The sequence below is a fragment of the Nomascus leucogenys genome, chromosome 20 (genome assembly GCF_006542625.1).
Source record: "Nomascus leucogenys isolate Asia chromosome 20, Asia_NLE_v1, whole genome shotgun sequence".
NCBI lineage: Eukaryota > Metazoa > Chordata > Mammalia > Primates > Hylobatidae > Nomascus > Nomascus leucogenys.
Window position 1 is genome coordinate 59,964,760 of NC_044400.1, and position 60,271 is coordinate 60,025,030.

General features: G+C 40.3%; 1 protein-coding gene and 1 pseudogene across 3 annotated transcripts; both read right to left on the minus strand.

Moving 5' to 3' along the window:
- Nucleotides 1-17,534: 17,534 nt before the first annotated feature.
- Nucleotides 17,535-55,733, minus strand: PI4K2B (phosphatidylinositol 4-kinase type 2 beta). Of its 3 annotated transcripts, none has more exons than XM_030800990.1 (10): nt 55,277-55,733; nt 46,227-46,381; nt 43,447-43,647; nt 42,059-42,190; nt 39,485-39,638; nt 37,722-37,789; nt 34,524-34,623; nt 29,781-29,914; nt 29,158-29,217; nt 17,535-17,804 (listed from the first exon to the last, which is right to left on the minus strand). In XM_030800990.1, exons 1-10 carry the CDS (start codon nt 55,542-55,544, stop codon nt 17,799-17,801), a joined length of 1,278 nt encoding a protein of 425 aa, XP_030656850.1. In that variant the 5' UTR covers nt 55,545-55,733; the 3' UTR covers nt 17,535-17,798. The 3 variants fall into 3 exon arrangements, with proteins under 3 accessions (XP_030656850.1, XP_030656849.1, XP_003258592.1); XM_030800989.1 differs by lacking the exon at nt 17,535-17,804 and adding an exon at nt 19,018-21,092 and having other exon boundaries at nt 39,485-39,623; XM_003258544.3 differs by lacking the exon at nt 17,535-17,804 and adding an exon at nt 19,018-21,092.
- LOC115831976 lies at nt 48,087-48,181 on the minus strand (annotated as a pseudogene).
- Nucleotides 55,734-60,271: the final 4,538 nt, after the last annotated feature.

A 60,271-nucleotide genomic window follows, 5' to 3' on the forward strand; every position in this document is an offset into this window, starting at 1 on the left:
TTAACATGACTAATCATCACAGAAATGCAAATTGGAACCACAAGTGATGGAAAGATGTGGGGAAAAGGGAACCCACGTACACCGTTGGTGAGAATGTAAATTAGTACAGCCACTATGGAAAACAGTATAGGAATTCCTCCAAAACTTAAAAATAGAACTACCATATGATCTAGCAATCCCACTGCTGGGTATATATCTAAAGGAAATGAAATCAGTATGTCAAAGAGATATCTGCACTCCCATGTTAATTGCAGCACTATTCATAATAGCCGAGGTATGGAATCAGCCCCAGTGTCCATCAGCGGAAGATGAATAAAGAAAATGTGGCATAATACACAGTGGAATGCCATTCAGTCTCAAGAAAGAAGAAAATCCTGTCATTTGTGCTGTGAATGAACCTGGAGAACATCATGTTAACTGAAATATGTCAGGCACAAAAAGACAAATACAGCATAATCCCACTTATACGTGGAATGTAAAAAAATAATCGATCTCATAAAAACGAAGAGAAAAACAGTAGTTAGCTGTGGCTGTGGGTGGGAGGATTGGGGAGATGTTGGTCAAAGACACAAAACTTCAGTTAGATAGGGGGAATAAGTTCAAAAGATCTACTGCACATCTTGTAACTGCAGTTTATATACTATGTTGTTTTGTTTTTGTTTGTTTGTTTCTTTTGTCCTGTTTTGAAACAGGGTCTTGCTCTGTCACCCAGGCTGGAGTACAGTGGTGTGATCCTAGCCCACTGCAGCCTCAACCTCCTTGACTCAAGTGATCCTCCCACCTCAGCCTCCTGAGTAGCTGGGACTGTAGGCATGTGCCACTGCACCCAGCTAACTTTTGTATTTTAAAAAATGTTTTGGAGACAAGGTTTCACCATGTTCCCCAGGCTGGTCTCAAACTCCTGGGCTCGAGCTATCTGCCCATCTGGACTCTTAAAGTGCTAGAATTACAGGTGCAAGCAACTACACCCAGCAATACTGTATTGTATCCTTGAAAATTGCTCAGCCAGGCACAGTAGCTCACACCTATGATCCCAGCACTTTGGGAGGCTAGGGTGGGAGGATTACTTGAAGCCAGCAGTTCAAGACTGGTCTGAACAACGTAGAAAGATCCCGTCTTTATTTCTAAAAAGTTAAAAATTAGCTGGGCATGGTGACGTGCACCTGTAGTCGCAGGTACCCAGGAGGCTGAAGTAAAAGTATCCCTTGATCCCAGAAGGTCAAGTCTGTAGTGAACCAGGATCTCGCCACTGCACTCCAGCCTGGGCTACACAGTGAGACCCTGTCTTTGAAAAAAAAAAAAAGAAAAGAAAAGATGAAAAAGAATATTGCTAAGGGAGTAGATATTAAGTGTTCTCACCACACACACACACACACACACACACACACACACACACACAAAAGTGAGCTAATGCATATGGTAAAAGCTTAGTGGCTGGGTGCAGTGGCTCACACCTGTAATCCCAGCACTTTGGGAGGCCAAGGCGGGTGGATCACTTGAGGTCAGGAGTTTGAGACCAGCCTGACCAATATGGTGAAATCCAGTCTCTACTAAAAATACAAAAATTAGCCGGGCGTGGTGGTGCACACCTGTAATCCCAGCTACTCGGGAGGCTGAGGCAGGAGAATCGTTTGAACCCGGGAGGCGGAGGTTGCAGTGAGCCAAGATCACACCACTGTACACTAGCCTGGGTGACAGAGCAAGACTCCATCTCAAAAAATAAATAAATAAACATTTAGCCATTTCACAACGTGTACATATACCAAAACATCATATCGTACACCATAAGTATGTACAATTTTAACTTGTCAATGAAAAAGGGAAAATCAAAATGCCATCATCATTTAAAAAGAGCTAAATAAAAACAATTAATTGGTGAAGCTTGGACAAGAATTAAGTTTTCAAAGAAGTGGGGGAAAGATCTAACGGTACTACACACACAAGAATATTTTATGATTGTGAACAGAGTTCCTGCTGCCACAGCTCTCTGGATCCTTTGGGACTTCTTCTCTACCATGATGAATTATTCAATCAAAATTAAAGATCTCTTATCTAACTCCTGATGTAAAGGTGATATTAAGTTTATAGCACCATCAATGAAATACTTTGCCAGAAATATTTAACCTCTACCTATTTAAGCTTTTAGATATCACTTCCAGCTTATAGAATATAGATTACAGGATCAAGGTGAACATCAAGAGGAGATAATTATACAAATCCAGAACCAAGAATATTCCAAATGTTAATGTCAGAGGAAAGGAAAGGAACTGTTCTATATTAAAAGATAAAACAAGGCCGGGCCCGGTGGCTCATGCCTGTAATCTCAGCACTTTGGAAGGCCGAGGTGGGTGGATCATTTGAGGTCAGGAGTTCAAGACCAGCCTGGCCAACATAGTGAAACCCTGTCTCTACTAAAAACACAAAAAAATTGGCTGGACGTGGTGGCACGTGCCTGTAATCCCAGCTATTCGGCAGGCTGAGGCACGAGAATCGCTTGAACCCGGGAGGCTTGAACCCGGGAGATGGAGGTTGCAGTGAGCTGAGGTCATGCCACTGCTCTCCAGCTTCAGTGACAGAGCGAGACTCCATCTCAAAAATAAGAAGAAAAAAAGGACAAAATAAAATGCAATGTATAAAACTTCATTGGATCCCAACACACACACAAAAATCTAGCTGTAAAATATATATTTGGTGAATAATTGAAGAAATTTTAATATGTTCTATATAGTGGAGTGGGAATTTTTTGTTAATTTTCTTTTTTTTTCTTTTTTTTTTTAGATGGAGTCTTGCTCTGCTGCCAGGCTGGAGTGCAGTGGCGTGATCTCGGCTCACTGCAACCTCCGCCTCTCAGGTTCAAGCGATCCTTCTGCCTCAACCTCCAGAGTAGCTTGGACTACAGGCTAGTGCCACCATGCCCAGCTAATTTTTGTATTTTTAGTAGAGACAGGGTTTCACCATGTTGGCCAGGATGGTCTTGATCTCTTGACCTTGTGATCCACCTGCCTCAGCCTTCTAAAGTGCTGGGATTGCAGGTGTGAGCCACTGTGCCCGGGGTGTTAATTTTCTTAGCAGAGATGATGTTGTAGTAAGTGGAGAATGGCATTCTCTTTCTCTTCCAACATGGCCTCTCCATGAGACTAGTCTGGGCTTCCTCATAGCACAGTGGGCTCTGGGTAACTAGACTTCACACATGGCTGCTGACTTCCCAGGGTGACAGTGGAGGCTCCGTGGTTTCTTAAAGGGTAAGGTTAAGGCAGGCTGCAAGGCCAGCCCAAGTGGAAGGGGAGCGGAGGTAGATCCCACTTCATGATGAATGGAACAACTCATGCTTACAAAAAGGGAAGGAATTGATAGCGGCCATCTTTGGAGACTATCTACTCCCCAGCCCCAAGGACCTGATTAAACATATCAAGAGGTTGAATGAAAGCTTCGCCCTCTGCAATACATGAGAAATCCAGACACTGAAAATATGTTTCTATTATAAATAAGAAAAATGTAGAGAGTTCACACTAAAGAGAGTCAACAAGCATTTGGTGTATGGAACATTTAGGTTCTTTTCCTTATATGCAAGGAATTTATCATCTAAGAAGCAAAGACAGAAACATGCAGGTATAAAACATGTAAGAGCAAGGATTAGGATATTATTCCCTAGAAAATATCTGACTTTAGAGCTATGACCATTTTCAGCTTCCCCTCCCTCACTTTGAACAGTATTTGAAGAGTGAATCCCAGAAATGAAGCTGTATTTTATTGATTTTTGCATTCCTACCAATGTTTTGAGAATCCGGCACACAATGAGCACCCAATGTTTGTTGAATTCAATGAGTGAATTATATCTATCATACAAACTGTTATCCATTCAGGAGTGGGAATTTTAGGAAATACACAAGGGCTGCAGCAAATTAATATATCTGTCATAATTGAGAAATGAGCTGTCCTGGTTCACAACTCTGTAGAACAGAACCATGAGCCTGGTAATAAGAAAGAATTTGATCTCAATAGTCAAAATAGGTACTGCAGATCCAGGTTGAAAAGTTCCGACACTTAAGTAAAAGCCTCTCACACTCACTTTAGGAAGGGTTTATAGGTGGGTTGAAGACTCAATAGTTTCAAGATCCTTGTCTTATCTCAATCTTCCACTGGGGATATGACTAAGAAGGGGTACTGGCTAATGCATACATAGGTGCTTACAACCTTTATATAACACTTTGGGTGGTGTTATTGCTGAATCATGTCCTTCCCAAATTCAGCTACTGGCTAATGCAGACATAGGTGCTTACAACGTCTTTATAATACTTTGGGTGGTGTTAGGCTGAATCATGTCCTCCCCAAATTCATATTTGAAGCCCTAATCCCCAGTGTGACTGTAATTGGAGATAGGGCCTTTAAAATTAAAGGAGGTCGTAAGGGTGGAGCCCTAATGCAATATGACTGGGGTCCTTATAAGAAGAGAAAGAGACAGCAGGGATGTGCATGCTGTGAGGATACGCACAGACAGCAGCTGTCTCCGAGTCCAATTCTACCAACACCTTGATCTTGGACTTCCAGCCTCAAAACCATGAGAAAATAAATTTCTGTTGTTTAAGCCACCCAGGCTGTGATATTTTGTTACGGCAGTCCTCACAATCTAATAAAGGTGGCAAACAAAACATTCAGGTAAATGTGCTCTCTCATATTATACAAGCTTTTTTAAACAGTAAAATAATTGAAACTTGGAAAATAACAGAATATAAAAACATTTACCTACCACTCAGATTTTAACAAATGTGGACATCTTGTCATATTTGCTTCAGATTTTTTTTAACTTTAAGAAATAAATTTGTTTGTGTTTCTTTGAGATGGAGTCTCGCTCTGTTGCCCAGGCTGGAGTGCAGTGGTACAATCTTGGCTCACTGCCATCTCCACCTGCCAGTTCAAGCGATTCTCCTGTCTCAGCATCCCGAGTATCTGGGATTACAGGCATGTGCCACCACACCTGGCCAATTTTTGTATTTTAAGTAGAAATAGGTTTTCACCATGTTGACCAAGCTGGACATTTGTGGGTTTTTTGTTTTGTTTTGTTTTGTTTTTGAGAAGTGGACTTGCTGTGTCACTCAGGCTGGAGTTCAGTGGCACAATTACAGCTCACTGAAACCTCTGCCTCTGCCTCCCAGGCTCAGACGATTCTCCCATATCAGCCTCCTGAGTAGCTCAGGCCACAGGTGCATGCCACCATGCCCAGCTAATTTTTTGTATTTTTGGTAGAAACAGGGTTTCATCATGTTGTCCAGGCTGGTCTTGAACTCCTGGGCTCAAGCGATCTGCCCACCTCCCTCCCAAAGTGCTGGGATTACAGGCATGAGCCACTGCGTACAGCCCAGAAACAAAATTTTATACTTTTATACTTAAAACTTTATATTTTGGTACCCTTTGGGTCTGCTTCCTTACTGTCCTAGCCCAGAGGTAACCACAATTCTAAAGGAGATCATTCCTGTCCACATATTCATATACTTACATATATGCATATTGTCAAAAAGCAACATATAGTACTGCTTGGTATTTACAAAAAGGGTACGGTTAAATACTTGTGCAAATTTTTCCTTCAACATTGTGCTGAGGCTTATGTACACAATTTGATACATGTAGCTATAGTTCATTTATTTTCACTGTTCTATAGTCTTCCATTGTATGAGCATACCACAATTTACTTATCCATTTTCCTGCTGTCAGATCTTTAGGTTGTTCTCAATTTTTCAGTGTTATAAACATCACAGCATTGAACAACCTTGCGTATGTCTGCTTGCATGCATTAGTACCACAAGGTATTTGCACCTTCAGTTTTACCAGATAATTGCTCTCCAGAATGAGGCTGAGGTAGGTAGATCATTTGAGGTCAGGAGTTTGAGAACAGCCTGGGCAACATGATGAAACCCCGTCTCGATTAAAAATACATAAAACTTAGCCAGGTGTGCCGGTGTGTGCCTTTAGTCCTAGCTACTTTGGGGGCTGAGGCAGGAGGATCACTTGAACCTGCGAGGTCGAGGCTTCAGTGAGCCGAGATTGCACCACTGCACTCCAGCTTGGGTGACAAAGTGAGACTCTACCTCAAAAAAAAAAAAAAAATAACAATAACAAAATGACTGTACCAATTTTTCCCAAATCTGATCCATTTGAAATGGTAAATCATTTTTTATTGTTGTATGAAGGATAATCCACATACAATGAGCTGTACAATTTGATGGTCTTTCACAAATGTCTTCACTTGTGAAACCAGAACCATGATCAAGACAAAAAATATTTCCAGGGGCCAAGATGGCGCTAGAAACAGCTGTAGTCAGAGGCTGCCACTGAGAAGAACAAAATTGGCAACTGAGGTATCCAGGTTCTGTCATTGGGACTGGCCAGGAGGTTGGTGTGACCCATGGAAAGCGGGTAAAAGCAGGGTGGTGACAGCCCACCTGGGAGCCACATGGGGTAAGGGGAGCTCCCACCCGTCTAAACCCAAAGAATGGACTTAGAGGCATGAAGAACAGCGAAAGTGAGACTTTTAATAACAGTCTTGCAAGATTGGGTGTCCGGTGAGCAGGCACATCCATGGCAGTCACAACAGGCAATTTATCTCCTAGCACGCAAGTCCCTCCCCCAGTTCCTCATTGGTTGAGTACTATGGGGTTACAATCTTCCCAGGTGTAGCCTAAGTTTCATTATCCCTCTTATAAAGTTATACCTCGTCCGCTTCTCCGCTTGTTTTGATTTCCCAATAATGAAACTTTCTTCTCTCTCATGGGTTGACCCCTCCTCTACATTCTATTTGCTTATTGTGACCTTCCAGGCGCATGAGCCATGCAGTTTGTCACATTTGCAGACTGGCTGCCATACTTAGATTTATCATGCCTTGAAAATGGACCATTTCAAATATTTTCTCACAGAAAGCCATACTTTTTCCATCGATCTGCGCAACCTGCAGATTAGGAGGTCCCCCTTGTGAGCCCATGCCTTGGGACCCTGGGTCCCAAGAACGGAGCTGTGCAGATTCTCAGTGGCCACTCAGCTGGAGACCGCTGAAGACTACTGAGCTACTGAGTTCTGGGTTATGGGGAGGCGGGGAGCCATCATCACTGCAGCTGCCTTTGGCCTAAGACAACTGAGCCCCCTGGGGAGGGGTGGCAGTCATCACTGAAGCTCTAGTCTGCAGTTTGGATCCAGGAGGAATTTTCCACAGTGTAGCACAGTGGCTGTGGCCGATTGTGGCCAGAGTGCCTCTTTAGGCCGGACCCCTGACCCATCCCTCCTCACTAGGTGGGACCTCCCTGTGGGAATTTCAGCAACTCCAGCCAGGGGTTTATGGACAAAACTCTAATCTCCCTGGGACGAAGCCCTGTGGGGAAGGATGGTCACGGTCTCTGTGGATCAGCAGACTTAGTCTTTCCACCAGCTGGCTCTGAGGAGTCCAGGCAGTCCAGATGAGTGGGATTCCCCACAGCACAGTGCACATCTCCACTAAGGGGCAGCCAGAGTGCTTCGTTAAGCGGGTCCCTGATCCTGTGCCTCCTGATTAAGTGAGACCTCCCAACAGAGGTCGCCAGACACCTTATACAAGACCGTTCCTGACAGTATTAAGTTGGTGCCCCTCTGGGACAGAGCTCCCAGAGAAAGGAGCAGGCAGCCATCTTTGCTCTTCTGCAGCCTCCACTGTTGATACCTTCAGGTCCAGGAGGGACCCAGGAAAATAGGATCTGGAGTGGACCCCCAGCAAATCGCTGCAGCCCTATGGAAGAAGGGCCTGACTGTTAAAAGAGAAACAAGCAAACAGAAGACAACAACAACAACAGCATCAACAAAAAAGTCCCCACAAAAACCCCATCCCAAGTTCAGCAGCCTCAAAGATTGAAGCTAGATTAACTTGCAAAGATGAGAATCAATGAAAAATTGCTGAAAACTCAAAAACTCTTCTCCGTCAAATGGTTGCAACACCTCTCCACCAAGGGCACAGGTTTGGGCAGAGGCTGAGATGGATGGACGAATTTGACAGAAGCAGGCTTCAGAAGATGGGTAATAACAAACTTCACTGAGCTAAAAGAGCATGTTCTAACCCAATGCAAAGAAGCTAAGGACCATGATAAAACAATACAGGAGTTGTTACCAGAATAACCAGTGTAGAGAGGAACATAAATAACCTGAAGGAGCTGAAAAACAACACAAGAACTTCACAATGCAACCACAAATATCAATAGCCGAATAGACCAAGTGGAGGAAAGAATTTCAGAGCTTGAAGACTATCTTGCTGAAATGAGACAGGCAGACAAAATTAGAAAGAAAAAAAAAAAGAATGAAAAGGAACAAACAAAATCTCTGAGAACTATGGGATTATAGAAAAAGACCAAACCTACAACTGATTGGGGTACCAGAAAGAGACAGGGAGAATAGAACCAAGTTGGAAAACATCCTTTAGAATATCATCCAGGAGAACTTCCCCAACCTAGCAAGACAGGCCAACATTCCAATTCAGGAAATCCAGAGAATTCCTGTAATATACTCCATGAGAAGATCAACCCCAAGACACATATTTATTTACCTCCAAGGTCAAAATGAAGGAAAAAATGTTAAGGGCAGCCAAAGAGAAAGGCCAGATCACCTACAAAAAGAAGGCCATCAGCCTAACAGTGGACCTCTCAGCAGAAACACTACAAGCCAGAAGAGAATGGGGCTCAACATTCCACATTCTTATAGGAAAGAATTTCCAACCCAGAATTTCATATCTACCCAAATTAAGCTTCCTAAGTGAAAGAGAAAATCCTTTTCAGACAACCAAATCCTGAGGCAATTCATCACCTCCAGGCTTGCCTTGCAAGAGCTCTTGAAGGAAGCACTAAATATGGAAAGGAAAAACCATTAATGGCCACTACAAAAACACACTGAAGTACAAAAACCAATGACACTATGAAGCAACTACATTAACAAGTATGCAAAATAGCCAGCTAGCATCATGATGACAGGATAACATTCACACATAACAATATTAACCTTAAATATAAATGGGATAAATTCCCCAATTAAAAACACAAAATGTCAAGCTGAATAGAGTCAAGACCCATCAGCTCCTGTATTCAAGAGACCCATCTCACATGCAAAGACACACATAGGCTCAAAATAAAGAGATGAAGGAAAATTTACAAAGCAAATGGAAAGCAGAAAAACGCAGGAATTGCTATCCTGGTTTCTGACACAACAGACTTTAAACTAACAAAGATCAAAAAAAATTAAGAAGGGCATTACTTAATGGTAAAGGGTTCAATTCAACAAGAAGAGCTAACTATCCTAAATATATATTCACCCAACACAGGAGCACCCAGATTCATAAAACAAGTTCATAGAGACCTACAAAGAGACTTAGACTCCCACACAATAACAGTGGGAGAATTTAACACCCCGCTGTCAATATTAAACAGATCATTGAGACAGAAAATTAACAAAGATACTCAGGACTTGGACTCAGCTATAGATCAAGTGGACCTGATAGATATCTACAGAACTCTCCACCCAAAACAACAGAATATACATTCTTCTCAGTACCACATGGCACTTACTCTAAAATCCATCACATAATTGGAAGTAAAACACTCCTCAGCGAATGCATAAGAATGGAAATCATAACAAACAGTCTCTCAGACCACAGCACAATCAAATTAGAACTCAAGATTAAGAAACTCACCCAAAACCACACAACTGCATGGAAACTAAACAACCTGCTCCTGAATGTCTACTGGGTAAATAATGAAATTAAGGCAGAAATCAAGAAGTTCTTTGAAACCAAGGAGAACAAAAAGACAACGTACCAGAATCTCCGGGATGCAGCTAAAGCAGTGTTAAGAGGGAAAGGTATATATATTTTGTCCACAACAAAAAGCTAGAAAGATTTCAAATTGACACTGTAGCATCACAACTAAAAGAACTAGAGAACCAAGAGCAAAAAACCCTAAAGCTAGAAGAAGACAAGAAATAACCAAGATCAGAATGGAACTGAAGGAGATGGAGACATGAAGAATCCTTAAAAAAAAAATCAACTAATCCAGGACCTGGTTTTTTGAAAAAATTAATAAAATAGACTACTAGCTAGACTAATAAATAAGAGAGGAGAATCAAGTCAGACACAATAAAAAAATGATAAAGGAGATATCACAACTGACCCCACAGAAATGCAAGCAACCATTAGAGAATACTATAAACACCTCTATGCAAATAAACTAGAAAATTTAGAAGAAATGGATAAATTCCTGCATATATACACCCTCCCATGACTGAATCAGAAAGAAGTTGAATTCTGGAATAGAACAGTAACAAGTTCTGAAATTGAGGCAGTAAGAAATAGCCAACCAACCAAAAAAAGTCCAGGACCAGATGGATTTACAGCTGAATCCTATCAGAAGTATAAAGAGAAGCTGGTACCATTTCTTCTGAAATTATTCCAAACTATAAAAGGAGAATATCCTCCCTAACTCATTTTATGAGGCCAGCATCATTCTGATACCAAAACCTGGCAGAGATACAACAAAAAAAGAAAACTTCAGGTCAATATCCCTGATGAACATCAATGCAAAAATCCTCAATAAAATACTGGCAAACTAAATCCAGCAGCAAATCAAAAAGCTTATCCACCACAATAAAGTCAGCTTCATCCCCAGGATGCAAGGCTAGTTCAATGTATGCAAATCAATAAACATAATTCATCACATAAACAGAACTAAGAACAAAAACTACACGATTATCTCAATAGATGCAGAAAAGGCCTTCAGTAAAATTCAGCAACCTTTCATGTTAAAAACTCTCAATAAACTAGGTATTGATGGAACATATCTCAAGATAATAAAAGCTATTTATGACAAACCCACAGCAATATCATACTGAATGGGCAAAAGCTGGAAGCATTCCCCTTGAAAACTGGCATAAGACAAGGATGCTCTCTCTCACCACTCCTATTCAACATAGTATTGGCATTTCTGGTCAGGGCGATCAGACAAGAGGAAAAAATAGAGTATTCAAATAGGAAGAGAGAAAGTTAAACTGTCTCTGTTTGCAGATGACATGATCCTATACCTAGAAAACCCCATTGTCTTGGCCCAAAAGCTTCTTAAGCTGATAAACAACTTCAGCAAAGTCTCAGGATACAAAATCAATATGCAAAAGTCACAAGCATTCCTGTCCAAAAACCATAGACAAGCAGAGAGCCAAATCATGAATGAACTCCCATTCACAATTGCTACAAAGAGAATAAAATACCTAGGAATACAGCTAACCAGGGAAGTGAAGGACGTCTTCAAGGAGAACAACAAACCACTGCTCAAGGAAGTCAGAGAGGACATAAACAAATGGAAAAATATTCCAAGTTAATGGAGAAGAAGAATCAATATTGTGAAAATGGCCATACTGCCCAAATTAATTCATAGATTCAATGCTATTCCCATTCAACTACCTCAGACCTTCTTCACAGAATTAGAAAAAACTACTTTGAAATTCGTATAGAACAACAACAAAAAAAGCCCATGTAGCAAAAACAATCTTAAGCAAAAAGAACAATACTGGAGGCATCATATTACCCAACTTCAAACTCTACTACAAGGCTACAGTAACCAAAACAGCATGGTACTGGTACAAAAACAGACACATAGGCCAATGAAACAGAATAGAGATCTCAGAAATGAGACTGCACATCTACAACCATCTGATCTTCAACAAACCTGACAAAAACAAGCAATAAGGAAAGAATTCCCTATTTAATAAATGGTTCTGGGAGAACTGGCTAGCCATATGCAGAAAATTGAAACTGGACCCCTTTCTTATACCTTCTATAAAAATTAACTCAAGATGGATTAAAAACTTAAAGGTAAAACCCCAAACTGTAAAAACCCTAGAAGAAAATCTAAGCAATACCCATTCAGGACATAGGCATGGGCAAAGGTTTCATTACAAAAAGGTCAAAAGCAATTGCAACAAAAGCAAAAATTGACAAATGGGATCTAATTAAACTAAAGAGCTTCTGCACAGCAAAAGAAAGTATTATCAGTGAGAAAGACAACCTACAGAATGGGAGAAAATTTTTGCAACTAGACAAAGGTCTAATATCCAGAGTCTACAAAGAACTTAAACAAATATACAAGAAAAAAACAAACAACCCGTTAAAAAGTGGACAAAGGACATGAACAGACACTTCTCAAAAGAAGACATTTATGCAGCCAAGAAACATATTAAAAAAAGCTCAACATCACTGATCATTAGATAAATACAAATCAAAACTACAGTGAGGCCGGGCACGGTGGCTCATGCCTGTAATCCCAGCACTTTGGGAGGCCAAGGCAGGTGGATCACTTGAGGTCAGGAGTTCAAGACTAGCCTGGCCAACATGGTGAAACCCTGTCTCTACTAAAAATACAAAAACTAGCCAGGCATGTTGGTGTGTGCCTGTAGTCCCAGCTACTTGGGAAGCTAAGGCAGCAGAATTGCTTGAACCCAGGAGGCAGAGATTGCAGTGAGGGGAGATCACACCACTGCACTCCAGCTTGGGCAACAGAGCGAGACTCCTTCACTTGCACACACAAAAAACTACGATGAGATAACATCTCACGCCAGTCAGAATGGTGATTATTAAAAAGTCAAGAAACAACAGATACTGGTGAGGGTGTGGAGAAATAGGAACACTTTTACACTGTTGGTGGGAAGGTAAATTAGTTCAACCATTGTGGAAACAGTGTGGGGATTCCTCAAAGATCTAGAACCAGAAATACCATTTGACCCAGCAATCCCATTGCTGGGTATATACCCAAGGAATACAAATCTTTTTTTTTTTTTTTTTTTGAGATGGAGTCTCGCTCTGTGGCCCAGGCTGGAGTGCAGTGGCGCAATCTCAGCTCACTGCAACCTCCACCTCATGGGTTCACGCAGTTCTTCTGCCTCAGCCTCCCGAGTAGCTGGGACTACAGGCACCCACCACCACACCCGGCTAATTTTTTGTATTTTTTTTTAGTAGAGAAGGGGTTTCACCTTGTTAGGATGGTCTCGATCTCCTGACCTCATGATCCGCCCGCCTCGGCCTCCCAAAGTGCTGGGATTACAAGTGTGAGCCACCGCGCCCGGCCGGAATACAAATCATTCTATTACGAAGACACATGCACGTGTATGTTCATTGCAGCACTATTCGCAATAACAAATACATGGAATTATTATTGTCAACCTGAATGTCCATCAATGATAGACTGGATAAAGAAAATGTGGTACATGTATACCGTGGAATTCTATGCAACCTTAAAAAGGAATGAAATCGTGTCCTTTGCAGGGACATGGATGGAGCTTGAAGCCATTATCCTCAGTAAACTATGCAGGAACAGAAAAACAAATACCACATGTTCTCCCTTACAAGTAGAAGCTGAACAGTGAGAACACAGGGACACAGGGAGGGGAACACCACATACTGGGGCCTGTTGCAGGGATGGTATGGGGGAAGGGAGAGCATCTAGATAAATAGCTAATGCATATGAGGCTTAATACCTAGGTGATGAGTTGATAGATGCAGCACATCACCATGTCACACGTTTACCTATGTAATAAACCTGCATGTCTTGTACATATATCCTGGATCATTAAATAAAAATAAAAATATTTCCATCATCTCCCAAAGTTTCCTTATGCCTCCGTGCAATCTAGCCCTCCTTCAATGTCCATACCCACTGTTTTAACAATAGATTAATTTTCATTTTAGAGAATTTTATATAAATGGAATTCATACACTATGTTCTGTGTCTGGCTTCTCCAGTTACCGTAATGATTTTGAAATTCATCCATGTCACTGTGTATTAGTAGTTCATATCTTTTTATTGTATGGATATGCTGCATTTTGCTTATTCATTCACCTGTTGGTAGACACCTGGGTTATTTTCAGTTCGGGGTATTACAAAACAGCCTGCTATGAACATTTTCATGTGGACATTTGCTTTTATTTATCTTGGGCAAGTACAAAGAAGTGGAATGACTGGGTAGTATAACTGTATGTTTAACTTTACTCATGGTTTTTATTTGCATTTTCCTAATGACTAACAATGTTGAATATCTTTTCATGTGCTTATTGGACATTCATTTCTCCATCTTCTTTTGTGAAGTGTCTTTTTAAATCTTTTGTTTCTTAATTGGGAATATTCTTTTATTATTGTTAATTAATTTTTTTGAGACAAAGTCTTGCTCGGTCATCCAGGCTGGAGTACAGTGATACGATCTTAGCTCACTGCAACCTCTGCCTCCCAGATATAAGGGATTCTCATGCCTCAGCCTCCCAAGGAGCTGGGATTAGATGCATGTGCCACCAGCCCAGCTAATTGTATTTTTAGTAGAGTTTTGCCATGTTGGCCAGGCTGGTCTTGAGCTCCTGGCCTCAAGTGATTCGTTCGCCTTGGCCTCCCAATGTGCTGGGATTACAGGCATGAGCCACTGCGCCCGGCCTGGGAATATTCTCGAGTTGTAAGATCACTTCATACATTCTGGAATTCTGGATACAGGTACTTTACTAGATATGCTTGGCAAACACTTTCTCTCAGTTTGTAGCTAGAAATGTCAGTTTCTTAAAAGTGTCTTTTGAAGAGAAGTTTTTAATTTTCATGAAGCCCAACTTCCTTTTTTTCTTCTTTTTTTTTAATGGTTTATACCATTTGTAGTCTAAGAAATCTTTGCAAACCCAGAGCCATTAGATTTTCTGCTGTTTTCTTCTGGAAGTTTAGCTTTTATTAACTCTTTTAAGTCTATGAGGTAAAGGTGATGATTCATCTTTGATTTCTTTGCCTATCTCCCTCTACGGCACCATTTGTTTAAATGACTATCCTTTCCCATTGAATTGCCTTGGCACCTTTGTTAAAAAATCAGTTTGCCACACGTGTTGGGTTTATTTCTGGATTTTCTATTCTGTTTCATTGATCTATGTGTTTATCTATACACCAAAGCTACAATGTCTGATTATTGTAGCTTTATAAGTTTTGAGATCAGGTAGTATAAGTCCTCCAACTTCGTTCTTCTTGTCCAGTTGTTTTGGGCAAAACATTTCCATATACATTACAGAATTAGCTGTCAATTTTTACAAGAAAAAATCAGATAGGATTTTGAGTTGAATCTATAAGTTGGGGAGAATCAATGTCTTAATATTATCAATATCTAAGCATTGTATAGCCTTCCACTTATCAGAATCTTTCATTTTTTCCAGTGCTGTCTTATGGTTTAGTGTAGAGGTCTTGCTCATCTTCATGGGACTTATTTCTAGGAATCTAATGTGTTTTGATGCTGCTATAAATGGTCTCTTTTAAAATTTTCAGACTAATGTTGCTCATATGTAAACCTTGCAAAATTCACTTATTAAGGCTAATGGGTTTCTGTAGATATTTTTGAATTTCCAATATGCATAATTATGCCATCTGTAAATAATCACAATCTTATTTCTTCCTTTGACTTCTCTTTCTTGCCTTACTGCACTGGTTAGGCTCTAGAGTATAACACTTGAATAAAAATAGCAAGAGCAGGTGTCCTCGTCACATCACTGATCTCAGGGGGAAAGTGCAAAGCCAGAATAATGGTTCCCAAAGATGTCTTTATCTGGGGAATTTAAAAGTTGCAAATGGAATTAAGGTTGTATATCGACCGACCTTAAAATGGGGAGATTATTCTAGATTATCTGGGAGGGCCCAATATAATCACAAAGGCCCTTAAAAGTGGAAGAAGAAGGCAGAAGAGTCCGTTTAAGAGCAATGCAATAAGAAAATGATTCAATGCACTACCTCCAACTTTGAAGATGGAAGAGGAGAAACAGAGCCGAGGAATGTGAGTGGCCTTAAAAAGCTGGAAAGGGTGAGAAAATGTATTCTCCCTGAAGGCCTCCAGAAAGGAATGCAGCCCTACTCGCACCTTGATTTTAGCCCAATGAAACCTGCATCAAGACATCTACCTACAGATTGTAAGATAATAAATCTGTGTTGTTTTGAGCCAGTAAGTTTATAACTTATTAGAACAGCAATAGAGAATGAACACCCAAAGCTTTAGATTTTTCAACACTAAGTACGATGTTTGCTGTTGGGTGGTTGCAGATATGTTGTCTATTTGCACTTGTGTTCCTTCTAGTTTACTTATTTTGTAGAGATGGGGGTCTTCCTATGTTGCCTAGGCTGGTCTTGAACTCCTGGGCTCAAGAGATCCTCCTGTCTTGGTCTCCCAAAGTGCTGGGATTACAGGTGTGAGCCACCACACCTGGCCTTATTTTTGTTTTTTGAGACAGGTCTCACTATGTCACCTGAGCCGGAGTGCAGTGGTGTGATCATAGCAGCCTTGAACTCCTGAGCTCAAGTGATCCTCTTGCCTCAGCCTCCTTAGTAGCTGGGACTATGGGCATGCACAACCACACCTAAGTAAGTTTTACATTTTTTTTGTAGAGATGGGGGGCTTGCCATGTTGCCCAGGCTGCTCTCCAACTCCTGGCCTCAAGGGATCCTCCCACCTCAGCCTCCCAAAGTGCTGAGATTACAGGCATGAACTACCATGCCCGATCAGAGTTTTTTCAATTTTTGTTGTTCTTTCTTAGCTTCCATGGCTTCTTAAATTCCTTCAGCATGTTTTAAAACATAAGATTACTGTTTTCCTTTGCTTTAGAGAGATGTTTCTGGGATATCTTCATTTTCTGTGGGTATGTTATGCAGATTGTAAACCTTTTTTTCTTCGAGCATATTGTAAGATGTAGTCTTACATCTTGTAAGATGTTTAAATCAGATGGATTTTTCTATACGTTTCCTCCTGTATTTTTAGAAGATTCCTATGTAGGAGGTGAGGGTGGGCTAGGACAGTTTCTGAGCTCCATGGCTCTAGGGCTCTCTCTTCTGTCGTTACTAGAGTATTATATAAGACAGTTTTGTGTGTTCCTACCTCTTCTGTACTTTGAGTTCTGTCTCATTCATCTGGTCCCCTCTTATTATCTGAACCACTCTCCTTTACCCCTGGGGTCCTTCCCTTGTCTGTGCATGTTTTATTCCCAGTACTTTTTCTTGGTATAGCCCTATGTCCTCTCACTGGTTATTTTTGAAAACTACGAAGACCAGATTGCCTTAGTACCCTCACACCGTTCTGCAGGCCTTTTTGCTAGCTACCAGGTGAATGCTGGGCAGCCTTCTCCTAATTTTGATTGTGGTTTTTGGTTCTACCAATTGAAATTCCCATTGCTATTGGGGATCCTTCTTGTGGGGGCTTGGTACATGGTGGCAAATTCTGGGTTCTTTGGCTTTTAGACCACCACAAATCCCCCTTCCCTTCTCTCTGCTTGATCCTCCAAAGCTGCTATTGCCAATGATCTTGTTGGTATTGATTTTATTTATTTTAAGAGATGAGGTCTCGCTATGTTGCCCAGGCTAGTCTCGAACTACCCGAGCTCAAGGGATCCTCCCACCTCGGCCTCCAAAAGTGCTGGAATTACAGGCATGAGTCACCATGCCTGGTCATGTAATGATGGTTTTAACCCAAACTATTCATATTCTGGAATTCAAAAAGATAACCTTTCACCTAGCTTTAGTGAAGAAATGTTACAGTATGCCTCCTATTTAAAAGTGAATGGTATTTTTCTACTTACATCATAATGTCTGGGATAGGTGAGACGAAGCTAGAGTAACAATTACATTCAAAACTGCAGTGACTCAACACAGGACTTCTTTCTTGCTTATGTCACGGTCCAGTGCAGTCAGGAGGCTCTCCTGGTAGCTTTCCCCAGCAGTGCCTCCTGTGTCCTGGCTGCTTCCATTTTGCAAATTCTTCGTTCATAGCTGAATGGAAAGACAAGAGAGTGGTCAATCGTGACAGTTTTACTGCCAGGCCTGGAAGTTGCATATATCACTTGTCTCCACATCTCACTGGCCAGAAGTCAGTCACAAGGCCCCAAACTAATTGCATGAGAGACTTGGAAACATAGCACAGCACTAAGAATCTCTGCTACAACTCTGTACAGTTGCCCAAGCAAGTTGGTGAAAGAAGGCAGACTATAAAACCTAGCATGCTGCCAGTCTCTTCAAACAGCTGTACAAGGACTTAAGATGTAATTTGATCAAGGAACGTGTCGCCATCATTTTTAAAAAAGGTTTTAATTCCATATAGTACAGTACTTCAATTTATTTGTTTGTTTGTTTGAGACAGAATCTACTCTGTCACCCAGGCTGGAAGGCAGTGGTGTCATCTCGGCTCACTGCAACCTCCGCCCTCCCTCCCGGGTTCAAGTAATTCTCGTGCCTCAGCCTCTCGAGTAGCTGGGATTACAGGTGTGTGTCACCACGCCTGGGCAATTTTTGTATTTTTAGTAGAGATGGGGTTTTGCCATGTTGGCCAGGCTGGTCTTGAACTCCTGACTTCAGGTGATCCGCCCACTTCGGCTGCCCAAAGTAGTTCAAATTTTTGAAAAGTTTTGTGACTCAAACTATCTTCAAGTATGCAAAAACCATGTCTCCACAAAGAGTCTTCAATTGCTGACAAATTTTGGGGTGATAAGGTGGTGGCATATTTAATTAAGTACAATTAAAATGTCTTTAATTGTAAAGGTTTCAGTTAAGTATCTTTTGGAATTATAAAGAATTAGGCTAGGTGCAGTGGCTCACGCCTGTAACCCCACCACTTTGGTAGACCGAGGAGGGCAGATCATTTGAGGTCAGGAGTTCGAGACCATCCTGGCCAACATAGTGATATCCCATCTCTACTAAAAATACAAAAATTAGCCGGGCATGGTGGCGCACACCTGTAGTCCCAGCTACTCGGGAGGCTGAGGCAGGAGAATTGCTTGAACCTGGGAGATGAAGGTTGTGGTAAGCTGAGATCGCGCCACCGTACTCCAGCCTGGGCAACGCAGTGCAACTCCGTCTCAAAAAAAAAAAAAAAAAAAGAATTAAACTATACCTTTAATATATGAAGAAAACGGTAGTTTGGCATCATTTATAGTAAATGTGTTCACAAACATTCTAAATATTCCAAACACATACATACAGAAGAACATAATCTTAAGACAATGATTTTTATTACCTTTAGTCTACCACATTTGACACTATAAATATATTCATTGAAAAAGACCATACTATTTAAATAAGAATTCAGTTCATGAAAGTTTACAAAATACAACCAATGTACTCTGACTTGTGGTTATATCTTAACTATCTCAACTTTACTTTTCTGGTATGGCCAGATCTTTTGCAAATATTTCCATAGTATTTTAATTTTATGATATAAAACAGTAGCAATTTATTAAGTTTTCCATTACAAAAGTTAATATGGCAATTCTCAAAATACTGAAAAAACTGTTTTATGAAAGCAGTACCCAGATCACTGCAACGTATTTCCTTTCTCTTAGAAAACATCTTCAAAAGGCACATTTTAATTACTAATGTTTATATCTAAAGATAGTAGTTTGAGTTTTGAATTTCCAGTCAATTTTCCTTATCTCAAAATTGAGCTAATGGAGGGTTGGAAGAGGTAGGAGAACGCAGGTTTCCAAAGAACTCCCTCAGGGCAGCGGAATCCTCATTCATCTCGTCCATGAAGACCAAAGCAGATGTAAGGGAAACGGGAATGGCAGATCTGTTTTGCATCCTAATTTAACCTTCTACACAAAATACTTCATTAAAAGCAAATAAACAAACACAAGACAGTAAGCTTAGAAAACAAAAGGCCTAGACCACAAATTGCCCAGTTAAGCCCGAGTGGTGATATTGGTTTTAAGCCTCAAGAAAATGAAACTTCCACTTCTGTAAGATCACATCATCATCAATTCAATTTAAATCACTTAGTGCATTAACAATGTTACAAATTCCAATAATGTCAGACATACAGATGATATTCAAAATAAAGTACAAAAATACATTTCAAAATCAAATATAAATGACTTCATGGTTATCTGCCATGCTCCCCTTTAATTTGGCCTGATAGTCTACATTTGACTGTAATTATAATAACATCTGTAATTTCAAGTACAATAGTACAATCATAATAATTTTGAAGGACGTATGACCTAGGACCCCAAAATGCAATCCAATATACAATTTGGAGTATGGTTTACTTTTTAGTGAAGTTTAATATTAATTGAAGTACTAAATTGAACAAGGCCAGTACTCTGAAGTACTAATCTCAAGTATTTGATCCCATGTAAGAAACAGAAGGGAATTTTAAAGGCAATTTTGGTATTCCAAAATATTGGAGATCTACCTTAACTTTCTATTATTCCCCTCAAGTCTCAATTGAGTATTTCCATTTTTTAAAAAAAGGGGAAATTTCTTTAGATTTTTTCCTCACTACAACAAAGTAATTCAACAAAAATATTCTCAAGTACAAAAACCAAAATGGTCCTCTATTACTTAGCCAAGATATAATTTTCTGGTCCCTAATAATGGTCACTTTAGGAGTACTTATTCAAATTCTAAAATAGCAGCTTTTGAACTTAAGGCAACATTGCTTTATTCTTACCTGTTTTTCTATTAGCTAACTATTTTATTAAAGTTCATAAGAGCAATTTCAGACGTAGGCATCCTCAAGGCCTTTTGTAATGTAAGAAGAATTAGCATGAACATTCTTCTCAATATTAAAAGTTATTGTATTCTACTTGGAATTCTAGAGTAATTACAGTCATTCCAGCATGTGTAAAATTACCTTTTAAACTAACAACAACATAAAATACAAATTTTCTACAAAAATACAATATAGGAGATATGGCACTTCTTCCCTGAAATAGAAATTTAATATTTGGACAAAAAACTGTAAACTTTTGGTTACATTCAAAATACAACCTTTTAAAGACTTAAATTGAGGTTTTAGCAACTGGAGCTCCTAACAGCAGATTTACATTACTATGATGTTTTAAAAACATGATAATTCTAAACAGTTTGTTTCTCTTACTCTCACATTTACTACCAGGAGGAAAAAAATGGCTTCCTGCAATTGACAGTCTGGGTAAAGGAATTGCTCAGATGGACAATCCGACCCTGACTTCCACCTTGACTGCGTTCCACAATCACACAAGGCATCTGTACTAGCTGGAAAGGACTCTTCCCGTCTCTCAGTGCCTGAGTAAGGTTTAAGATCTGTGGGAAGAAGAGAGATTTTTACCAATTTAAAAAAGATAAAAAGTTTCACTTCACTGACATTTTTTAAACCATTTATTCATTATAATTTTTATTTCATCCATTTATGAGCAACAGAGACTATGATGATAAGTAGCTGTTATAAATATGTATTATATGAATGTATGCATGTTTACACACACACACACACAATTAGCATTAAATAACTTTTGCCAGATGGTAAGTTTAAAATATTCTAGAATATCCTGCCTATGTCCAGTCCAGGAGCAATGGAATCAAAGAACGGTAAGTGAAGAGGTCTACATACATATTCAATTTAACATAAAACCTCAACAAATACTGGTTTAAACAGTCTGGTTTTAACTAAATACTTGCCTTATCCATTCATTCAACAAATTTATTGCATGCCCACTATGTGCAAGGTTCTCCTGTAAGTGCTAGGGATACAATAGTTAAAAAAAACAAGCAAAACTGCTGCCTTCGTAGAGCTTACACTTTAGCAGGGAGAAGAGTCAATAAACATGAATATGTAAATTATGCCATGTATTAGAAGGTGAAATTGCAATGGGAAAGCAAGAAGCAGGGCAAATAGATTAGAGAATGTGGGAAGGTAGTCATTTCAAATAAAGGTACATTTAAGAGTTTACTCTTAATAAGAAAAATAAAATTAGGGAAAGTAAAATATATTACATATCATGTTCAAAGATACTCTAGGAATTTCTACTTGGGCATGCAAATAAGGTTATGAAACACAATACATAGATTATAGCTTATTCTGGTCTCTGTTCAGGTCAAATAAAATTACAGCAGTTCATCTTCTTTTTTCCCTGCATATTAGGAAAAATGTCCTTTCTTGTATATTTTAGAAATACAGATTTCTCCTTCAGGTATTTGAAAATATCTAATATATACATCCTATGCATTTCATTGATTCTTGTAAAGACTAGTCAATAGTGATAAGCATAAATGTTTCCACATAAAGCCATACTAATAAATAAACTTCATAATACTTTAAATAGTATAAACTAGATGGTTGGTTGAGTGATTGATTGATTAATTGTAGAGATGGGGTCTTGCTATGTTGCCAGGGCTGATCTTGAACTCCTGGCTCATGCAGTCCTCCTGCCTTGGCCTCTTAAAGTGCTGAGATTACAGGTGTGAGCCACCACAGCTGGCCAAACTAGATGGTTTTAGTTTGTAGAATATTTGGAGTATTTAACACATCAGGAAAATTGATCTTTACTAGTAACAGTGTTATAGGTTATATTTATGCTTTAGGATCACTTTTAAGTTCTTCCCTTAAAATTTTCTTTTTTTTTTGTTTTGTTTTTGAGACAGGGTCTTGCTCTGTCACCCAGGCTGGAGTGCAGAGTGCAGTCACAGTTCACTGCAGCCTCTGCCTCCTGGGCTCAAGCGATCCTCCCACCCCAGACTCCAGAGTAGCTGGGACTACAGGCACACACCACCTCAGCTAGTTTTTGTACTTTATGTAGAGACAGGGTTTCGCTTTGTTGCCCAGACTGGTCTTGAACTCCTAGGCTCGAGAGATCCACCTGTCTCAGCCTCCCAAAGTGCTGGGATTATAGGCATGAGCCACCACACCCAGCCTTCCCTTAAAATTTCCTAAATTGACTACATTTGGATAACAAGAAAAAAAGAATTTATGAAATTTGAGTTTATTATAAGCATTGTTCCTACCATGAATATAAAAGTGTGCACTAGCATAGCTAAGGAAGGAAATGTTTTGGTTAGTTTCCTCTTTGGGTTTTAAAAATTCTATTCTAAAAATGTTAGTCTAAATATACCAATTTAAGTAACAGCTAATATTTTCCTGACTCTAAGAACAATATATGACTCTTGCAGAGAATATGGAAAACAGAAACGGTGACCAGGTGTGGTGGCTCATGCATGTAATCCCAGCACTTTGGGAGGCCAAGGCAGGTGGATCACTTGAGGCCAGGAGTTTGAGACCAGCCTGACCAACATGATGAATCCCCATCTCTACACAAAAATACAAAAAATAAAAATTAGCCAGGTGTGGTGGCATATGCCTGTAATCCCAGCTATCAGGGAGGCTGGGGCACAAGGATCGCTTGAACCAGGTGGTAGAGGTTGCAGTGAGCTGAGATTGCACCACTGCATTCCAGCCTGGGTGACAGAGGGAGACTCTGTCTCCAAAAAAAAAAAAAAAAAAAAAAGTATAGTAAAATGAAAGTTGCTCTACAAATTATCAATTTTCAAATAGTTACAGAAATTGCATGAATTATTAAATCCTGAAATTAACCTATTAATATTTCTCTGGGAATTCAGAAGACACTTGATAATCCTGCATTTATTTACTAAGGAAACACTTACTGAGCACTCACTGTGTTGGGGAGAAGAGGAGACCAAATGAGAGAAAAGCCATGTAAGCCCTTGAAGAACTGAAATTCTAGAAGCAGCCATATGAACAAGTAACTGCAATACAGTGTGATGGAAAGGACCTCTGCCCTGACTTTAAAATCTAATCCCCTCCCTCACATACCACCTATTTTTTCATTTCTCAAAGAATAACAAATCTATTACTATCTGTTTAAATCAGAGTGGATTATTTAAAAAAATAGAATGGAGCAAATTCTGCAGGCCAGGGGAGACACTAGACTTCTCCACCCATGCCATAATGACAGCTTGACAGGGATGTGACAGCTGTGGTCCAGGCAGGTGGTATAAACTTGTGGGCTTCTACGTATCGACTTTGCTTTCCTTTAGATTAGTTCGCTGGTCTTTAAATTTCAGTGGGCCTGAGAATTACTGCACTCTATACATCAAACCACATATATTCTACTTTATTGTAGATTTTAAGCTATCTCTCTATAGCAATGTACCCCATATGATGATTTAAAAACCAAATTTCTGAGTAAAATGTGACGCCAGCATATTCCCAGGGAGTGCTGCAAAAATCAGAACAGGAGTTTAGGAAGACTGACATGGAGGTTGAAAGAAAAACTGTTTCCTAGATAAACAGGGAAAGGCATCGAGGGGAGAGAATCACATGCACAAGGGCACCACTGGGAAAGGGGAAGGAAGAGCAGTTCAGATTTGTGAAGCCCAGAGAGAGGGGCAAAACGGCAAGAGATAAAGGTAGATGCACTGTCTGGAGCCTGACTGTGAAGGGTGTTGTCGACTGTGCTGAAAGCCTGGACTTGAGCCTGTACACATGGACAAATTATAGGAGTTTTAAATAACAGAACACATGCTCAGATTTGTTTTTAGAGATTGTTCTTATTTTATTTTATTTTATTTTATTTTTTTGAGATGGAGTCTCGCTCTGTCTCCCAGGCTGGAGTGCAGTGGCACGATCTCGGCTCACTGCAAGCTCCGCCTCCCGGGTTCACGCCATTCTCCTGCCTCAGCCTCCCGAGTAGCTGGGACTACAGGCACCCGCCAGCACGCCTGGCTAATTTTTTGTATTTTTAGTAGAGACGGGGTTTCACCGTGTTAGCCAGGATGGTCTCGATCTCCTGACCTCGTGATCCGCCCGCCTCGGCCTCCCAAAGTGCTGGGATTACAGGCTTGAGCCACCGCACCAGGCCGATTGTTCTTGTTTCAATGTGGAAGAGGAATGGGAGAAGAGGTAAGGTCAACTTAGTACACCAGTAAATCCAGAGAAAAGATGATAAGGGCCCTGGGCAGAGGCAATGCCTAAATGTTGCCGACTGGCCAGGCTGGCAGGCCCCCTTATTTCACAGATACATGCTATTAAAGCCCTTTGAGCCAAAGTCATTCCACCTAAAATGTAGACTACTCTGTGGAGGTGCTGTGAGGATAAACAATAATAAGCATCATTAAAGTATCCAGTAAGGGGTCAAGTACCAGGAGGTACTAAAGGGTTAGTTTCACTTTCTTTAATGTCAATTATTATTGAATCTGTAAATGAGTTTCTGGTATATAAATCTCTGAATATAAGTTCATTGTGTTTTCAGAAAAAGTTTTAGTTATTATTTCTGCATTTTTTCAGGTCACTTGGAAAATATATTTCACATTGCTTATAAGTAAATATATTCTCAGTTTCAGTGTTCCAAATTAGAATATAAGATGAATTTTACCTACCCTGATTATGAACTATTGCTATTTAATATAAAATTCAAAACATGATTTATCTTTAACATTCATAAACATTATTACCAGCTCTGAATTAAAAAAAAAAAACTTTCATATTGTTTCAGTCCACATCTTTACGTGAAGAATTAGAGCATGTCATTGATTATATGTGTAAAACTAACGGCTTACTACAAACTAGGGCAAAAGACTTGGCTGTAGAAAGCACAAACCATTAAGTTAGTAAGCAAAACTGGAAGGGCGAGGGATTTAAATGATATTTATAAATGACAGAAATAACACAAGTATTTTGACTCGAGGAATTCGCTGAAGTAATTATTCTGTTGTTTGGAATATAGGTTAATTTTTTTTTTTTTTTTTAATGAGACAAGGTCTTGCTCTGTTGCCCAGGCTGGAGTGTAGTGGTGGGATCACAGCTCATTACAACCTTGAACTCCTGGACCCAAGCAATCCACCCACCTTGGCCTCCCAAACTGGGATTACAGGTGTGAGCCAACACACCTGGCCCAATACCTGATTTTTTTAGATTTTTTTTTTTTTTTTTTTTTTGTCCTTAAGAGATGAGGTCTTGGTCTGTTGCCAAGGCTGCAGTGCAGTGGCTATGCACAGGTGTCATCACAGTGTAGTACAGCCTCGAACTCTTGGGATTAAACAATCCTCCTGCCTCAGCCTCCCAAGTAGCTGGACAACAGCCGTGAGCCACCACACCTGGCCTTAGACCAACTTTTTTAAAAAAAGTAAAAAACAGCCAAAACCAGAGAGCTACACTGTCATGTACATGGTCAGGACATATTATCTTTTTTGGCTATCAGAAAGCTCAAAATCAAATTAAAATTAAAAAACAAAACAAAATCAAATGACAACGTGTAATAACCAAAGTATCATCATTTTATTTCTTTCTCTCCTAAGTTATTGACCCTGTCATCTTCATATTTTATTACATTCATTTTTATAATGCCTTTTTCTTTTGTGCATGAGATAGGATATGAGTAAATAAACCTAAAATAGGAGACAGCCACAGACACATCTTTGTAACAGGCCTCAGAACTGCAACACTCCCACACCTTCTTAGACAGGCTTTTTCTGAGACAAGGTCTTGCTTTGCTGCCCAGGCTGGAGTGCAGTGGTGCAATCTCAGCTTACTGCAATCTCCTCCACCTCTGGGGCTCAAGTGATCCTCCTGCCTCAGGCTCCTGGAAGCTGGAACTACAAACACATGCCACCACGCCTACCTAATTTTTGTATTTTTTTGTAGAGATGGGGTTTCGCCATTTGCCCAGGCTGATCTTGAACTCCTGAGCTCAAGCAATCTGCCCTCATCTGCCTCTCAAAATGCTGGGATTACAAGCAATAGCCACTGCACCCAGACAGGCATTTTTTAAAAATTTAAATTCCTCAGGTGTTAACTTTAAACCACAATTAAAGCTGACAAAATTATTTACAGCTTTTATTTACTTCTTTATTTTAAATCAGATTCCTAAAATAAAAATAAACCTTTAGGGATAAGAAAGTTCCAGATGATGAAGCACACTGATATGTCAAGTCAATTTGTTTCAAACAAAAAGGTCCAAATCAAGGCATACTTATCTATGCCTAAAAATTTAGCTCAAATAAGTTTCGGGATGGCAAAACTCTGCAACATGATTATAATCATTGATCACCTAATCCTTTTATTGATGCCTCAATTACCAGAAAAAGCCTCTTAGTGAGGCTCCTTGGCTGTCATCTCCTCATCTACTAAGCAAATCTGTACCCTACTGTCCAGCCCAGCTTTCTGCAGTAGTCTTTAACCTTTTTGAGGGACATAAATATTTTTGCTGAGATATAAATCCTACCTTCTCTCACACCCACAATGCACATATTAACATTTTATACACAATTTCAAGGAGTTCATAGAAGAAACCCAGAATAAGATCTCCTTTTCGAAAACTTCTGTCTCATCACAGCCCTTCTTTAATACTTAACTTCTAACCGCTCCAATCCTTTCCTTGTGGAATCTACATTCTGGTGTTTAAGGCCCTCTATACTCTGGCTCCATCCTATTTCTTGAGCCTTCACTTAACTACTTAAAACTCATGACTACATTAAGCACTGCATAAATGTGATGGAGCAGAGATGCATGAGCTAATAATCACCTGTCCCTTTTCACCGAGCCCTGGCCTTCTCCGCAGAGCAAAACTCCATGACAGCAGAAGCTTGGTTTTGCTTACTGCTTTGTCTCCAGTGACTAGTTGCCAGCACTAGTTCTGTCAATAAATATTTGGTGAATGAATGAATGATTATCTGTGTAATTATATGTACTTGTTAAAGCTGTATAAAATAATAATGAGTGCAAAAACTTGACCCATTTCTTTGCTACAGGTATTGTGGAAAACAGCTACCTTAAATTAAATGTATATTTTAGGAAGAGAATGTTAATTTATAAGACACTAAAACACAATGTTTACAATATAATTTATTTATGTTTCAAGCTTTCCTTTTGGAATAGAAATACCATTCATAGAGTCCAAGAAGCAGAAGTCATCTGAGAGTGAGCCCAGCCTGCAGGTCCGCATCAGCAGACTTAATGCCTTGTACTTCTAACCTTTAACTAAAGGTGAGGAGGGGCTGGGCATGGTGGCACACGCCTGTAATCCCAGCACTTTGGGAGGCCGAGGCAGCTGGATCATGAGGTCAGGGGTTCGAGACTAGCCTGGCCAACATGGTGAAATCCCATCTCTACTAAAGATACAAAAAAATTAGCCAGGCATAGTGGTGCATGCCTGTAATCCCAACTACTTGGGAGGCTGAGGCAGGAGAATCGTCGCGGAGAGGACTGAGTTACAATTAGTTTTTTTCATGTCACAATCGACACTCAATCTTGGTGACATGGTTATTCAGTGACTGCTCTAGCAAAAGCCAAACACATTCTGCAAAAAAAAAAAAAAAAAAAAAAAAAAAAAAAAAAAAAAAAAACATTCCACAAACACACACACACACACACACACACAAAATAGTAATCTACTGGCAACAGAACTTGGTACTGAAATGTCTAAGTGAGTGGATCTGAGGGGGAAAAACGTAGTGATGCCCAAGAAAATAGCTATCAAGGCTGGGCACGGTGGCTCACGCCTGTAATCCCAGCACTTTGGGAGGCCAAGGCGGACGGATCATGAGGTCAGGAGATTGAGACCATCCTGGCTAACACGGTGAAACCCTGTCTGTACTAAAAATATAAAAAATTAGCCAGGCGTGGTGGCGGGTGCCTGTAGTCCCAGCTACTCTGGAATCTGAGGCAGGAGAATGGCGGGAACCCGGGAGGTGGAGCTTGCAGTAAGCTGAGATTGCGCCACTGCACTCCAGCCTGGGTGACAGAGCGAGACTCTGTCTTAAAAGAAAAAAAAAAGAAAATAGCTATCGAAATGGGGACAAACAATTCATAGCAGGGGAAACACTGAGCTAAATAAACAGTATATAACAAGGTCAAAAATACCTAATTTATAGAGGGAAGAAACTATTTGAATCAACTTCATTTCTTTTTTTTTTTTTTTTTGAGATGGAGTTGCACTCTTGTTGCTCAGGCTGGAGTGCAGTGGCGTGATCTCGGCTCACTGCAATCCCCGCCTCCCGACTTCAAGCGATTCTCCTGCCGCAGCCTCCCAAGTAGCTGGGATTACAGGTGCCCGACACCACACCCAGCTAATTTTTTTGTATTTTTAGTAGAGATGGGGTTTCACCATGTTGGCCAGGCTGGTCTTGAACTCCTGACCTCAGGTGATCCACCTGCCTTGGCCTCCCAAAGTGCTGGGATTACAGGCGTGAGCCACTGCACTCGGCCAAATCAACTTCATTTGTAATCATCTGGGCTATTTTGGTTCAGCATAAGAGGTAGTATTAAAAATTCCATCTCCAGATCACAGTGGAGAAAACAGCTGACTACTGTTTCAAAGAGATTTTTTTCCTATGAACAAATAAAAAGGTAACTTACCTGACCCCTCATCACAGACATCTGACTTTCAAAAGTGGCCTTGTCAAATCCTTTGTCAGTCTATTACAGAAAGGAAAAAAACAATTCCCAAAATAAAGACTTTGATATAAATATTTAAAAACAGAGAAACTCTCCAACTCAGCAAACAAGGCCATTAAAAAGCTTTCCTAATTGATAAAATAAAACAAAAATATTTTTACCTGAGGTATTTTTGTATATCCCAGAATGACATGAACAGACTTATTTATTTGTACCCCAACTTGTTCCAGAAAGGATTTAGTATGACTTTCCAGCCAATGAATTTAGGCTTTTTAAGAGAACTAAATCATAGCAGGTCACCAAATATGTATTATAATTTATAGAGTCTTCTTGTAAAAATTGAACTTTTGAAGAAAACAGCAAATTAAGTTTTAATGTAGTCTCACTTCAAAGAATGCTCATAGTAAGTATAGCTTTATGAATCTACGCTCCTGTAAATAAAACTGCTAATTCCTCTCTGTCCTGTCAGGTTTTACGGCAAGCAGCAATACAAGAAATAGCAAATTGCAAATCAGCTCTATTAAGCAGTCTCTTCTATTTTAAGATTTCATTTTCTGCAATAATCAAACTAAGCATTAACTTACCTTAAAAAGTTCATAGAGATCTTCACATAAATCTTGCACAAAGTTCATGTCAGAAATATATGGTAGAATCAAGTTTCTTATTTCTTCAGAAAAAGGAACTTTTGCTTGAGGAAGCCAAGCCCAGTGAAATGGATCTAATAGAAAAAAGTGTTCTCCTAATTAGTGGTAGGAAATGGTTTATTTAGACTCACATTTTTCCCGGTTCTTTCCTATAACTCCTAGGTTCTCCCCAAAAAAGGACAGGATAAGAACTTGATCAGAGTAAAACTACCCACTGCAATCCAAATTACTCAGATTTGGACAGTCAATTCAGATAGTAAACTAGTAATGTCTCTGAGTTTTAGACAGTAGAGAGCAAGAGTTTGGATAATGAATCTATCTCAATAGCTCTATTGAGATTGAGATACAATCTATCTGGTATCAATCTATCTGGTCCCTCAGTTCAGAAACTGATGAATACCTATACTTTGTACACAGCCTCAGATTGTTTTTATTATTATATATTTTTAAGAGAATGGGTCTCACTGTGTCACCCAGGCTGGAGTGCAGTGGCATGATTACAGCTCACTGCAGTCTCGAACTTCTGGACTCAAGGGATTCTCCCACTTCAGCTTCAAAAGTAGCTGGGACTACAGGTGCATATCACTGTACCCGGGCACAGACTGAATACCACAGCTGAGGTCTGCCTAGCCTCCACAGCTACAAATCATCAGAAATTGACCACTTACTTGTACACAGAAGATGTTCTAAACTTTGAAATCATTAGGAGGTAAATGGGTGAGTCATTTTAAGAGACAAAAGATCCATGACTCTGAGCTAACTCTAATTCTCCCTCAAGAAGACCATTAAATCTAAACTACGCCAGGACTAGAGAGATTTATACAGGTATAATCTTCTAGAGAGGGTGCATATTCAGATTCCTGCAAGAGTGTAAGGTTTTTGACATGATCATCCACAGAGCTACTGTGAGCATATCCAATGAGAATCTCCAGCTTTGGTGGATCCTACCACTTTGAAAGCCCTGAAGAAGAAATCTGCCTTTGGAGTCATTCCTCCTCAGTCACCCAGGCTGGGGTGCAGTGGCACAATCATAGTTCGCTATAGCCTCAATCTCCTGGGCTCAAGCAATTCTCTCGCCTCAGCCTCCCAAGTAGCTAGGAGTACAGGAGCGCGCCTCAAAGCCTGGCTCTCACTTCTTGATCTATCTCATTGCACACAGTAGGAAGGTCACTTTTCATTCTAAAGAAAGCATTTCCCCTGGCTCACATCTCCTTGTAGATAATGTCCAATTTTCTTTTTAGTTTTCCCTGAATAATTTCATAGAAGAAAGACCTTTATTTTTCATCTGCCTCTACATTTCATCCCAACACTCAACTTCTAGTACTACCATCTAAACACTCTCTCCTAAGGCCACCAGTCATCAGACCCAAGGGTCTGTCCAAAGGCTCACTTGCAGTTGTCATGCTACTTAATCTCTCTGTAGCATGTAGCACTGTTTTCTATCATCTCCTTTATGAAATTCTCTCCTCTGTGGCGTTGGAGATACCACTCTAAGTTTGTCTTCTGTCTTGTAAGCTACTCCTTCTCTCTTTTGCTAGTTTTTCCTCCCCTCTTTCAATGTCACTGTTACCCCTGATTCCACACTTAGTCCTTTCTCTTCTCTATTTAAGCATTCATAAAACATTCACTGAATACTTATGTACCTAGCATTGTGCTAGGCAATAGTGTTTGTTCTCTGCTTTTCCTCGGTAGTAGCAAACACTACCATGGCTTCCATCAACAAGATGACAGTTTAAAAGCTACTTCCTCTCTCTCATATCCCAGAAAACCAAAAAAAAGAAAGAAAAAGAAATAAAAACTATATCTCCACTACCAATTCCTCTTCAAGCTCCAACCTTTAATCCCCAACTCCATGTTTGGTAAAATTTCCTAGATGTACCCTTTAAACCCTTTACAAATGCAATTTGCATAAAGGTTCCAAACCATTAGGAGAAAATAATAAAATGGAACCAAGACATTTCAAATCAGTTAAATAAAAGACAGGACAAGCAAAAAAGAACAAATTACAATTCACATTTAATAGGAAAAAAATAAGATGGCAGGAAAAGCTTAAGCGTACCAGTAGTTTATTGAGACTTAAACTACAAAGTGCACCTATTAAAAGACTCAGACTGGGTTAAAAAAACAGCTAAGTATTCTTCATAAGTCATATATCTAAAACAAAATGATAAAAGTTAAAAATAAAAGTAGATTAGCTGAGTGTGATGGCATGTGCCTGTAGTCTCAGCTACTCGAGAGGCTGAGGCAGGAGGATTGCTTGAGCCAGGAGTTTGAGGCTGCAGTGAGCTATGAGCATGCTACTGCAATCCAGCCTAGATGACAGAGGGAGACCTCATCATTCATTCACACATGCATAAATGTAGAGAATAATACCAGGTATATGCTAACAAAATGAACGGAGGTATAACAATGTTACAGAAAACCAAATAAGAAAAGCAAAAACCACTGAGGTATACACAAAGTGGGATATATTTCACACTGATTAAAAAAAAAAAAGAAGCCACCAGGAAGATAAACCACTGGACCTCTACACATGTGAAATAGAAAGCAAAAAATGCATAGTAATTGAAGAAAAAACTGACAAAATCACAATCACAGTGATCATTAATTTCCTCTTAAAATTAACAGATTAAATAGTCAGAAAATAAGTAAAGGATATGATATGACTAACAACCTTTAGGTTAGCAGACAGAATTTTGTCCTCATTCTTTTCAAATACTATCCTCTAAATAGGCCATATATAGGATCATACAGAAATTACTAACAAATTGCAAAACAGAATTTACACAGGCCATATTCACAGATCACAATGCAATAATGCTGGAAAATAACAATGAACAGTTTCTTAGAAATAGTAATAATGGACAATTAAAATAAGCTGACATAGAAATTTTAAGATCAAACAAAATACTTCTAAATTATTCCTGTCAAAAAGAAAGTCAGAAAATATGAGTATGTAAAGCAGAGCCATAGAGTGCCACCTGTGCAACCCGTGATTTAGCCAAAATGAAACCCAGAGGAAAATATGAGGCCTAATATGCATTTATAGGAAAGCAATATAGCATGAACATAACAGGAGAAAAGAATAATGATGGAAAACATAAATCTATAAAAGAAAAAGCAAACAAACTAAAAGCCTGATCTATAAAATAAGAAGGCAATTATCTGGGGAAAAAGAGCATAAATAATTAAATAAATAGAAGGGCCAGTGCTTAACAATAGACAAATCTTCGGCAAGCCTAATGAGTAAAAGGCTCACTAATAAATTGAAGGAATTTAAAAGAGACATATCATGGATACAAAGAATTTTTTTTTTTTTTTTTTTTTTTTTTTTTGGTGAGACGGAGATTTACTCTTGTTGCCCAGGCTGGAGTGCAATGGCGCAATCTCGGCTCACCGCATCCTCCGCCTCCCAGGTTCAACTGATTCTCCTGCCTCAGCCTCCCGAGTAGCTGGGATTACAGGCATGTGTCACCACACCTGGCTAATTTTGTATTTTTAGTAGAGACGGGGTTTCACCATGTTGCCCAGGCTGATCTCGAACTCCTGACCTCAGGTAATCCACCCACCTTGGCCTCCCAAAGTGCTGGGATTACAGGCGTGAGCCACTGTGCCCAGCGAGATTTTTTAAACATACTATATATTTTTTATTTTATTTTTGAGACAGGGCCTTACACTCTATCACCCAGGCTGGAGTACAGTGGTACCATCTTGGCTCACTGCAACCTCCACCTCCCAAGCTCAAGTAATCCTCTCACCTCAGCCTTCCAAGTAGCTAGGACTACAGGCATGGGCCACCACACCTGGCTCATTTTTGTATTTTTTGTAGAGATGGGGTTTCGCCATGTTGCCCAGGCTGGTCCTGGACTCCTGAGCTCAAGCGATCTGCTAGCCTCAGCCCCCAAACTGCTGGGATTACAGATGTGAGCCACCATGCCTGGCCCATATATTTTAAACACATACAAATATCAGAAAACAAGTATAATAAACTCCCACGTTAATTCAATTATTACCAATTTTTTTGCAAAATTGGCTTTATTTATCCCTCCTGGTCCACACCACCACAACTATTTTAAGGCAAATTACAGACATCATTTCATTTAACTCCCTCAATACTCAATGTGCACAGAGGGAATTTTTTTAATTATAAGAGAATTCTAATAAAATCTATACTCATAAATTTAAAACTCAAGAAATCATGGAAAATTTTAAGCAAAATAAAAGTGTCTAAAACTGGTTCGAGAAGATGTAGAAAACATAATCATTTACCACAAGAGAGACTGGGAAGCAATTAAAGCACTACTCCCTAAAAATGAGTTCAGGTGGAGGGCAGGCCTAAATTGTTTTATAAGTGAATACAACCAAAAACATAAAATATAGTTCTACCAAAATATTAATATAATTTCAATGTTATATATTTTTTAAAAACTGGAACACTACTAAACTCATTTTCCAAGGATAACACAAAACCTAAAAATCAAAACCAGTCATCCCAGAATAAGCAGACAATTCACAGCAAGACCCTGTAGTATACATTTGCATCCCTAATGCCTAAAACTGAGCCTTAATGAATAATCATATTTCATCTACTTTTTCCTCCGCTATGGTATCTGTAAATTTTTTTCCCTTCTCATTCTGGAAAAAAGGTAATTATAGACTCTACAGAAGGTTCTAAATACTCACATGCTCTCCATTCATCAGGATGTTTAAAAGGAAATGCTAGACCATTATCAATTGCAGCTATTTTAATAAGGAATTCTTCATCATCAATCCATTTTGATTCCTATAGAGTAGAAAAATGATATGTTGATAAAAGAACCTATATAAATATTCCCAAAGGATAAATTATTTATAATAATTATTGAGGTTTAAGAACATATTCTCTCTGAAGAGCCTATAAAAATAAACAATGTTACCAGAAAAAGTACAAATTCACACAGGAATGGAAGAGACTGTCTGAAAAAATAGTGTATTTCCTAACCACTATTTTTAAAAATTTGATATTATACCATTACTCAGTAATGGTTTCAAGTTTTTTCTCTTTAAAAGGCTTGAAAATATTGTGACTTTAAAAAGTGATATTCTAGATAATTTACTGATAGATTCATTGTTTAAATGTATGATGTAAAATCACCTTATTAAGACCTAGTCTTTCTTAGGGTCCCAAAGAAATAAATCAAATACAAAATGTTTCTAAATGAACTCCTGCAAAGACCATAATTAAATATAATAAGATCTAGTAGAAGGAACCTCAATATATTCTTGAATGTAGGTGTTAGCGTTTGGCTGTGTCCCCACCCAAAATCTCACCTTGAACTGTAATCCCTGTAATCCTTATGTGTCAAGGGCAGGACCAGGTGGAGGTAATCAGATCATGGGGGCAGTTTCCCCCATGCTGTTCTCGTGATAGTAAGTGAGTTCTCATGAGATTTGATGGTTTTGTAAGCGTCTGGCATTTCTCCTACTCACACTCATTCTCCTGCCGCCCTGTGAAGAGGTGCCTTCTGCCATGATTGTAAGTTTCCTGAGGCCTCCCCAGCCATGCAGAATTGTGAGTCAATTAACTCTCTTTCTCTCTTTTCTTTATAAATTACCCAGCCTTGGGTATTTCTTCATAGCAGTGTGAGAATGTACTAATACAGTAGGCCATTCCTAACTTCTGTATTCTTCCATAACAGAAATAAAGATCTCAGGAGAAAGAGAGTTTTCATGTTAAAGAGTATTTCTGTGGAAGGTAATTTATCAAGCTGAACTATCTTTACAGGTAATTATTGTGAATATCTGTTTTATTTTATCATGGTGGTTCACATGGCTCTGATGTTAACTTCGTATTTTTGGAATTGCTTTACTTAGAAATTAAAACAGAATAAAGTTAAACGTGTGTGTTTTTTAAAGAAAAAAGAGTATTCTGATTACTTAAAGACAGATGGCCATTACTAAGTGGCCTAGATACAATAACAAAAAGTAAAAAAGAAAATTTTTAATTTAAAAGCACTACAGCATTAAATTAAAAATTAACTTTTTAATTTAAAAGTTGAGGTATGCCAACTTTATTTCTTTTAGTTTATATCAAATGTCTTACACCTCATTGAAAGTGCACAAAATACTTACAGCTAAAGAATTTTCAACAAAATCTAACTGCTCAAGATATACAAATAAAATAATTTCGGGAGCTTATGTTATTTAATTATCTTTAATTTTTTTATTTTTTTGAGACAGGGTCTTGCTCTGTCACCCAAGCTAGAGTGCACAGGCACAATCACAACTCACTGCAGCCTTGACTTCCTGTGCCCAAGCAATCCTCCCACCTCAGCCTCCCAAATAGCTGGAACCACAGGTTTTTGCCACCATGTCTGGCTAATTTATTTCATTTTACTTTTTCTACTATCTTAAAGTCTTTTATCCTTAAGTGGCACTTAAAAAAATTTTTTTTTTTAATTCTTTGTAGACACAGGGTCTCAGACTCCTGGACTCAATCATGAGCTTATACATATGTGCATTTATGTTTGTATTTTAAGCCCATTTCTGCTACAACTACCATTTATTATTATTTCTACCATTCTTTCCTATTTACAACTTTATTAAGGTATAATTTCCACACGATTAACTTCTTATATTAACAAGTACAATGTGATGAGCCTTGACATATGTGAAACTTTCACCCCAAAGTTTCCTTGTGTCCCTCTGCAGTCCAGCCTTCCCTCTACCCCAAGACCAGGCAACTACTGGTCTGTTTTCTGTCACTAGAAACTAGTTTGCATTTTCTAATTTTTAAATATAATCATACAATATGTTCTCTTTATGTGTAGCTTCTTTCACTCAGCATAATTTTAAGTTTCATCCACGCTATTATATCAAGTTTGTTCCTTTTTATTGCTAAGTGCTATGAATATATATTTTTAAATATCCTTGATAAACATTTAAAAGCACAAACTTTTAAAAATGATGCAACAGCTTTAAGTCATTACTTAGAACATAAATTATAAATATTGAAGAAATATTTTTAATCACTTAAAACTTTCCCAAATGTACAAACTGTTTTAAACTTGTAAAAGTGTTCTGAAAAAAAAAATCTTACGTAAATATCTAAAACTTGAACTTGGTACTCAAAGTCGATAGCAATTACTCTAAAATCTATAACTCTGATATCAGTGTTGAGGCTCTATGCAGTCTATTATATATGTTAAAACCAGCTTCTTATAAATAGCAAAAGTATTCAATACTTTTTTTAAGTTCAGTGGACATGATTCACAGGTTAAGCACACATTTCATTTATTAGGTAATATTGTATTATCTAATACTGAATGAAAGGATTCAGAAGAAAGTGAATTAGTAAAATACGAACATGGTGAACAAAAATCCCAGAAGCCTTTATTACATAAAAGCAAAATATGGGGATTCTATATATTTCTCAAACTCTAAAAAAGTACTAGGCAGGTATTATTCTTCTATTCTAATATGAAATAAAAAATAAAGCTGCCCAACAATTAATAAAAGAAAAAACAGAACTGGCTGGGCGTGGTGGCACACGACTATAATACCAGCACTTTGGGAGGCCAAGGCGGGTGGATTGCTTGAGGCCAGGAGTTCGAGACCAGCCTGGCCAACGCGGCAAAATCCCATCTCTATTTAAAAAAAAAAAAAATCAAGAATCAAGAAATGCAACGTAAACAAGTGACAAAAATAAAAAGTGTGAGAAAAACACAGAAAGTAGATTTAAAAACCAAAGATTAAGTGAAAGAAGGAGGAAATGGTGAAGAATAACTTAAAGGAATCTTTTACAGAAATTGAATATATATATATATATAATTCACAAGTTATACACAATTATATACGTGTGTATATATATATATAAACATATAAAATTGTAAATTTCCTTACCTTATGATCAATTTCCTTTTCACATTTCTGCTTTTCGTATCTGACTAACCAATTATCATTGCCCCTGTCTTTCAAAACAAACAAGAAAATGTGTTACTTCATTTCTAGGGACATCATGGCTTAATATCAATGAGAAAAATCTGGTGATCTCCTGATTTTTTGAGACTTTCACTGGTTATCCGTAGCATATTAAAGGTCACAATTTAACACAAAGAAACTAAAAAAAAAAAACAAACATAAATGTGAGCTAACATTTATTGAATATTTTCTCTGGGCCGACATTGTTTTAAGTGCTTAGTATGTAATAATTCATGTAATCCTCAAAACTACCCTGTGAGGTGATACAATTATTAAATCAAGGTTATTAAAATCAAAGAGCTTTTCTTCACTTTAGGAAGAAAAAGCATTAACCCCCTATTTCTAGGCAAATTTCTAAGCAGGCTCACCTCATGTCAGCATAGAAGTAGACTACAAATATATATATATATATATACATATATATATATATACATATATATATGTATATATATATATATATAAATTAAGAAAGTAAATCTGGAAAATTATTTGATTCTTTTCCAAAAACTAAATAAGAAAACATTTTGAACCAGTAGTTCTCAAACTTCAGAATGCATCAGAATTACCTGGAGGGTACCTTAAAACCCAGCCTGCCAGCATCCACTTGCAATTTCTGTTCCAAAAGGTCCAGGTCTAGTGTCTGAGAAGATGCATGTTTAACAAATTCTCACGTAATGCTGACCCTGACAGTCCAGGGACCCACAGTGGGGAGCCCCTGCTTTGAATAATCTACATCAAGCTTATCCAACCCGTGGCCTGCAGGCCGCATGCTGCCCAGGATGGCTTTAAATGTGGCCCAATAAAAATTTGTAAACTTTCTTAAAACATTATGCGATTTTTTTAATACTTTTTTTTTTTAAGCTCATCAGCTGTCATTAGTGTTACTGTTTTTTTTTTTTTTTTTTTTTGAGACAGAGTCTCACTCTGTTGCCCAGGCTGGAGTGCAGTGGCGCGATTTCGGCTCACTGCAAGCTCCGCCTCCTGGGTTCACGCCATTCTCATGCCTCAGCCTCCCGAGTAGCTGGGACTACAGGCGCCCGCCACCACGCCCGGCTAATTTTTTTTTTGTATTTTTAGTAGGGACGGGGTTTCACCATGTTAGCCAGGATGCTCTCGATCTCCTGATCTCGTGATCCACCCGCCTCGGCCTCCCAAAGTGCTGGGATTACAGGCGTGAGCCACCGCGCTCGGCCAGTGTTACTGTTTTTATGTGTGGCCCAAGACAATTCTTCTTCCAGTGTGGCCCAGGGAAGCCAAAAGACTGGACATCCCTGGTCTACATCATTGCTCCTTTATAGCACAGGAAAAATTCAGAGTTTAGTGTATTTATAGACTACACTAAGAGTTACATAATGTCAAAATAAACACCTAACATAATTTATACAATGAAGCCTTAATTACTCACATTATGCAGATAACATTTCCAATATCTGACTTTTCCCTACCCCTAGGAAATTCCTCCCTAGGGGACAGGAACTGATCTAGGAGCCTGCTATTAGTCAGAATCTATCCCACACAGGATGAATTCTGCCCAGGACAGTCCATACTACATCTGTTTGCCAAGGCAGACAGAGAAAGTGGCTTCAAGACTTCTGCAACAAAAGTTTACCGCTTTGATTTGGATAATAAAAAAATAGTTTGAAAATGAACAAGATTTGAGTGAACAAGTGAGAGAACTTCAATACCTGTATTTCTGATGATGTAATCCAAAATAACTAATCTTTCAAATTGTGACTGAAATTGTTTTCTAATATTCTCAGGCAAAGGGTCAGCTTCAAATTTCCTAAGCCAATATTCAGCCTCCTTGTAACCTTCAACAAATAACTGAAAGGAACCAATCTATAATTTTAAGAACTATAGTTAGAAAAGAAAGTACAAGAACAACGGGATTAATATTTATATTTCTCAGCAGTACTGTCAAAAAATATGTCATGTAAACACAATAGGAAGACTTAACACTAATTTAGATAAGCCACATTTATCAAGAAAACTATTTTTATACACTAATTTTAAATAATCACGTAAAGAATACATAGCAAATAAAAAATGCTTACCCCTAGACTTTCAAGGAGCATAGCAGCTATTTCGGGAAAATTTTTAAAAAGAATAAACATGTGTCTTCAAGGTGACACTCTGAAAAAGAATGCCATTTTTCTAAAAATATTCATTAAGATGAATTTAATTATGGAGGCCAAATTTTAAACCTATCCTGCTTATTCAGTAACAGTGCAATTTTATCTTACTGAAGAAACTTTTCCAGATTCTTTTCATGACATAAAATACAGTAAATAATTCTTTTCTTTTTTCATTTTTGTTAGTTGTTAGACTCTTTCTTTGAATTCTAAATAAATTATCTTATTTTAAAAATAGGATGAGGCCAGGTGTGGTGGCTCACACCTGTAATCCCAGCACTTTGGGAGGCTGAGGCGGGTGCATCACTTGAGGCCAGGAGTTTGAGACCAGCCTGGCCAACATGGTAAAAACCCCGTCTCCATTTAAAATACAAAAAATTAGCCATGTGTCATGGCGCACGCCTGTAGTCCCAGCTACTCAGAAGGCTGAGGCAGGAGAATCGCTTGAACTCGGGAGGCAGAGGTTACAGTGAGCCATGATTGCACCACTGCACTCCAGCCTGGGTGACACAGTGAGACTGTCTCAAAAAAAAAAAAAAAAAAAAAAAAAAAAAAGGACAGATTCCTTAACCACACAGATTAAATGCCCTGTCTTAAATTTTAAAGAACAAATCTATTAATCATAATATTGATAGTGGTTTTAAAAAAGTCCTTTCCTTGAAGATATGACCATTTAAGAAGGCATTTTGTTACTAAGATTACTAGTTAACAGTAAACAATTCGTTGGAGAAGGAAATACAAATTTAAGTAGCACGTGACAAACAGGTAATAGGTAACCCTAGTTTGCTTCAAAAATACAAACAAATCACCACAAAGAAAATCTGCTTTTTATTCTAACACTTTATGTTTTTGTTGTTGGCATGAAATTTTAATGACTTCCTAAAAGAGTTCTTTAAAATACTTATAACTAAGAACTAGTAGTCACAAATATGGAAATAACATCCTCCTTTAGTCACACTTATTTCAGCATGTCTGAGGAAGAACAGGCCTTTTAAAAACTTTCAAACTTCCTGCCCACTTTGAGTAAAATTTATCTCAAAAACAAAAACAAAAACAAACAAACAAAAAAAAGTTAGGTTAACAATTAATTCCTACTGAAATTCTTTTTATCTAGATAAATGTACAGAAGCAAGAAAATCATAAGCCAAATACATTTCTAAAAAATAAATCTTAAAGCTTTTTCTAGAATGCATTTCCCATTAACCCTCTCTACCCTTGTTTAGCTGGCTGCTCATCATCCCTCAGGTTTATTTAAAGGTGATAAGAAAAAAGAAAATCTAATGTGTAGTAAGTAAACATAGCTGCTACCATTTACTTAACCTTTACTATGTACCAAGTAGTTGACATGAATTTCTTAGTTTTATCCTCACAACAACCTAAGAGGTAGTTTTTGTCATTCTCATTTTATAGAAACTGGGGCTTAGAGTAAGGAACTTGGCCAGGCACAGCGGCTACCACCTGTAATCCCAGCACTTTGGGGAGGCCAAGGCGAGAGGATTGCTTCAGCCCAGGAATTCAAGACCAGCCTAGGCAACATGGTGAGACTCTATCTCTACAAAAAAAAATTTGTTTTAATTAGCCAGGCATGGTGGTGTGCACCTGTGGTCCCAGCTACTCAGAAGGCTGTGGCAGGAAGATTATTTGAGACCACGACGTCCAGGTTGCAGTAAGCCCTGTTCACAACACTGTACTCCAGCTGGGGCAACAGAGTGAGACCCTCTATCAAAAAAAAAAAAAAAAAAAAAGAGAGAGAGAGAGAAAGAGAGAGCGAGTAAAGAACTTGCCCAAGGTCTCAGAGCAAACTAGCAGAGAGGCTGGGATTAGGTCTGATTCCAGACCTGTGGTTTTACCCATTACTTTATAAGCCTTTCATGCAACCTCTTCCTGGAAACATGTCCCATCCCTCTAAACTGGTTTAGGCATCCATCTATCCTTTTAGAGCTCCCTGAGCTTACCATCATCTCAACAGCTTTATATTACACTGAAATTACCTGTTTACTATAAGCTCCTGGAAGATGAAAAATCTGTGCTATAATATCCACAGCTAACAGCACAATGCCTAGCTCCTAGAGCTCTGGATGTATGTACCCAAATGCCCTCTAAATAAAGCTTACCAGAGAAACTTACCTTAGGAGGGAGTCCTATCCTATGAAACTTTCTACCTACTTTTGGCACTTTTTCTAAAGCATACTTTTTGCCTCTTGATTTTGCACGGTCAATCGCATTATAGTTAAATGTCTCACTGACAAGCCAAACCACCTAGAAACATACAATTTAGAAAAATAGTTAGAATTTGCATTATAGTATCTCTTTTCATATACACCATGAAACGCACTCTAATGATGAAAATTAGCAAAGTTTAACCCTGTAATAAAGGCCCCAGAAAATCTAAAACAGAAAAGCCAGGGAATTTTGCAAAGCCTTGTTAAATGAATGGCATGTATTTCTTTCTGAGAGTGGTATAAAAGCCTTTTAGAGACCTAAAATTTGCCAGTGGTCAAATTAACAGCATTAAACTGTAGACTTAGGAATAAACATTTTAAGGAAGAAGGCTTCAAGTAAAAATTTAGAAAGGATGCCAGGTTAGCTGGGTGCAGTGGCTCACGCCTGTAATCCCAGCACTTCGGGGGGCTGTGGCAGGTAGACTGCTTGAGCTCAGGAGTTTGAGACCAGCCTGGGAAACATGGAGAAATTCCATCTCTACTAAAAATACAAAAACTGGCTGGGTGTGGTGGTACATGCCTCTATTACCAGCTACTCAGGAGGCTGAGGTGGGAGGATCACCTGAGCCCAGCAGGACGAGGCTGCAGTGAGCCATGATGGCATCACCACACTCCAGCCTGGGCATGAGACCCTGTCTCAAAAAAAAGAAAAGAAAAGAAAGGATGTGGGTGCCAGGCACATGATGGTATGTGCCTGTAGTCCCAGCTACTCAGGAGGCTGAGGTGGGAGGATCACCTGAACCCAGCAGGATGAGGCTGCAGTGAGCCATGATAAAGAGAAAAGATATGGGTGCCAGGCACATGATGGTATGTGCCTGTAGTCCCAGCTACTCAGGAGGCTGAGGCAGCAGGACTGAGTGAGCACAGAAATTTAAGGCCAGTCTGGGCAACACAGCAACACCCTGTCTCTTAAAAAAACAAAAAAAGAGAAAAGAAAAAAATTTTGTATAAAGGCTGAAAGGACAACAATAGTAGTCTTTAAGCACATTGGTTATCTCTGCCTTCAGTAGGATCTCTGGATCCCCTGATATTTTCCTGCCTTCTGAATGCTACTTCTTTATCCTCTTTTTGTTAGCATCGTCAGATCTCGCAGGGACAAGACACATTCCCTTAAATACTTTGTGGATCTACACTAGAATCAATTTACTAGTTACCAGTCACTCATGACTCTGGGACTACTACCAAAAAAGGGGCTCCACTTTAGGTTCTATCATTAGGAATAATTACTGAAATATTCAGATATAAGCAGGTTGTAAATTAAGAGTCCATGGTTAAAAATAAAGTCTGGCTTACCTTTGTTTTGGGTACAATGCTCAGATGAAGCTTGTTGTCCACAAGATAGGCACCTGCTTCGGAAAGGTACCCCTGATTAGGAATCAGGCAGCCTCGGCCAAAGCAGCAAGGGCAGCAGACCTTATGGACATATTTGGTCCATTTTGGATTGAGTTGACCATAAGGCTCTTCTGATTTGGGTTTAAACACACCAATAATTTTCTAGAGCCAAAAAGTAAAAATCTTATTAGACTTTTTACATATATAATCACCCATAAAATGCATTCTAATAAATTGCTTTCTACTGCTTCCCACCACAGATGTAGGCATAAATCCTCAAACTATTAAGAGAATTTATAAACCTCAAATATTAAGAGATTTAGTTCCAATCACATTTTCATATTCATTCTTATTCAACAATCTAAAATCAAGACCAGTTTTCAAACTGTGCTCTGACAAACCCTGGGAAGGTGAGGGCAAGGCTCCAAGACCCCATGCCACTTAACCAGATTAACTCTAATTTCACCTGTTTTATATTGCTGGACTTCCAAGTTAAGAAACAGTTTCACTGGGCTGGGCGCGGTGGCTCACACCTGTAATCCAGCACTTTGGGAGGCCGAGGCGGGCGGATCACGAGGTCAGGAGATCGAGACCATCCTGGCTAACACAGTGAAACTCCGTCTCTACTAAAAATACAAAAAATTAGCTGGGCATGGTGGCGGCTGCCTGTAGTCCCAGCTACTCAGGAGGCTGAGGCCGGAGAATGGCATGAACCCAGGAGGTGGAGCTTGCAGTGAGTGGAGATCGTGCCACTGCACTCCAGCCTGGGTGACAAAGCAAGACTCTGCCTCAAAAAAAAAAAAAAAAAAAAGAAAGACTTTCACTGATTTTTACATGTTTCAAAAAACTACCATTCTAGGTCAAACAGTGTTATTCACTATTAAATATCCACATTACATGTTTGCTGTTTACTTTCCCCACATTAATGTACATTCTAATAAGGCAGGGACTTGGTTTGTTAGGGCTGCATTTCTAGTACTCAGAACAGTACCTGATGCACAGTAGACATCCAAGTATTTGTTAAATTAACTAATCCAATGACAAAAACCACCTCTAAAACACAAAGATAACGATAAGATACACTGTACATCCATGCTGTCAGATTCTCCTAATTCTTTTCCAGTTATTTTTTCAGGAACGAATTTAAAGTAAACTCTTGGCCAGGCGCGGTGGCTCACACCTGTAATCCCAGCACTCTGGGAGGTGAGCAGATCACTTGAGGTCAGGAGACCAGCCTGGCCAACATGGGGAAATCCCATCTCTACTCAAAATACAACAACGAGCTCGGCGTGGTGGCGAGCGCCTGTAATCCCAGCTACTCAGGAGGCTGAGGCAGGATAATCGCTTGAACCCGGGAGGTGGAGGTTGCAGTGAGCCGAGATTGTGCCACTGCACTCCAGCCTGGGTGACAGAGTGAGAATCCATCTTAATAAATAAATTGATTAATTAAATAAAATAAACTCTCTCCTACTAAAAAATCTTTTTTTGCTCATGAATGTCTAAAAGTCTCTGTACTCTTATTGTTTGATACAATATATTCATATTCAATTTAGAAGCTCAATTATCCTTAGACAAAAACAAATTTTACTATAATTTTAAGTATATAATTGCTTTATAACACAATAAATACAATGCAATAAGGTCTGAGTCACTAGTAAAAAAGTCAACAAGATCAAATTAAGAAATCAAGCTTAGAATAAAGATTGAGAGATTGACAGTACCTTCAAATACATTTTAATCTGAAAAAGGGATTATGCTTTAAAATCATTTTAAAAATATAACTTCTATCTTTGCAAAAAAAATTGGGTGAAATTATAAACGTTATTTCCCCAGAGAAAAGAACTGCTCATTATGCATCATTCAGAAAGCTTTTAGAAAAAGCTTTCTGAAAAATTCTAGACTAAGTGGAGCAAAGTGCCACATCAACTTCTTTTCCGCTTTAGAATCATCCTGTGGTTCATTTCACTTTCACATTCCAATACTTTCAAGCTTCAGATTGCTGAGCCTCCTTCTGTGGGTAAAATGCCAGAAAAGGTATTCACATACCTTTGAAAAAAATCAAGTACTTTGGAAATGACATTAAACAAGTTTTGAAGGTTTAACCTTCCACCGTGTTTGACTATTAAGGTTATAGACTTCCATAAGATAAGGAACTGTGAATATATATACTCAGAAAGGCTACAGCTGAATGTGGGTATTCAACAAATGCTTGAAACCAAGTATCAAATAACAAAATAGCAAACTGTGACTTGAAATGATTAGCTCTGTTTCTAAACACTAGAGTGCTTTAGTAAAAGCAAAACATCGAGGCCGGGCACAGTGGGTCACACCTGTAATCTCAACACTTTAGGAGCCAAAGCCGAGGTTTGCTTGAGCCCAGGAGTTTAAGACCAGCCACGGCAATACAGGGAGGCCACCATCTCTACAAATAATTACAAAAATTAGCCCAGTGTGGTGGCACGCAACTGTGGTCCCACCTACTCGGGAGGCTGAGATGGGAGGATTACCTGAGCCCAAGTGGTCAAGGTTACAGTGAGCTATGATTGCACCATTGCATTCCAGCCTGGGTAAGAGAGGGCGACCCCGTCTCAAAAAACAAACAAAAACTGACCTTTATTTTGGAAAAGAGGTTACAATTAGACTTAATAGGAAAATATCTTTAGAAACTCACAATGATTTCATATTTAAATTAGTATTTACCAAAGTTGCCATTACATATAGTAGGTCTGTGAAATTCTCACCCTCTTAGGATCCTTCACAAAGTAACTTCCACTTGAACCTTGAAAGATTCTTTCTGGAAAAATTCCAACTTCTATTGCTTGTTCTGCTCTCAGTATAATATCAGCAAATTCTGGGTCATCCAAGAATGCATTCATCTCTGAAGTACCAGTAGTTACTGCATTAAGAAGAAATACCAGCTATGAGAATGCTCATGATATGGACCTGTAATATGGATTAGCTTGCTGGTATTAGGATATACGGTACAGAAAAATGTAATCAAGATTTGCATAGACTACTCCAATCCTCCTTCCTCCCCACTGCCTAACAAGCCCCACTTCTCTTAAATTTCCCCTAACAAGCCCCACTTCTCTTAAATAATAACATGGGGGCGGGGGCAGGCACAGTGGCTCACGCCTATAATCCCAGAACTTTGGGAGGCTGAGGCGAGTGGATCACTTGACGTCAGGAGTTCAAGACCAGCCTGGCCAACATGGCAAAACCCCGTGTCTACTAAAAATACAAAAAATTAGCCAGGTGTGGTGGTGGGCACCTGTAATTCCAGCTACTTGGAAGGCTGAGGCAGGAGAATCACTTGAATCTGGGAGGTGGAGGTTGCAGTGAGCAGAGATTGTGCCACTGCACTCCAGCCTGGGCAATAAGAGCGAGACACCGTCTAAATAATAATAATAATAATAGTAACAACAACAACAACAACATGGGAGGAAGTTCACTGTTCATTAAAATAATACTAATACCTCTCATTTCTTTGAACTTCCGTCCTGCAATGATTCTATCCTCCATCCTACTTCATCCTCTAGTTCCCCAATCATATCTCGGATCTTGTCAATACCAGTAACTGCAACCTCACCACACTTTCAATTTCAAGCACCTCCTGTCTTCCCAGTTCAGTCCCTCTGGCACTCCGAGTCCCAATATTCTTCTGCCCTGCTAGAACCTACAAAGGACTGCTCCCCCACGTCACTGAAATTCTCTCCCTTCATGTCCTTGCTTCCCTCCTCCTTGGCCAGCTTAAATTATGTTGGGTCTTCATAAAATCAACTCTTTCTTTCTCCCCTCATCATGGTCACCTGCAAAACTCCCAGTCCTGGTTAAACCCAACTGTCTACCAACTCCATGCCTGCACCAGGGCAGCAGAATTAAAGAAATGCACACGAGCCAATTTCTCTCCTCAAATTCCCAACACCTCCTCTTCCATCCTCTCAGGAGAGGATCTAGCTTCTATTTCATTAAGAAATAAGCAGCAATCACAAAATACTACGACCAGCCCCCAGCACTGCATTTATTACCCACTACTTAACTTTGGAATGGCCCAGGTTCCATTCACGGTCCTCTTCTCTCCGTTACCAACACTGATGACTCCCAAATTTCTAATTCAAGCCTGGACTTCTGCCCTAAACTCGACTACTGTATTCAACATCTCCACTTGGATGCTTAATAGACATCTCAAACTTTACTACCCAAAACTTCATTCTTCACCTTTACCACGCCTCCCAAAGGCTTCATCCCTGTGTTTCCCATATTGCAGTTGCTGGCACCTCCAAATCTTCCAGTTGCTTAGGTCAAAAACCTTATAATCATCCATGATCGCACACGCTTACCCTCTACATCCAGTCAGCAAGTTGTATGGGCTCTACCTTAAATAAATACCCAGAATCCAACCACCTCTTGCCATCTCCATTCCTTCCACATGATTCAGGTTACCATCGGCTCTCACCTCGATTATTCTAAGAGCCTCCTAACTGGTCTCCCTCTCTCACCCAGTCCCTCTCTATACCTAACAGAGAAGCTAGTAATCCTTTTTCTTTGTAACTTTTAAGTTCAGGGGTACAAGTGCAGGTTACATAGGTAAACTTCTATCTTGGGGGTTTGTTGTACAGATTATTTCATCACCCAGGTATTAAACTGGTAAGAACAGATACTACACTTGATCTTAGCCAAAAGACCGAGAAGCAATCACCCAGGTATGAAGCCTAGTACCCATTAGTTACTGTTCCTGACTCTCCCTCCTCCTACCCGCCACCTTCTGAAAGGCCCTGTTTTATGTTGTTCCCCTCTATGTGTCTGTGTGTTCTCATCATTTAGCTCCCATTTATTAGTGAGAACATGTGGTTGCTTGGTTTTCTGTTCCTGTGTTAGTTCGCTGAGGATAATGGCCTCCTGCTCCATTCATGTCCTTGCAAAGGACATGATCTCGTTCTTTTTTATGGCTCTTAAAACATACATCATATCACTCTTTTGGACCAAGCAGCCCATTTATTTCCCATCTCACAATAAGTCCAGGTCATTATGAACCCCAAGACCCTTACCCAATCTCTAACCCACTTTACTTTTCTATTTAACACTTGCCACCTAATCTACTGTGTATTTATTTTGGGTGCTCCAAGAAACCAGGAAACTCCAAGACAAGAGAAACTCCAAAACGAGGACTTATTTCACTGCTGTATCCCCGGAACTTACAGAACTTATTACGTTCCTGGAACATAATAAGCACTTAATAAACACTTGCTGAATGACCTTGCCTTGACCACACCTAAGGGTTATTACTGGTCCTTTAAAATGCAGAAACTAAAAATGGAGAACTAAAAATAAGAGAACTCATTATATAACCTTTTTTATTTAGCATAATTGAAGTATGTATGAAGTATGTAACTTATCAAGTTTTCATTTCAAATAAATAAATCAAAATGAACTCTTTCTTGAGGATTAGAACTATAAACCTAAACCTACCCATCTTTACCATATCTTACACATTAACCAGAATATTTTCTAGAAAAAAATAGATGTTCACTGGCCGGGTGCAGTGGCTCATGTCTGTAATCCCAGCATGTTGGGAGACTGAGGCAGGAGCGTCACTTGTGTCCAGAAGTTCAAGGCCAGCCTGGGCAACATAGTGAGACCCTATCTCTACAAAAAAAAAAAAAATTAGCTGGGTATAGTGGCATGTACCTGTAGTCCCAGCTACTCAGGAGGCTAACGTGGGAGGATCACTTGTGCCCAGGAGTTTGAGGCAGCAGTGAGCCGTGATCATGCCACTGCACTCAGCCTGAGTGTCAGAATAAGACCCTGTCTCAAAAAAAAAAAAAAAAAAAAGAAACTTCAGGTGTTCACAAATTTGGTGCAATGAACCCAGCCTCAGGGCTTTGGCCCTATTCACCCTTCAGGTCTTGAACTGGATGCCACGTTCTCTAAGTCTTCCCTGGCCCCTACATCTAGGGCATGGCTCCATGCCTCAGTGCACAGCTTTCCCCATCCAAGCACATATACACAGTCTGTTAGGACCGTTTGTTTTGACTGTTTCCTCCATTAGGCTATAAAGATGTAAGAGGATAGGGCAGGTGAACAAGCATCCATCTAATACAGGTCACTATTGTTTCCCCAAAGCCTTCATTTCCACTGCACCCAGTAGGCACTCAAAATATTTGATGAATGATGCATGTCTGCAATGGATGGAAAACAATGTATTTTATGCACTGGTTGAGAAATATTCTCCAACACACCACCACTCATGGACTTTCAAAAGCTCACTTATGGAAAATGGTCAAAACACATGGAACATCTACTCTGCTAAAACCTTCCTCTAAATTAAACCAGATTATCAGTATGTTGAACCTAGATAAGGCAATACAGATAGTGAGAGGTGACAGCGTGCTGGCAGCCTTCGCTCACTCTCCGTGCCTCCTCGGCCTAGGCGCCCACTCTGGCTGTGCTTGAGGAGCTCTTCAGCCTGCCGCTGCACTGTGGGAGCCCCTTTCTGGGCTGGCCAAGGCCGCAGCTGGCTCCCTCAGCTTGCGGGGAAGTGTGGAGGGAGGGGTGCAGGTGGGAATTGGGGCTGCATGCAGCGCTTGTGGGCCAGCGCAAGTTCCAGGAGGGCATGGGCTGGGCAGGCCCCGCACTGGGAGCGGCCAGCCGGCCCCGCCGCCCCTGGACAGTGAGGGGCTTAGCACCTGGGCCAGCAGCTGCAGAGGGTGCTGCTGGGTCCCCCTGGGCCGGTGCTGCGCTCGATTTCTCACTGGGCCTTAGCTGCCTCCCCACAGGGCAGGGCTCGGGACCTGCAGCCGGCCATGCCTTAGCCTCCCCCAACCACCCTGGGCTCCTGCACAGCCGCCCCCTGCTCCATGGCGCCTGGTCCCATCAACTGTCCAAGGGCTGAGGAGTCCAGTCACAAGGCGCGGGACTGGCAGGCAGCTCCACCTGCAGCCCCAGTGCTGGATACACTGGGTGAAGCCAGCTGGGTTCCTGAGTCTAGTGGGGACTTAGAGAACCTTTATGTCTAGCTAAGGGATTGTAAATACACCAATCAGCACTCTGTATCTAGCTCAAGGTTTGTAAATGCACCAATCAGTGCTCTGTATCTAGCTAATCTAGTGGGGACTTGCAGAACTTTTGTGTCTAGCTCAGGGATTGTAAACGCACCAATCAGCACCCTGTCAAAACGGCCCAATCAGCTCTCTGTTAAACAGACCAATCGGCTCTCTGTAAAATGGACCAGTCGGCAGGATGTGGGTGGGCCCAGATAAGGGAATAAAAGCAGGCTGTCCGAGCCAGCAGTGGCAACCTGCTCCGGTCCCCTTCCACACCGTGGAAGCTTTGTTCTTTCGGTCTTTGCAATAAATCTTGCTGCTGCTCACTCTTTGGGTCCACACTGACTTTACGAGCTGTAACACTCACCGCGAAGGTCTGCAGCTTCACTCCTGAAGCCAGCAAGACCACGAACCCAGCGGGAGGAATGAACAACTCCAGACGTGCCGCCTTAAGAGCTGTAACACTCAACTTGAAGGTCTGCAGCTTCACTCCTGAGCCAGAGAGACCACGAACCCACCAGAAGGAAGAAACTCCGAACACATCCGAACATCAGAAGGAACAAACTCCGGACACACCGCCTTTAAGAACTATAACACTCACCGCGAGGATCCGCGGTTTCATTTTTGAAGTCAGTGAGACCAAGAACCCACCAATTCTGGACACAATAGCACCAGTAGTTAAAACCATTTCTGCTGAAATGGACTTCAGGGAAGTTATAAGAACTACCTCTATGAAATTAATCACTTTTATCACAGATATTGTTCAGCATACAGCATTCACCAAGAGACTGTGACAGGCTACCCTTTGTCTGTTCTGTTTTGGTTCAAATAACCAGTTTATTTTAACTTTATAGACCCCATGTTGTGTTTCTCTCAAGTTAGCTGCTCAGTAATCTTAAAAATCAAATTTGTGGGTTGCCTGCATCAAGCATCTCAGGTACATCTTGTGTAGTCTTATTCCAGGCTCCATATTCTTCTCATCTTTCTTCCTTTGAAATGATTTTCTTATTCTGTTCACATATTTATAAACTACCATGAATCATTAAATGACTTACAAATTCACATTTTCTTTTACTTTGGCAGCTCTTTGTGAATTCTAACACTGTTTTCTAACTGTTAGGCTCTCTAACAGGAGCTAAGTGCTCCTGATTTGTATTAACTGGGAACTTGGGAGAAGTCACTTCACTTCTTTGTGCTTTTTTTTTTCTTTTGAGACAGGGTCTTTTTCTGTAACCCAGGCTGGAGTATAGTGGTGCAATTATAGCTCACTGGACTCAGTGTAACCTGAAACTCATGGGCTCAAGCAATCCTCCTGCCTCGGTCTCCTGAGTAGTTTGGACTACAGGTGTGCACCAAAGAGGCCTCCCAAAGTGTTGGGATTACAGGCATAAGCCACCATGCCCAGCCTCTCTCTGTACTTTCTTGAAATGAGAACAAGGCCAGGCATGGTGGCCTTGTAATCTCAGTGCTCTGGGAAGCCAAGGCGGGCGGATCATCTGAGGTCAGCAGTTCCAGACCATCCTGACCAACACGGTGAAACCCCGTTTCTACTAAAAATACAAAATTAGCCAGGCATGTGCCTGTAATTCCAGCTACTTGGGAGGGTGAGGCAGGAGAATCGCTTGAACCTGGGAAGTGGAGGTTGCAGTTAGCCGAGATCACGCCATTACAATCCAGCCTGGGCGACAGGCGTGAAACTCTGTCCCCCCACTACCACCCCCACAGCCACCCACTGCAAAAAAAAAAAAAAAAAAAACCAACAAAAATAGTACTCACATCACAGGGTTGGTTATGAATTAATATATATGAAGCATACAGAATTATGCCTAGCACATATTAACTGCTATGTAGGCATTAGCTATCATTACTACTGAATTCATTGATTAGTTAGAACAAGGAATGCACTAATCCTTCCACTTTGACACTGATCCAACAACACTATGGTTTATGCTGTTTGTAGGCATTATTAAATGCCTTGTTGAAGATAACAGACATATGACATTCTTCCACTGGCTAAAGTACATAAACCTCTTGCTTATATAAGTAAGAGTTAAGCATCATAAATGATGTTCATATTAATCTAAAGGCAAGAATTTCTTGGAACTAGTGAGGTAGTTTCATGGAAATCGTACGGTAAAGGACAAATGAAGTTAATGGAGTCATTTAAAAAATAACTAAACTTAAAAATTATTAAATTACTCAATCATGAACATTTTAGTCTTTAAAAATTTTTTAAACAGTTTTCACATAAACTATTTTAAAGTCCCATTAAAGGTAAAAACCTCCAAAATAACCACAGACACAATTATTTTATAACACTTGTGGACCCATGGCAAAACGGAAAAGGGGCAGAAGATGAAAAAAGAACCAGGCTTCTTCCTGATTTATCACTTCCTGGATATTTGACTTCGGGCAAACCATTTACCTCTGAAGTCCTATGAGCTACCAGTCATTACCAGTTTATTAATTCTGAATCCTCATAATGAGAATAAGGGTGAATAACAACTAACTTGCTGTGCTGTTGTGAGAATTTTTTATTTTTTTTATTTTTGAGACAAAGTCTCACTCTGTCGCCCAGGCTGGAGCGCAGTGGAGCCATCTCTGCTCACTGCAACCTCCACCTCTCGGGTTCAGAAGCGATTCTCCTGCCTCAGCCTCCCGAGTAGCTGGAATTACAGGCGCCCGCCACCATGCCTGGCTAATTTTTGTATTTTTAGTAGAGGTGGGGTTTCACCGTGTTGGCCAGGCTGGTCTCAAAACTCCTGACCTCAAATGATCCACCCACATAGGCCTTCCAAAAGTGCTGGGATTACAGGCGTGACCCATGGCACCCAACAGAGAATAAAAACTTATTTATTTATTTATTTTTGAGACAGAGTCTTGCTCTGTCTCAGACAGAACCAGGCTGGAGTGCAGTGGAGAATAAAATATTTTTTTAAAAAAGATCTTAGCAAATTGTAAGCTGTGATATAGGTAAGATATTACCCTTAAAAAAGGTAGGAAATCTAAGAATCCATTTGTATTCTAACACTATACTCTATCCTCACTTTGAATTTTTGTTGTTGTTGTTGTTTATTTTTTATAGAGATGGGGATCTCGCTATGTTGCCCAGGTGGGTCTCGAACTTCCAGCCTCAAGCTATTCTCCTGCCTAGACCTCCCAAAATGCTGGGATGGGATTACAGGCCTGCCATCTCGTTGGCCTCTCGCTTTGATTTTTTTCTAGCCTTAATACTGTTTGTTTATAAAATACCTCACTTTCACAGAACGAGTGCATTTTAAAGGCTTTAGGCTCTTTTAAAAATCCAGGTACACAAGGTAGCTTACACACGGTGTAAAGGCAAGCTAGCTATTTTACAGATTAAATTCTAAGTAACATATACCCAAATTGCCAATGTAGCTAGGCAAATGCAGGCCCATTTGTGATGTGGTTCCAGCTTCACATTGTTTGGTTAAACGTCAATGCATCCATCAGCTAACATTATAACGGAGCAGACGTTGGTTAAAGCTTAAACAATCAGACAAACGGCTCCCCTCGGGCTTCTCTGATTTATTTACTCTAGAATATGCCTGAATGTAACCTCCAGCTAGAACTTGAATGACCGATTCCATCCAAAATTCTTTAAACTGTAGATGACACATTAGTGTACCACTAACAGTAGGTTTAAAATCTAACAACTCCAAAAAAACTAAGCAGCGTTAAAGAAACTTCCATTTTCTGTGGCTTTTAAGTTGTCATGTGTGAAGCGATAAACCAACGGGGTGCAAAACATCTCATTTAATCCATCCGCACAACATCTCATTTAATCCAGCCGCACAACATCTTATTTAATCCAGCCGCACAACATCTCATTTAATCCAGCCGCACAACATCTCATTTAATCCAGCCGCACAACATCTCATTTAATCCAGCCGCACAACCAGCAGGGAGGTGTTACCATCGACTTTTTACAGACAAGTCTGTCTCACCTCTAGCTGAGAGTCTTACAAGTCTGTTATTTCCATCGCATTTGCCTAACTCCACTCAACAGGCCAGAAAAACTCACTTTATTAACAAATATCCAGGCCTGCACAGCATACCTAAATTTAACTTTCAACATCGTTTCAATTGCCCTGTTTCACCTGAGGTTATCAGTCCGCTTGATAGCGAAGAGGCTTTTCGTTTCGTTTCGTTTTCTTATGTATTAGAAGTAAATCAAGAAAGAGAAACTAAACTGTAAGAGGGCAGGAACAGACTTTCAACTGCTTTTGCCCCCTGTGGCTAACGTCATAATAACATTTAATGGAAAAAGGTTTTGAAACGTGCCCCAGTGGCAACTGGATATTCTGGCTGTCCATCTCTCTCCTGTCATCCACTTTGCAAATTCACTACTCCGGGAACTTGCCCGAGAGTTCAAGGTTCTTAATTCAAAAGTCAAGTTCAAACGTGAGCAAGGACTGACGTCATTTTACAGCGTTAACCTCTCCCCAGTGTCGGTTTCTAGAAGTTTAGACTCTGCAGGGAGGTCTAAAGAATCGGTTTAATGACAGCCACTGGCCTTAGGAGAGGGAGCTCCCGGAGAAAGAGCGAGCAGGCTAGGTGCCCGCGGTGCGGCTGCGGCTGGCCCTGGTCCGAGCTCGGGAGCTGCTGCCCAGCGAGCGGGGAAAGCCCGTCCACCTCGGCCAGCGCGCGCTGGAGACAAGACCGAGCCGGGCGACAGGGGCAGCCGCCCGGAGGGGCGCGGGGAGTGGGGCACGGCCGGGTCGCACCTGAAACCGCGGGGCGGCTCCGGTCCAGGTCGGCGGGCGAACTCCGGGAGACCCCCACGTCCCCGGGCGGGAGGGGCAGCTCCTCGTCGCCGGCCGCGCCCTCCTCCCCGGCAGCGTCCAGCAGTCTCACGGCGCTGCCTGGGGCGCCTCTCCGCGGGTGGGCCCAGGCGATCCGCGGCAGCAGCGGCTCCCGCTCCTCATCCTCCTCCTCCTCCGGGCTCCCGCCGTCCGCGGACGCCAGCCAGTCGGGCTCGGAGGGATCCTCCATGGACTCCCTCTGCTCCCTCCGCGCTGAGACCAGATCAGAGCAGCCAGGTGGCCGAGACTGGGCTCTGCATGGCGGGGAACGGGAGCGACCGGGCAGGACGGACGCCACCTCACCAGCGTACGGGCCCGCTTGGCGCCCGCCCAGCGGTTGCCCCGCCTAGCCGCCGGCCGCGCCCCACCTCGCGCCTCCGCCAGGCACCACCCCCGCGCCTGCGCAGAAGGGTCGTGGCGGCGGCGGCGGCGGCGGCGGCGGCGGCAGCGGGGCACGTGGGAGTGAACAGGGAGCGGGGCTTTTGAGGGGGCAGGTAGGGTGGGGCCGCCACCTGCCTCCGTGAGCGCGGGAAGAAGCTGGGCACAGCTCGCTTTACTCCCAGTGGAGGGCGGGAAGCTGAGTAATTTTCAAAGAGGTGCCCCCTTGCAACCAAAATCTGCCTGTCCGCGACAGAATTCTCTCTCAGAGTTTACCATAATCTGTAACTATAGATTTAATTGTATGACATTTCTTTCCTCTAGACGTCCAGGAGGGCAGGGACCTTGTCTTTGTTCAGATATTCTTGATAGTGGCAGTTTGTATGTTCTTTTTTTTTTTCTGACTAATCTAGCTAGAAGTTTATCAATTTTTAAATCTTTTCAAAATGTCATGTTTTGATTCCATTGATTTTCTGTTTTCTGGTCCATTGCCTTCTTTTGCTCTTTATTGCTCACTTGAATTTTGATTTCCTCTTCTTTTTCTGGTTGCTTAGAGTAGAAAATGATTGATTCTGGATCTTTCTGCTTTTCCAATGCCAGTATTTTAAGGCTATAAATTGCCCTCTAAGCACTGCTTTAGCTGAATTGTTTTTTGGTGGTTGTTTTTGAGACAGGGTCTCACTGTGTTATCCAGGCTGGAGTGCAGTGACACAATCATAGCTGACTGCAGTCTCAACCTCCCGAGCTCAAGGGATCTTCCCACCTTTAAACTGTAGAAGACACAGTAGCTGGAACTGCAGGTGTGCATGACCACACCTTGTTAATTTTTAAATTTAAATTTTTTGTAGAGATGGGATCTGACTGTTGCCCAGATTGGTCTTGAGCTCCTGGTCTCAAGCAGTCGTCCTGCTTCAGCATCCCAAAATTCTGGGATTACAAGCATAAGCCACCTTGCCTGTCCTGCTACTGTGCTTTTGTTTTCCCTCAGCTGAAAATAGTTTTTAATTTCCTTTATGATTTCCTCTTTGACCCTGTAAAGGAAAATAAAAATCTCAGAACCACCCCCCACCCCCAACTTGTTATGTCAAAGGGAGAGTTAAGCCTGGAGACTGAAGTCACCCAACACTACAATCCTTTTCCCAAATGGATAGTGTTACTTCCCATCATTGTATTAAAACTTTATACGTTAGCTAGACCCTCCTCAAAATGTAAAAAAAGCCTTATGCATCTCAGTCTCAGGATGACTGTCCTCAACAAATTAATCATAGTAAATTCTTTACCAGCCCTTAAACCTTTCAAGATGTATATCCTTCCATAAAACAAGGACATGTCAATTGTATAACTTTAAGTCTGCAACCTAAATCAAACTGGTACAACTAAAGTCTGTTAAATTTCACATGGATAAATTCGATTACAAGCTTATCTTCCCAGATGCAGAACAAGGATAAGATCAATCATTCCTTCACCTGAGATATCTGTATAATTAACTTCCTTTACTCCATTTTCTTTGAATGTTCACCTTATCTTATGCATAGCATAGAGTTACTGGGCACTACCTAAAGTCTAGCAAAAATGTAACCATTTGCTTCACCACCTACAACCCTCTTCCTTGATGCCTTCTCCGCTTTAAAGAAAGAATAGCTGTAATTACAGGTGACTGCCACCATGCCCGGCTAATTTTTGTATTTTTTAGTAGAGATGGGGTTTCACCACATTGGCCAGGCTGGTCTCGAACTCCTGACCTCAGGTGATCCACCCGCCTCAGCCTCCCAAAGTGCTGGGATTACAGGTGTGAGGTACTGCACCTGGCCTGTAACTGCCTTTTAATTGGAGTTTGGGGTCCATTTACATTTAATGTAATAATGATGTGGTTGGATTTAGATCTATTATTTTGCAATTTGTGTTTTATTTGCTTTAACCTTTTCAGTTCCTCTGTTCCTCCTTTCCTGACTTCATTTGGATTAATTCAATCATTCTGATTATTTCATTTTCATTCCACCATTGACTTTCTGTTATACTTCTTTTTTTTCTTTTTTTGAGATGGAGTTTCGCTCTTGTTGCCCTGGTAGGAGTGCAGTGGCACAATCTTGGCTCACTGCAACCTCCGCCTCCTGGGTTCAAACTATTCTCCTGCCTCGGCCTTCTGAGTAACTGGGACTACAGACATGCCACCATGCCCGGCTAATTTTTGTATTTTTAGTAGAGACGGGATTTCACCATGTTGGCCAAGATGTTCTTGATCTCCTGACCTTGTGATCCACCCGCCTCAGCCTCCCAAAGTGCTAGGATTACAGGCATGAGCCACCACGCCTGGCCTCTGTTATACTTCTTTACATTGATTTTTTGTGCTTACACTAGGGTTTTCAATATGCATCCTTAAATTATCTCAATGTACTAGGAGCCAATATCGTACTATTTGACATAAGAGGTAAGTAAGAACTTAGCAAAAGTGTCATTCCATTTATGCCCCATCGTTTATGTTATTGCTGTCATGTATACTAGACCTAAATATTTAAATACAGTGAATAATTTCTGCCTTAATTGCTTTTTTAGAGAAATTACCCACATAGTTACAACTTCCAGTGTTCTTCCTTCTTTTTTGTAGATTAGAGTTTCTATCTAGTATCATTTCCCTTTCCTCTGAAGAATTAAAAACAAATTTTGTAATGCAGATTTGCTGGTTAATATGGCTTGGTTGTGTCTCCACCACATCTCATCTTCAATTCCCACGTGTTGTGGGAGGTGGGAGGTGATTGAGTCACGGGGGCAGATCTTTCCAGTGCTGTTTTCGTGATGGTAAGTGAGTCTCATGAGATCTGATGGTTTGAAAAACAGGAGTTTCCCTGCACAAGCTCTCCTTGCCTGCTCCCATCCACGTTAGATGTGACTTTCTCCTCTTTGCCTTCCACCATAATTGTGAGGCCTCCCCAGCCATGTGGAATTGTAAGTCCAATAAACCTCTTTCTTTTGTAAATTGCCCAGTCTCAGGTATGTCCTCATCTGCAGCATGAAAACAAACTAATACGCTGGTGATAAATTTAAGTTTTAATTTATTAGAAATTGTCTTTATTTTACCATCATTTTCAAATACTATGTCCTCTGGATACAGACTTCTGGGTTGATATTGCTATCCTTACCCATCTAAGTTCAACTGTAAATATGCCATTGTCCTCTTGCCTTCATTGTTTTTGAATCATAACCCTTCACTTACACACCCGACTTGTGCTATGTCATTTTCTCTAGCTGCCTTTAAGATTTTCTTTGGTTCTTTGATTTTCAATAGTTTGACCATGATGTTTTTGGTATGATTTTCTTTACAAATATCTTGCTTAGGTTTTGCTTTACTTCTTGAATCTGTAGATTTATGTTTTCCACAAAATATGGAGAAATGTCATTCTTTTTTTTCTAGAAGCAGTTTATTACCTTAAAGCATTTAGCAAACCTAATATCTGACCTGTCTAATTTCAACCAAATGTCTTTATTTTACCAATAATCTTTAAAACTCTTGATTTCCCAAGCTTACTAAAGTCATGCTGTTACAGGCCGTTAGACGGCATGAGCAGGGCAGGAAAGGGCTCTTCTTCCACCCACCAGGAATGTTGGGTGATGGCTCAGCAATTATCACATTGCCTCTCTAAAAGTCATACATTGGCACCTAGGGTCAGGAAGATGCCATTTCCTGATGGTCCACACCTGTTGCACTAAAGTGTTAATTGAATGCAGATGCCAGGGAGATGCAACTTCCCCGGCATATGCATTAAGAGACAAAACAGCAGAGTATGACCTTCCATGGCACTCCATGGGAAGAGGGAAGAAAGCCTTGGGTGGGCATGTGTACAACTTCCTAAACCCACTGCATGTGCTCACCTCCCAAGGGTAGGGAGGGCGCTGTGCATGCGGGCAGCCCACCCTAAGGAAAGAATCATGGGAAAAGAGCCAGCCTATAAAGTCCTAGGATCAAGGTTCAACACTGCACTTGACCTTCACGTGCCCACGTGCCTGCTTGAGTCTCTTCCAAGCATACTTTCATTTCTTTCCTGTTCTAAAGCCTTTTTAAATAAGCTTCCACTCCTGCTCTGAAACTTGACTTGGTCTCTTTTTCTGCCTTATGCCCCTCAGTGGAATTGTTTCTCCTGAGGAGGCAAGAATTGAGGTTGGTGCTGACTAGTGCAGATGCGCTGCTGATAACTTGGATACCTTCCACTGGTAACAACATCAACTAAAAGGCATTACAGTTTTTATTTTTCTGACAAAATATTTGATTTAAGCACTTGTTATTTTTAAAACATTAATTAGAGCTCTTTCATATATAAACATTACACACATAACACACATATAACTACACAGACAGAAGATCCAGTAGTTGTAGGATTTTTCATTTGCCAGTTTTTGTTTCTTAATTGGATTACTGGCTTCAGGGTGGAGCCCTTGGAGGAACAGGGCCAGGAAAACATGCAGTTTCTAGGGCCTAATAAGCATACACAGCTGGAAGGCAAAACAGATCCCCAAAACTTCGGGGTCTCTTTTTCATACTAGATC

What these genes read in the sequence shown, in the direction of transcription:
- PI4K2B (XM_003258544.3), bottom strand. Translation starts at nt 55,544, where the DNA reads ATGGAGGATCCCTCCGAGCCCGACTGGCTGGCGTCCGCGGACGGCGGG. An exon ending in TCCTGATGAATGGAGAGCAT is followed by an intron (nt 29,915 to 34,523) that starts GTGAGTATTTAG and finishes TTTTTCTATTAG; the next exon opens with ATCCATTTCACTGGGCTTGG. An exon ending in ATCTCTATGAACTTTTTAAG is followed by an intron (nt 29,218 to 29,780) that starts GTAAGTTAATGC and finishes TTTCTGTAATAG; the next exon opens with ACTGACAAAGGATTTGACAA.